Genomic DNA, 64209 nt, shown 5'->3' with positions numbered 1-64209 from the left:
TGTTGTGGATTGGCAAGGCATTCGTATTGGCCGGGCTTGACTTGCAATACTGTTATGATAAAAATATTTTTGTTTTTTGTTGAGTAATACAGATTAAGATTGTTTTTATTTATGGTACAACTAAAGCAATCGCGTTTTAGAAGGTTTTATATTTTAGTCTACATCTTCAAAAAACACGATTTTAGCCTGTCACCCTCATCTTTATTTTTTTGCTGTGAGTGTCCTCTGTTTTCTCGTTTAGCACCGCGTAGCTTTAACCGTCACTCAAGGTCCCTAAGTGCACTCCGTTTAAGTGCACTTAACTTGCCCGCTTGACAGGGGTATAATTTAGCGTAAAACACGTTAGCGTGGCGCAGCGTATTGTCCCAGTGGTTAGGCCGTGCGGAATTTTTGTCTGCGTCTCCGCCACGTTAGGTTAAACTAAAGTTAGGTTAGGTTAGGGTAAAAGACGTTACGGTGGCGCGGCGTCTTCTCAAAGCGGTTATGCCTTGAGGATTACTGTCGTCTCGTTTGGGCCACGCTTTCTTACATTAACGCTAGGCATGGTTAGCGTAAGAGGCGTTCGGGTAGCGCGACGTATTCTCATAGTAGGTGCAGGGGTGTCGAGCGTCACCGGAGGCCTTTGAGCCACTTGCGTTCAAGCGCGTTTGCTGTGGCGCTCCGACTTCTAGATTTTCAATATATGTCATCCGGCCTCGACTACGGTCCCTACTGCTCCCACGGAAACATGTGTGATGTTATTTCTAAGGTACATCGCTGTAAGGCGCGAGCAAGCTATGGTCCGGCACGACTGACTTAGAAAGAGCGCACAGCATTCCGCAATGCAGGCACGCCTAGAGAGACAAACGCACGCAACGCGCGCTAACAAACCTCCTTCGTGGTGGACTCAGTCATATACTCAAGCAGCGAAAGCCCCCAGATTTGCTCTCTCGCACCTACGCACAAACGGCATGCGACCTTTCAAATGAACGTATCGTCGATAAACGTATGTCGCTACCTTTTACGTTTTTTCAAGGACCTTAAAGCAACTATCATCCACGCTGGCCGTCAAACTACCGCCGTTTCAGTTGCCGAGGCAACCGGTCGCGTGTGTTGCTCTCGTTCGGCCGCGAGCCTGGCCACGGTGTACGAAAAATAAGTTAGGTGATGACACTACGGCCGGCGCAGCGTCCAGATTGTGTTCGCCACTTACGCTGTTTACATTTCCCAGCGACAGGTGGCGCTATTAGCCGAAGGCGCACTGATTCGCGCTTCGTAGATAATCGCTGCTGAGCCTTGCTCGTTTGTCGCTTTTTGTATCGGCGTATGAAGAAAACTATCTACATGAATGAATACGTCGCGCTTCTGCATTGATTATCTTCTGCATGATTATCTAAATGGATCTCTAGCTGATTTCTCACCGACGTCATTGTAATAGCTCCGATAGATGGCATACGTTGAAGTCTGTATGTTGATCGTATCTTATAATTGCTCCCTCCAATGTCTTAGCAAATTAAAGCACAGAAAAAGAAACTTCCTCAAAGCACCTTGACCCATTGGATCTCGAAGCTTACACATGCGCTTGGTTAAAAACTTCCCTAAACAATCGACCCCTACTCAATCTATCGCTTGGTGTTTAGGCGATGGCGGCTGTACTTTGCGACAGTGCGGCAAGCCGTGTACAGTGCAACTTCATGAAGTGCATGTCACACTGTTAAATCCAGCACAGCTCCTAAAGCAGTATATTTCGTGCACCTTTTGTCCATGAATGTGCATAATCTTTCTGCCCTACTCTGTCATTTCGAGAGTACTATAGGCGCTCTTATATTAAGAAAGAAAAACCTGCCTAACTATAAGTAAGCGTGATGGGCTGTACAGTGCTCTTGCCGCATAGAATGTTAAGAACGGCATGCTGAAACAAGGGTTTTACACATACTGTATTCTGCCAGACAGCTATACATACATGGCACAAACGGTTCGCAACATGTATCCACCAGAAATATAACAAAAATTAGTCTATTCTGCAAACTTGATAAGAAAATTTAGCATGAACAAAGTTTTGCTAGCTTCTTTTTTTTCTTGAGCTTGTTTCTTCATGTTCATGCTTACGGCCTTACAGTGCTGCCTTATTCTCATTCTTAAGAAATAGTGCAGAATGTGTGCAATGATCTCTTGTCTGTGCTCAACACATCGAAAAGTCAAGCTTTTTGTGTGAAGCACGTGTTTCACCTTTTCCTAGTTTACAGACCGACTGCCCGCATTTTTCTTGCAATGTAGTCCTCAGCTACGCTCAACAGCCCAACGAGCTTCAATATTTTTTTATTTTTATTTATTTCATACTGCAGACCTAAAACAGGTCCAAGCAGGGTGGTTAAACACAACAATATTACAATGCATTATTCAATCAAGTAAAGTGGTAAGACACAACAGTAATACAATGAGTCAATCAATTGAAACAGGCAACAACGAGTTATTCCAGTCTGTTATAGGGCGGGGAAAAAAAGAAAACTTGAATACATCTGTCCGTGCAAAATAAGGTGTTAGTGAATTCGGATGATGGTGTCGAGTAAGCCTAGACGTTGCACTGAACAGATACGATGCAGGATTAATTGATAAGTCTCCATTAATGAGCATGGTAAGAAATCGAATTCTTAAGTGTTGCCTTCGCTTCTCAAGGACTACGATGGCATTATCACGCATTATTATTGAGGGGGAATCATAGCGAGAGAATTTAGAATATATGAATCGTACGGCTTTTTTCTGAACCCTTTCGAGACATTTAATATTTTGTTTAGTAAACGGGTCCCAAACAACACATGCATATTCAAGTTTAGGTCTAATTAATGAATAATAAGCAGGCAGTTTTACGTTAGGTGGGGAATTTGTACGTTTATGTCGCAAAAAGTATAATTTACGCAAGGCTGAAGAACAGATATGATCATTGTGTAAATTCCATGATAAGTTGTTAGTAAATGTGACGCTCAAATACTTATATTTTGTTACTTCCTGCAAGGGCAACGAACCTAACGTGTAACTAAAGGTTAGTGAAGCTCTCTGACGAGTGAAGCGAAGAAAGACCGTCTTTTCAGCGTTAAGCCGCATTCCCCATGCTTTGCACCAATCACTAATGCCAGCTAGAGAAGCATTTACATCAGTTTGATCGTTGGTTGAAGTGATTTCCCTAAAAAGCACACAGTCGCCAGCAAACAACCTAATTTGCACGCTGGGATGGATTGAAGTAGTAATATCATTTATATAGAGTAAGAAGAGCAGTGGCCCTAGGACACTTCTTTGAGGAACTCTCGAGGTGACCGGAAGACAGCCAGACTGTTGCTTATTAATTTCCACGAACTGGCGGCGATTTGTTAGGTAGTTTGTTATCCATGCGATTAATATTTCAGGGAGCTCAAGATGTCTGTTTCATTATTAATTTGTCATGTGGAACTGTATCAAAGGCTTTGCTAAAATCAAGAAATACAGCGTCAATTTGACCACTTTTATCGAGGCATGAGGCGAGTGAATGGATTACGGTGACAAGCTAACTGTTCAATAGCCTTTTCTAAATCCGTGTTGAAAATTAGACAGTATTGAATGTTTATCTAGACATTCACTTTCTGATTGGCAACAATATGTTCAATTAGTTTGCAACATGAGGATGTCAATGATATTGGCCGGTAATTTTCTAACAATGAACAGTCGCCCTTCTTGAATATGGGTACAACTCTGGCTACCTTCCAGTCATCCGGTAATTTTCCAGCAAGCAATAAAGCATGAAATATAATAAGGAGGAACCTTGCAATAGTTTCAGCATAACGTTTCAAAAAAATGTTCGGAAGGTTGTCAGGACCGCAAGAAGATTTAGTTTTTAAGTTAACTTGTATCGAAACTAAACCAGTGTATGAAATAAAATTAGCTTCGGATGGGTCAAACGTTTCGTCTCTAGATGAACTAATGCCAGATTTAGAAAATACACTATGAAAATAATAATTGAAGTGAATCGCAATTTCCGTGTGATCAGTAATGATTGAACCATCGATGCAGATTTGTGCTACTGGCTTCTTTTTTTCCCTCAAGTAATTCCAGAACTTTTCGGGCTGTTCAACAATAAAGTTTGGTAGTACTATATTGAAATAGTGTTCCTTCGAGGTGCATACTGCGTGCGCAAGGTTTTGTTTCATTTCTTTAACTCGATCAGGTTGTAATCGTGTTTTCTTTAGCCTTTTTATCTTGCGGGTCATATGGACAATATCACGTGTCATCCACGGTGTTCATTTGCGGACTAGTTTGTATTTATCAGGCAAAAATTTATCAATACAGAACTTACACATGTTTTTAAAACGGTGCCAGACTGCTGTCACATCACTGTCGTTAAGACGGTGAGACAAGTTTCCATATGTTTTATTATGGCTGCATCATTTGCGCGTGAGTAGTCCTTGAAGGAACGCTTCACAGGTTTTTCAGATGGGGTGGAAGATACTATCGATATATCGATACTGACAAGTAGAGTATCAGATATACCTTCTACAACTGCAACGGTATATTTACTTAACATGGGGTGTATCAGTCCAGATCTGCTCTTTGTGTTAGTCAGGGATGCTTCAGCATTGCTGTTTGCCTAAATGGTAAAAGCACTTCGGCAACGATCGCAACTGGTGGCTTTCATCAACTTTAGGCTCAAGAATCCAACCGCGTAGCAGGGTATGCAGTGAACAAATTGTGCTATATAATTTACGTTTACTGTGATAACATCCCCACATTAACAGTTCTCAACAAGAATCAGTTTATCACGCATTTTTTTAGCTGATCAATCAAGCTCATGCGGATCCTGGAAAAGCGACACATGCTCCCTCCAAGTCCGACACCCCGACTTCCAATTTGGGACAAAATATTTTTGCTCACTTTGAAGAGCAGCCCGCCTCCGCGCAACTAACTTGCTCTCAGCGTCACATGCAGCGGCGCGGTATATGTTGAGTGACTCCCAGAGTACGAATCAGCCGAACAAATGCACTCACAGGACTCACAGGCGCAACACAACACTTTCTGAAAACACAGACAAGCCTTCAAGGCACGCACGAGAACACTTTTCAGTAAGTGTACATCAGCATGTATACGACGTGCATTCACAGCTGCTGCTCGGGAAGCGCGGGCCCAGGGCTCCTTCGACTCGCACACAAAAGGGGCTACTAACATGGATGAATGAATGGATGTTATAAGCGTCCCCTTTGGAAATGGGCGGTCGTTTGCGCCACCAAGCCTTTGCTATTATATTGCCTAATGTCCTACCCAGGTTGAAAATAAGGAAAATAAAAACCACGATGAATTTCTGCAAGCAACTTCTAGCCCCCTACTGTGAACTTTGCTTTTGTACGTTTCCGTTTTTTGTCGTTTTCCTACTTTTCTTCCACCAATGTTCCAATTGCCTCTTACTAGTCTCTATTGCGGACATGTTCACTTTTCCCCTGCTCTAGCTGAACCCAAGGGCATCAAGGAGGCCAATGGGGCCTAAATCGACCGCTGGACAGATGTCTTCATATTCTAAGAAAACATGGACAAGCTTTACCGCAGCAAGCGCATGCTTCTTCTTCCTTCTTATATCTCGCTTTATAGGTGCGTGTTCTAAGCCAACCCGATCTCGCTTCCAAAAGTAATCAGCTTCCCTTTGAGTTATCATAAATTGTTCCTTTCCTGATTTCGTTTATTCCTCTTAAGTAGTTATTTATCGCAGGTTTCCTTTCCATTTCCGCCAGCCATGAGATTATTTCGGCCTCTCTGACTTTCCGCTTGACGTTCTTTGTTGCAGCCTTGCTCATCATACATGCTATATACTTAATGGTAAGCTTCCTAGTTCTTTTCCTCCACTGTGATTCATTGTTATTCCTGAACAAATACCTGAACGCTCTCCGAGCCCATTTACTTTCTTCCATATTCCCGAGTCGTTTTTCATAATTAATTTTACTGTGAGCTTCCTTCACTTCAAAGCTTCCACAGCTCATATCACCCTGCACAACTTCATTTGCAGTCTTCCCGTCAGCGTCCAATGCGAGGCGACCCACTGACCTTTGGTTCAAATCGAGTTCTGTTTGGACCCCTGATTTAAAGGAGACAACCGCATTTACAAAAGTAAGTCCTGGAACCATTACACCTTTCCACATACCTCGAAGCAGCTCGTACCTATTGTATCCCCATTGCGCTCTGTGCTTCATTATGGCTGCATAGTACAGGTTCCCGTACAACAACGCCATCTCTATTCTTGCGGCGGAGCTTCTGCTAATTCAATGTCGTCTCCGAACACAATCTGACCGCACTCTCTCTCTACGGGGAGCAGCGAGTGTCAGCACTTAACATATTCTTACACCGTGCGCCTGGCACAAGTTGTGCTAAAGAGTACTAGAATGCGGGAGTGGGTCAGACGGAGGCCATGGCAAGCGGCGAGAGTTAAAGGGAAGCTGAAAGGTTTTCCAGAAAAAATGAGTGAACATATGTACGTAATGGTTTTCAACCCTCCGAATTCGAATATCGTATCGAAATTGAGCGAAAGAAAGCGCAAATATATTTTATTTCGATGGAAAGTGCAGCAGCGGACACGCCCAGCTCGCGCGTCTGGTTTCCGCCTGTGATTTGTCGGGCGCCTCGTGACGTCAACTCTAGTGACCCACCGCTGCCGCTACACATGAAGCGCGGTGCCAGGTAGTTTGGTGCTGTAATGGAAAATTAAGAGGTAATGGAAAATTTAGAGAGACTGCGTTTTTCTGAGGAGTTCGGCGTTACTCCATACATGTGCGAGCCGATTGCGAAGAGCCGGTCTCTCGAAGAAGCAAACGATGGTGGTGCGAGCAGTGCTTTCGACGCGAACGAAAGCGAAGTCTTGGGATCTCCTCGTGTTGGAAATGCTCTTTGGTGAGTATGTTTTTTGCAAAGCGATCCAGTGATCTCGCCGATCTTTCGCCGATCTAGTGAGCTCGTTTCCGGTCAAACAACTGTAGTGTTGTGTTCCTGCATGCCTCCTCGTGGAACGTAAGCGGGGATGCGATCGTCGGCATTTGTGCGCTGTCCAAAGCTGTCGGCAATCTACAAAGACGGTTTAAACGCTTGGAAAGCTTCCCGGTTTATGCAGTATATGTAGTGACTTTCCTCTGTGCGCCATCTGCACACTACTCGTAACCGAAGTCGAAAAGGCGAGCAGGAATGCAGGGTCGATCGAAGCAGATTACGATGGCACGCACGCAGAAACAAGCACGGTCAGGCACGGTCGCGCAGGCTGCGAAGGAACAAAACACTAGAATTGACGTCACAACACCGCGGTTTCCGATCTCCGCTCGCATCGTCAGCGTCAGCAGCAGCGCGCGGCATTCGACGGGGGGCGGAGCTACAGCGCAATTTTAACCGACGATTACGTCGCTCCTAATTGAAAAAAAATCCCAAATTTTATCTACATGGTGTATAAGGTTCCCGCACCCATATATGAGCGCCTTATTGAATTCGACAGACTCTTCAGCTTCCCTTTAAGCAAAAAACGTTGAAATTTGCGGCGCCGCTGCCATCGCCATTTCCACAAGTTCCGGGCAATCCATCGCCTCGGTGACCCGGCCGAACCGCGCACAGCGGCGCCCATAAAGTTTCCTACAATATATATATATATATATATATATATATATATATATATATATATATATAGAGAGAGAGAGAGAGAGAGAGAGAGAGAGTTTCCTATAAAAAAGAACTCGCCGCAGGTGGGGAACGATCCCAACTGGGCTGTGGAATCGTTCTCCACCTGCGCCTAGTTGTTTGTTCATCCATTTTCATTAAGATTACTTTATCGTTTCTTTATTTCATTCATTAGGGACGAGTAATTTCCCCTATGTTGTCCTTGGTGTCAGCGTTTCTTGGCTTCTTATGATATTTCTTATTCAAGCAAACATAAACAACGTCTTTTGGTTTATTCACCCAGGGGACCTGGAAAACCAACTGCGTCTCAGGCGTATGACGCATAAACATAGGAAACAAAGAGGGCTTCGCATTACAAAAACAAAGAAACCAAAGTTTCGTTTTAGAAGTATGCATGATTTAAAGCAGTGTCCATGAAACCCCTTTGTTAAATAAGTATGAAGGGACGATTTGCTGGAAGATGTGAAGCAGCTGTGAAGGAGTCAACATTATTTTGTTTCTAAACATAAATGATGGCTGGCTCATTCTTCAAGCAATCCGCAAATAACACGCATATTGTGTCCAGGCACAGGTTGCATATCGGGCACCCTTAAAATCACTGCGTTTACGGTTGAATAGTCGCTCACATGACACGTGATAGTGCCATATGTAAACGCGCCTTTTGTAATTTCAATGAACATGCATACTCGAGTCTCGGCAAGAACTGATAACTTTACGATATGTAGCTTTACTTATTGCAACGGGTACATATATTAGCTTCGCTGAAAATTTCCCGTGTAATCCTTATTATTTTGCTATTTACGCTGGTTCTGAAGTGGCAAGAATTTTTTTTTTCATTTATGATCAAAAAACGCCCATATAGAAAGGGTGGAATACGATCTCGCATATCCACTCTTTAGCTATCGTCGAGCAGAGTATCTCTAGGTTCGGCGAAATGGCCGGCCCTGGTGAATGAGTAGCTTTGTGGTTGCGCTGCTAAGCCCAAGGGCGTGGTACCAAATCCCAACCACCGCGGCCGCGTTCCATTTGAGGGAAATACAATACACTCGTGTACATGGCATTACATGCTAGTTAAAGAAAGCCTGACGGTCAAAATTAATCCGGTGTCCCCCAGTACGGCGTGCCACATATTCATATCGTGATTTTGGCATGCAAGACCCGACCTTTAATTATTTCAGCGAAATGGAAGTACTCCTAAATGTGTCCGCATTTACATTTAATAAAGGGTAAATATCTCGTAAATTCGCTCACTGCGACAGTAGAACTGCTTCTTTGGCTAAACAACGGTACATATTTTTTGCGTCAGGCTACGCACGGTAATGTTCAATGACGGGAGCTTGTTCTTTACGTTATTCTTCCTGTGCTGTACGCGTTGAGTAATAAGTGCACATAATATCCGCAAAGAATTCGGTTCACTAAAATATTAACTGCTTTGAGCGGGATGCTGCATTTTAAAGGATTTCTTCTGAACGCGGCAGTAGCAGCACCTTATGGTCGAACCGGTAGACGTGAACTCGGTTTCCCCTGGCGCTCAGGTGGAGGGCGAAACTCAGCAGCGGGCACTCGAAGAACACGTCACCGAGCAGTAGATGGGCCCAGGACAGGTTCATGCCGCGTTGCGCTGTCGACGTTCCAGACGCGTACTGCTCTACCAGCTTGCCGGACTCGTTCACGCCGTACGAGGTGAGGAGCTCTTGTACGGCGCCGCGCATGTAGGAGTCCGAGGCATCGCCATCGCGCTCCAGGATCTCGACAAGTGGCGAACCCTCGTTGTAGACTGTACCCAGTATGACCTGAAAGTTTGAACGACGCTAGTGTAATGACCCTGATTCATTGTAGGTGCAGGTAGACCCTGATAATTTGAGATGTATTTTTATTTAGCCTGAACTATTTTCCCATTGTTACCACGAATGACGATGCGAAAGACATTTGGGCCATCCAAATAACACTTGTGTAAAGAGTTGTGTGTTCGCTTAAGCGACGGAAGACAGTTGACATTCGAAGTGTTTTACTGCTAGGAGAAAAAAAAAGCACGTCGTATTCGTGACTGTCTACAACCAGCCGACGGCACATGTTCAATATTCTAGATTTCGTGCACGGTATTCTACATAGATACTGCTGTCTCTTTGTCGTTTCTCATTGTCACGTTTTCACAAAGCAGGTGTCAGTAAGGTGTTTTGGGCTCGGACTGTGCACGAGGAAATCAAGGAAAATACTACCGTAGCTGTGCTTAACTAATGTGCGGCACGCAGGAAAATTTACCTAACAAATAACCGGAACGCATGATGTGTTTACACTAGATAATTTTCTTGGAAATACGTGTGACACAAAGTGAAAATAAATAAATTGACAGATAGTCTTAGTGGTAGCAAACGTACTGCCTTCGCGTACTCTACGCGGTGCAGGGAGAATGGCAGTATGGCAGCGGCTAGCCCTCAACACAAACCAATACAGGATAGCTTTCAGTTGTGTAGCCTAACTCCAATGCTTTCTCCATCTGCCCGCATTTACCCGCGCTGTCTGCAAAGAAATTGTGCACCAGTTTGCAATATTCTGCGGATAAAGCACCTACATAATCTACATTGTGCATAATCAATAATGACCCCAATGTGCACGCTACGAGTAGCAGAAGTACGTTTGTAGGGAGGCGAGGCCCAGGGCATGCTTTCCATGTTCTGGCTGAATGTGCCATTGTAAGGCAAGATACATGAGTGTGATCACATCAGAGGGTCAAACATATCACATGGCTGCACATTTCAGTTCTGAAGCGGCAATTACTTAAGATCATTCGGGAAGGAAGAGCGATGTAGACGTGATTCCTGAGGAGGTATTCTTTTTAATTACACAGGCTCTGAAGGAAAGAAATAACACGACTGTTTTAGTACAATATCCGCCTGCAACTGAAAATATAACGCAGTATTGACAAAAATAGAAAACATACAAAAACCTAGGAATGACGTGATGACATCTGATGGCGCGTACTGGATAATTGTCGAGTACTCAGGTAATTTTCATTAGCAGAAACAGGGTATACTCTATTATAAAATTTTGAAAGGTTAATGTCAGCAATGTTAGCACTTTTGCTGAGCAACAACGACCCGAACAGAACAAGATATTTTGAAATTCGCGACTCCGCGCTGAGGCACCAGAGCTGGGATTTCTTCAGCCGATATGCAAAGCCTACAACTGGCCTTTCTCACACTTCTCGTTGGCCTAGCCAAGAAGACGCCGTGCATCGTGTGAAAACTTCGGGTCAAGATGCGGGATGGTGACATCATACTTGCAGCCCTCTATTGCACGCAGCCTCGAAACTTTCAAACTGTTTGTCTCAGCGTTAAATTCGCAACAAATAAAAACGTTTACCATGTTCCGAGAGATGAAGAATTCTCTCAAACTAAATTCGGTTAAACATCAAAGCAATAGGTTTATGAACAGAAGCTACAATGAAGGCATTCATTTCATTATATAGCGTTAATTGATTACGAGAAAGCGTTTGATCCACTCGAAACCTCAGCAGACATGCCGGCATTACGGAATCAGGGTGTGGACGAGCCGTACGTAAAAATACTGAAAGATATCTATAGCGGCTCCACAGCCACCGTAGTCCCCCATAAAGAAAGCAACAAAATATCAATAAAGAAAGGCGTCACGCAGGGAGATACAATCTCTCCAATGCTATTCACAGCCTGTATTCACTGACCTGGAGAGGCAAAGCAGAAGGGTGGGTCTAAAAATTAATCTGCAGAAAACTAAAGTAATGTTTAACAGTCTCGGAAGAGAACAGCAGTTTACGATAGGTAGCGAGGCACTGGAAGGGGTAAGGGAAAAAACCTACTTAGGGCAGGTAGTGACCGCGGATCCAGATCATGAGACTGAAATAATCAGAAGAATAAGAACGGGCTGGAGTGCGTTCGGCAGGCATTGTCAGATAATGAAGAGCAGGTTGCCATTATCACTCAAGAATAAAGTGTATAACAGCTGTGTCTTACCAGTACTCACCTAAGGGGCAGAAACCTGGAGGCTTACCGAAAGGGTTCTACTTAAATTGAGGACGACACAACGAGCTACAGAAAGAAGAATGGTGGGTGTAACGTTAACGGATAAGAAGAGAGCCGATTGTGTGAGGGAACAAACGCGAGTTAATGACATCTTATTTGAAATCAAGAAAAACAAATGGGCATGGGCAGGACATGTGATCAGGCGGGAAGATAACCGATGGTCATTAAGGGTTACTGACTGAATTCCAAGAGAAAGGAAGCGTAGCAGGGGGCGGCAGAAAGTTAGTTGGGCGGATGAGATTTAGAAGTTTGCAGGGACAACATGGCCACAATTAGCACATGGCCGTGTAGTTGGAGAAGTATGGGAGAGGCCTTTGCCCTGCAGTGGGCGTAGCGAGGCTAATGATGATGATGGAAATAAAGGACAATGTTGTATTTCTTTGTTTTAATTTTTATTTATTTTATTGTGCAGCAACTTTAACGCCAGTATGGCAGTGTTTCGGCATGGATTTCAAAGCTTGTTGTAAAATTTTGGCAGTTTCGTTGGAATACACGTTCTTGAATCTTTCTTGTTTCTGTCTTTGACTCTTCTAGAATACATTAAACTGGCGTATATTGATACAAAAATTAACTAGGCGTGAGCAGATTTCTCAAAAGGCGTCCTTGCCACCCATCTTTCGTCCTTACTTCTTTTTCGGTCGTGTTGCGCCTGCCTACCAAACTCTAAATGTCGTTTATTGCAAACATGGAACTTGGAGCGTGGTTTTCTTTTCGCGGTCTTATGCCGCGAAATTTACTAAAAATATAGTTTTGACAGAGCACTGTATAAGTCTAAACGAATTTACTGCTTCCGCTCGCTGTTCTTCTGCTGAAAAGTATTCATTACCACACCAATACATTTCCCACCTGATACGTGACACGTGCTTCCTTCACGGCGACATTCTACCCTTCTGTTTGCGTGTGTCCTCTGCCTACATCACTTTATGAGGAAGTGCCGTTGTTAGCCAGCATACGCAGTCGAGACGCCCACCTGCTTCTCGATGATGTTGAAGCGGCGCGCCATGTGCCACGGAGCCTGTGGCAGCAGTCGGGAGTCGTAGTTTGGCCCAAAGGGAAAGTGCCGTCCCGCTTCGAGCACCGTTTGCAGTGGCAGCTCGGTGAAGCAGCTCGAAGAGCTCTGGTTCTGGCCGCAGCCCACGGCCTCGGCGAAGGCGGCGGGGCTCGCGGAGTAAACCCTGTACGTTTAGAGGACTGTGACATGCGCAAAGTGCGGCACATTCTGAACGTCAGCGTGCTGGAGCTAAGTATCTATACGTATTAAGGCAAATCGGGCGCAGTGCGGAAAATGGGGCACAGAAAGACACGTACACGACGCCGACTTCCAAGAATGTCTCTCGGCGCTACAAACACCACGTGGAAAGAAACATAGTCATTACATTCAAGAGGGTGGAAATCTCACTTCAAAGGCTTCGTGTCAACGATTGTGTACTAAACTTTCAGGGGTATTTCATTTGCGTGATCTCAACTAGTGTCGAAGCAACAGGCGGATAACTAACATAGAAACTATCGCACTTCCTAATGATGCCTGCTTCAACAATTGTGCGAGCTTCGATTGCTTCATCTTGTTTCGGCGCGCGCCTCTATATATGCAGCGTTTGCTCTACCAATTAACATTGTTGGAAGTCTGCACCGTGAATGTCTTTTTTGATGCGAAAGCATCAGGTGATCCATTGAGCGAAAACTCCGGCGTCTGTAGCAGCAAAACGACAGCTCAATTCCCACTGGCTGCGATGCCACGTCACATGCCCGCCTCACGGAGCCGAGTGGGTGGGAGGGAACGCTTACTAAGGCGCTGGCGCGCCTCGTGTTGCATGAGGGGAGAGGGCATCACCACGACGCACGTCACCGTCACTTTCACTATCGCAAGCCTGTGTCGTCCGCACGTTCCTTGTCCGCCTCGGTAATCGCTATAATAACATTAATATATAAGGAAAAGAAGCAAATTGGAAAGAAGAACGTTCTGGGTAATGAGTTTTGGACCTACAACCCCAGGCTCAAAAGCCGAGTGTCTTACCTATTGGGCTGAACCAACGACTCCTAGAGAGCAGCACTGTGCATTCTGCTTTGCGACGTAGTGCAACTTGGACCAAAATTTCCATTTCCAAGCCCAGTGTGACTAAAGCGGCTACGTCTAAATCACAGCGGCTTACTTGCAAGAGTTCCCGTTAGATTCCATGGCAGTCGGGAAAGATAGCATGATGTCACAGACGCAAGTGCACCGGCCTTGTGATATATCTAGGAGGCGTTGGCCAAGCGTCTGAATGCGCTTGCTTGCCCGCGAGGAGTATATTACGTGAAGGACCTCTTACAAGCTTTCATTTAGACATTGATGCTTTCGCATTCACAACTCCTAAGTGGTTAGGTGTCCTCAAATTATTTTCCTGTCTCCATCATTCAATCAGGCATTCAATCTAATATGTTTAATTAGTAAATGAACTATTTCAATTTTTGACGCATATGATACCCGCCTGGCCACATAATGTACAGTGACGTGGTTCGAATAACTTTTGTGGGCATTTAAAAACAGTGCTCGAAGCAAAAAAAAATGCACTGTTTAATTTGATAGTCGAGAGCTCGTTCCGAGTAGCATCACTGGCTAAGCGTCTACGTCATGCTGCTGCTCAGCAAAAGCGGGCAGCATTCCATACATCATCATCCCACTGAGAGACTCGCATTGTGTTTGGTTGAGCGTTTGGAAGCGTAGGCCTACAGTAACGTTTTCATAACAGAATATTTAAACTCATATTGCTTTCAGACGCATACACAAGTCACTCAGTTGGCGTAGTCGTTCAACGAACAAATTGTCCTGGAGCTCAGAACGAGCTGGCGATACTCGTTATCCAGACGCTGCAGAAGTGCTTTCGATATAGAAGGACTGCAAATATAAACTAACTGTTATTTTGATAGTTTGCTGCCGGTGTGCTAAAGAAAGTTAAGTGATTGAAATAGGTGAATAGCCCCTTTCCTACGCAATATTTCATCAACCATGCGCGTGTTCGGAAGGATGAACCCTTTCCATCAATAAAGCAAGTAATTATTCAAAGAAATGACATGCTAATAATCACACACCGTGGACCATTGCGTTCGACATCACATACAGTAAAGCTCCACTGCTTAAATATATTTCTTTATTTATTTAGTACATTGAGGCCAAGTTCAGTTTGGCAAAAGGCCTCATCTTCGAAGCTAGCAAAACACGGCAACTGACGACATAGTAAACTAACCACCGAAGATAATAAACTTTATTAAAAAGAATAGTCCGGCAGTTTTTGTTGTGGTGGCCTCAGGTGGCGGCTCTGAGTACCACTGACAAAATATTTTTAATATTGGTTTCCAAAAGTCAGCTGTGTTGATTGGACCCGTGCTTCTTTGGTGATATATCTCAACTACTCCTGCGTGGAAACGACAGTAACCAGCGCGAGCACAGTAGAAAATCCTGCCTAATCCTGCGCTTTTCCCCTTGCCAGAACACTCAGTGCCGTGACACTAGAACCATCGCTACAAACACGCGTGCGAGCTCCCCGTGATGTTAGCGGGGGAAAGCAGCGCGTAGCATTTCTTTTGGGTTCCAAGTTAACATTGCTCGCTAGACACAGCAGCGGATAGACTTACTCAGACACAGTCTGACCCATGAGTCTCAGTATAAGTAAGTCCGGCTAACTGAAATTTTGGTGAGCATGAGCCTGAGCGAGGTTTGCTCAGTAGAACTTTGACGTCGCTCAGTCCGACTAAGCCCAGATGAATGGAATTTTTGCGCGTATGAGCTCGAGTGATCCCTATGCAAGCTATATTTTGTGAATGACACAGAGTGAGTTCCGTTTATTCTCATGACCTATGCAAGAAAGGACCGTGCCTTGAGCCCCATGAGGACCTGGCGTTGGTAATGGGTATTTTTCGGTTCGACATGCAATATACGTAAACCGAAAAAAGATCGTTTTATCCACACTTTAACTGTTGTCTAATAGCTTTGCCTAACACATCAGCATCAGCGGCAGTGGCACATTATGTGATGTCGAACGAAGCCAAGGCTGCATGAAGGGAAATAAAAACTAATAAATATAAAAGACGCACCCGTATCCTTTAACTTCGGCCCACTGTCCCCGATTCCCAGGTAAAACGTCGGCAACTGCCGGCTTCTGCATGCAGCATATTGGCGGTGACGTTCTAGAGGCTGTTCTCCATATCTCGGGAAAAAGGTTTGTCGAATGCTAGAAAATGCGCAAATTTCACGAAGTACGTACGGCTAAACCCGTTTGTAATGCCCCCCCACCCCTTTGTGTTTTTGCTGGGTACCGAAACACACGACTGCCACCTTTATTTTCGAACACGTGTGGAGTTCAAGTTCCGTATTTTCAAGTTCGCCAGATGAGTACCGCAGAGTTACTATACAGGCATCGCATGTGTGAAATGATAAATATATAACGCGACTGTTTGGCTACCTTGTTAATACCCTTAGGGTAAGTATTCCATAACGACTGTAAATGATTTTTCGCATGTCGTGGTGCGACCCAGCTTACCTGCGGAAGGGGGACTCGCTGAGCAGGAGCAGACGTTGCGTTCGCCAGCGCCACACCGGATTCGTGCTGACGAGGTGTGCGCCAATGGACCACGCGCCAGTGGCAGCACCCATGAACACCGTGTTGTTCCAGTCCCCGCCGAACAGCTCCACGTGCTCCTGCACCCACTTCATAACCATTTCCTGGTCGTGCAGTGCCAGGTTGCCCGGCATCTCGTGGCCGTCTGCAACCATCAATGCCACCAATTTCCAATTATTAAATTTCGTGATACGAATAGTGCTCGCATTTTTCTCGATACAACGCCAAAATTAACAATAGCCATGTGCTCGGGACACATGCCGAATAAAAAGCTGTCCTTCTCCCACAATGCAACTGTCTGATAAATTGATTACAGAATGACATAGATAGTGACAAAAAAATAACAGATCAAAAGCGGAGACCTTAAAAAGGCTAGCAGTCTGGTTAGCAACCATTCACTGAAGGAAATGAGAAAGGGTGGAAAAGATGTGGCGAAATAGAAGAGTAATCAAAACAGTCTGCCCGCACATACACAAAAAAGGCATGACAACAATGAATGTCTCTGATACACTCCGGATACCTAAAAAAGCAAAAAGAAAAAAAAATCGCGGACGTTTGCGGTACCCTCTAATGCGATATTTGAACGCAGCTCTATGGGTGTTTTCAATTCGGGATATATTTGCTGGCGCAGACAATCTGTCTCGTGCGGCACGCTTCAAACGGAGGGAAGTGTGGCGCGACTGTCACGCTAGCCTGGAGATCGCGACAGCAAGCGCGTGTGTGACGCGCGGCCGCGATTGCCAGCAGCCACCACGGACGTACCTCCTATTTGACGCGCACTAATCTGGCGCCATCTCGTAGCCATAGACGCCGCACTACGCTCGTCGTCTCACCCTTTCGCCCTACCCTCCTGCTCCACTTTCCGCCTCGTGGTTACGCTGCACCTTCCTCCTTCGTTTCCCTCCTCGCGTCTTTCATTCCCCTCTGCGGTCCACGTTCGCTCTTTCATCTTTCACTGTGCTCGATCGCTCGGTTCTGCCGATGTCGACGCCAGCCGCGGGAGTGTGCGCCTAAGAGCTGTGCTCTAAAACTTTGTTTGTCTCTTTGTTGCAAATAATTATTTTAATTCGCCTAAGGTACCCTGGCTCACGCAGGCTGGAACCAAGACTAAAGGAAGCCGGAAGCTCGTACTTGAAACATTAGCGGTCAGTTATAGAGCATCGGGATACCCTATAATTTGCCTACCGTGATTTATCCCCGCCACGGTAGATAGTTAAACTTCTACCGTCAGTTTCTCGGCAGTTTATTTTTTTCCATGTTACAACTAGTAAATATATGATTATAGTGATGCCCAAGCAGCTTTCACATAAACCGCTAAAACTTGACAGCCCCCTTATTCGAAGGCCATTTTCTTGAAAAAAAATTAAATTATGAAATTTTACGTGCCAGAACCACCTTTTTAATTACGAGGCACGCCGTATAGGGGGACTCCGGAAATTTCGACAAGCTGGGGTTCTTTAACGTGCACCTAAAGCTAAGTACACGGGTGCTATCGTATTTCGCCCCCATCGAAATGCGACCTCGTGCTCAGCAGTCCAACACCATAGCCACTGAGCAACCACGGCGGGTGCCACTTTGTCATTGCAGAAACTTTCTTTGGCGAGTACCACAGAAAAATCTCTCTGTCATGGGAAAAGTGTCATGCCTTGTATCTGCAAAAAAAAAAAAAAAATATGTAATCTCCGAAGATATTGTGTCGTTATATTTTGTAAATATAGATGATTTGTACCTTTATTAGTGATAAGCAACCAATTGAAACAAACAATTTATCACAGAGAATACCGATATCACCAGATTTATACATAGGAATAGGGATCATAGGGCTCCATGGAAAATTATTCGCGAAGCCTATAGTAGGGGGGGGGCGAACTAAAATTCGTTGGTGGGCCAAATTGAACTTTGTGGTTGGACCAACTTGAAATTTCGGTTTGGCCCATGAAATCTGGGGGTCGGCCAAAGAAAACTTCGAGGGCCTTGGGCGTGGGTCAACTTGAAATTTGGGAGCGAAGAAACTTGAAATTTAGGAGTGAGCCAAATTAAATTTTGGGGTGTGCACTCAAATTTCGGGGCGAGCCGAGTTCAAATCTGCAGTCCGCCAACCGAAATATGAGGTGAGGCGAAACTGAAATATGAGGGTGGGCCAACTAAACTTTGGGGGTTGGCCAACCTAAACTTAAGGGCGTGCCAACTTGAAATTTGGCTGGGGGCCAGCCTAAATTTAGGGGTGGGCGAACTGAAGCTGTATCATCACCCTATTTTTAGTTTACTGCAGGACGAAGGCATCTCCCTGCGATCTCGAATTACCGCTGTCCTGGCCTAACTGATTTTATCTAGCACGTGTAAATTTCCTAATTTTATCGCCCCACCTAGTATTCTTAACTCCTCGACTAGGATTCACTTATTTTGGGACTCGTTCTATAACCCTAATGGCCTACCGGTTATCTAACCTACACATTACATGGCCTTCCCAGCTCTATTTTTTTTCTCTTAATGTCAATTAGAATATTGGCTTTCCCCGTTTGCTCTATGATCCAGACCGCAATAATTCTGTCTCCTCCAGCGTAACGCTGACTGGTGGTCCTGGGAAGATATTCTGTAGTAGTTCACTCAGTGGGCTCTTCATTTTGGCCGGTGCTGATTGGCTGGGGCCATTCGTATCATCCTTTATCGTACAGCTGCATCCAATCAGCAGCGGCCGAAATGGACAGTCCACTAGGTAGACTATTACAGAATACTCCCGTGAACTCTTGTTCATTTGCCCGGCTGTTCATCATTATCTTTGTCTGCTGCATATTAATCTTCAACCCCACTCTAATCTCTATGTTAAGGTCCTCAATGATTCGCTATAACTCGTCCCCAGTGTTGCTGAAAAGAATAATGTCATCGACAAACCGAAGGTTGCTGAGATATTCGCCTTGTATCCTTACTCCTAAGCCTTCCCAGTTTAATAGCTTGAATACTGCGTCCAGGCAGGCAGTCGATAGCATTGCAGAGATTGTGTATCCCTGTCAGACCCCTTTATTTATAAGTATATACCTACCTTTCGTGTGTGGAATTAAGTTAGCTGTGGAATCTCTGTAGATATTTTACAAGATATTTACCTAAGTGGTCTGTACTCCTCGATTACGCAATGCCTCTATGACTGCTGGTATTTCTACTCAATAAAATGCCTTTCCGTAATACATAAAAGCCATATAGAAAGGCTGCTTGTACTCTGCAGATATCTCAATTACTGATTGATGACATAGAAGCAATCTATTGCAGAATATCCCTTTCTAAAGGCAGCCTGTTTCATTGGTTGACTGAAGTGCGCTGTTGCCCTTATTATATTGGAACTTATCTTGGTGAATATTTTATATAATACTGGAAGTAAGCGGATGGGCCTATGATTTTTCAATTGTTTAACATCTCCCTTTTTGAGGAATAGTATAATACCGGCATTAGTTCCAGCTCTCTGGAACCATTGAAGTCGATAGGTAGTTCGTATAAAGGGCTGCCAGTTTTTCAAGCGCTATGTCTCCTCCATCTTTGCTTAAATTGACTGTTCTTGCATTTTACCCTGCTGCTTTTCTCCGTTTCATGTCTTGCAAGGCCCTTGTAACTTCATCGATAGTGAGAGAAAGAACTTTTGTGAACTGTTCATTTTTGCTTTGAATGGAGATATCGTGGCTTTTCTTGGTACTCTACAGGTGAGTATAAAACTATTCCGCTGCTTTTACTATATTTTCGAAATTGCTAATGATATTACCCTGCTTATATTTCAATGCTTACATCTTGATTTCCCTAATGCCAAATTTCTATCTCACTGATTTCAGGCTGCGTCCACTTTTTACGGCTGCTTTAGTCTTTTTCACGTCATAATATTGAATATGTCCTATTTTCTGCATGTTGATCAGTTTTGAGAGTTCCGCGACTTCTATCTCATCTCTTGAGCTAGAAACGTTCATTCTTTGTCGTTTCTTTGTTAGATCCTTTGTTGCATGGGAAAGCTTACCTACTGGTTCTCTGGTCGCCTTACCCCACTTCAATTGCTGCTTCTGAAGCCAGCCTAGATAAAGTTTCATTCATTACCTCTATGTCATCTTGATCTCTGTTTTAAGCTGCATATCCTTTTTCAAGTGCCAGACTGAATCCGTCTCTTTTTTTTCCTTGCTGCGTCTAAGCTTGCCTATTTCTTCCTGACCAGTTTTACTCTTTTTCTCGTCGAAGTGACGTGCATCCCAGACCTCACTAACCTGTGATCACTGCACTTTCCCTTACCCAACACTTCTACATCCTGCACTATGTTGTTACTGGCAGAACGCACGAAATCTATCTAATTTCTTGTTTCACTATTAGGGCTTTTCCAGGTCCTATTTCTGTTTTCACGCTTCCTGAAGATTGTTGTCACGCTTCCTGAAGATTCATTGTTCGAAGCTCATTCCTTTCCGCGAATTCTAGCTGCGTCCCTCCCATAGCGTACGTAGAATCGACCCTGTAGTTGTCCATTGCTTGTTCACCAGCCTGTTTTTCTCCTACTTTTGCAATAAAGGGGCCCATTACTACAATATAGTGAGTTTGTACTTTTCTCATCGCTAATTCAACATCTTCATAAAACTGATATATTTCATCATCATATTGACTGGAGGCTGGAGCGTAGACTTGTACCACCATTCTTCTTTGCCTCTAAAGTTTTGTTACTACTGCTGCCCTCTCTTAATGCTGTAGAATTTGTCACTGTTGCCCTTCACGTTCTTAAAGATTAGGAATTCTACCCTGTAATTTTGGGAGTCATCTATAGCAGAGGACGTGAGCGTTAGTTAGTACTGTATAAGCCACACCAGTTCTTCTATCCTCAATAAGGCCAATGAGATCCCAAACAATGCCTAATAGTTCCTCAAAAAGTCCTGCTAAGCTAGCTTCACTCCAGAGAGTTTGCGTGTTAAACGTTTCCAGGGACCGTTTCCATTGGTGGTTTGTCCGGGTCGAGAGATTCTTCGCACCCTCTGCAGCGTTACAGGTCTGACCATCGCCTTGCTCAGGTGTCTGCAGCTGCTGCGAAGTGAGGGCCATTGGTTGATTGAATGAGTCATATGAGAGGGAGTGGCATAATACTGCGCCAGGCAGGCCAATTCCTGTTAAAGTGAGGGAATGTCTTAGGTTGGAAGCTTAGTGGCTCTTCCTAATTTGGTTCTATTTAGATTAGTATAGCCCCAGTGGCTCTGGGCATCTTTCGCTTGTGTGAGATTCCACACCAAGCATGGAGGAGGAGGTGAATTCAAGCTTACCACTCGGATTTAAAAAAAAAGAACTCTTTTCATAGGAGGATTCGAAGTTCCGGCTATGGAAACTGAGTAATCGACACAGCTCAGTCAGGTAATCCTTTAGGCGGCGAGGCCACCTTATGGCGGAAACGACGAGCCCGGAGGATCTTACATTGGGATGGGGCAGCTGAAATTTAGTGGTGGGCAGCCTGGAACTTTGGGGTACACTTACACATACTTCGACAACCAAAGTGTAGTTTCTGCATTCTTCTGTTTTTGCAAATCGATGTTATATTTAACATAGACTACCTTCAGAGACAAGCATGAAGCCGCTTGAGTCTTCTGTCGTATTATACATCCCTCAGAACACTTCTTCGTGCTTGTCTCACTGTCATTGCGGTGTGATGAATGATTCTTCAGATGTTGCAACGCACTGTTTGCGATCAGTGTTGAAACTCCACCTTGAAAAAATTCGTGACCACAATCTCAGCCAACGTCTTCCTCCGTGCGAGTCCATCGATTGGTGCGCATGCGTTCCTGTAGCATGGCGTCGGTAATTTTTTTTATTTATGTCAGGAAATGCCTACGATGTCCCACTTAACTGCGTTTCTTGTATTGTGGACACTTTCTGGCGATTATGCATGTAACCTGATACTTTTTTTATGGCTTATTCCTACTAACACTTTCCTTAAGTGCAGTTTTCGCTGTTTAACAGGAAACTTTACCTCAAAGTTCCTATTTTTCTTTTGAAACATGTGTGAAACGCAGAAATTCTGCAACTAGCTCGCAGCTGCACCAATTTGAGTAAGAACTTATTGCGAAAAGAGAAACGTGAGTTATATAGATTGCCTCAGGCGGGATCTCAATTTTGTGTCTCAATTTGTTTGGGGAAATTCCCAGAAATTGTTTAGTTCGAAAATACTGAAGCGGGAACTTACGAATCCCTAACTCTACACTAGAAATAGTTATCACAATTTTGCAAACTGCAGCGATGAGACATTCTGAAACGGGAAAGATAAGTGAGATTAAGTTAAGAGTTTGTGTAAATTTCTAACGCACGTTCCAAAATTTTGCAGAACTTCTATATGCGAACCGCGTGGTATATTTTTCAAGGCAAAGTATATTGTACACATTTTGCCCGCTTTAAGTTTCTCAACAGGTGCAGTGGGCCTAATTTTTATATTGCGGCATTGTAAAATTGTAATCTTTGTTCTTTAGTTACTTTAACTTACGTAATGTTCAGTAATCTTTTTAAAGAATCGATAGATAAAATAGAAAATGTACCTGCTGGTTTCGGTAGATCTTAACATTTATTGTTAAGTTGGGCAAACCACATCAATATCGGTGCACTGGATACGGAAGAAAGTTTCGCCGCTCGCATGTAGCTCAGGTATGAGGAAGCTTCAGGAGCTCCGAAGTATACTGCAATGTATTTTACCACTAAAAATCATCTTTAATTTCAAGGTGAGAGCTCTGTGCGTAGTGTTTGTGCACGTGTTCACGTGGTTCGAGTGTGAATTATTCCGTGCAGAGACAGCACACCTGTGATGCAAATGTTTGTCGATGTTTATTAGGGAGTTCTACTGTGCACGACTCGAAAGCTGTTCGCGCTAAGCTGACTGAACGATTGCCAGAACGTGACGTTTCGACTAATGCGTTAAGCCCGGTGCGTGACCAAGGTATACAGGTGTAGCTCTACTGGTGTAAGCGAAACTTAATGCGACTCTACTTGCGGCTCAGCAATGCTTCCCTCCTCGTGGTGTAAATGGCATGTTTAAAAGAAGTGGCCGTCTTTTCCTACTTCGCGGACTTTGCATGGTTTTATGGAAAGCGCTGTAGGACTGGCAACTCGTGACGGCAAAATGAAGACAAGTCCACTTGTCGAAACGTTGGCTCCTGCTTTCACCTTGTTCTAGTTTTGGTCATCGTCTTGAATGTCCATCTCCCGCCTTCCCCGTGTTTTCCCTTGAAATCGAGAAGAAAAGAGGTGAAGCAATAAAATGTGTGAAGGAGGAGTTACATGCGAACTCGATTTGATTCAGTGAGCGATAAGGTCCGGAGCAAGAGTCATCGACGTGGGCGCAGTATAACGAACCGCATGTCAAGTGCGTAATCGCGTGAAATGTTATTTCAGTACATTATCACTATAATGCAGTTATCGCTCAGCCGGCGTATGACTAGCCTGCAGTATCTGCATATTTTTAAGGTTGTCGCGAGTTATTTTCCTGTACATTCTTGTCTGATTCGATTGTACGCATGGGGTTTGCAATAAATCTCGCTATTATACGGAGATAGAGAGCAGGCTCACGGGGGTAGGTATTTCTCATCGCTGACTTTGACGATCAGGCATAATGGTTCATGGTTCCTGCCACAATCTTTTTCTGCTAGAAATAGTGGTCGGAACGAGAAGTCAAACAATGTGGTCCAGTTTAACTGCTTGGTTATTCTGACAGTGTTAAAGCGTTTCTCTTCTAGGGAAATCGACGGACTTTGCGCTGCGGCTGGCTGTGTTTCTCAAGCGGCTCCATGGTCACAGCAACTTCAAAAACTTAAGTGTACGCCTATCTGTCCTGTTCCTTGGAAGGTTGCGTGGCCCCTAGATGCTTTTGTAGTACTTTATTTCCTCACCTTTGTGGAAGAAACCAAGGACGCCTAGACGGAAGTTCGGAGCCACCACGACAAGGTTTTCGAATGCAGCGAGCAGGGAGCCGTCGAAGCGTTGGTTGCTGCCTGTCTGGAAGCCCTCGGCGTAGAGGAACACTAGGACAGGCTGTTTCTCGCAGCCACCGCCAGCCGTCGTCTCAGCACAAGGCGTCCACACGTTGAGGTGCAAGCACTCCTCGGCTCCGTCCCAGCCTTCGTTGCTGCCCGAGAACCAATCCTTTTGCGGACACGGCGGGCAATCGAGAGTAGCCTGCACCACGGATCGGTTTTCGGAGGCCATCACGGGAAGCCTGCGTTCGTTGAAGGCAGGTGACATTCAACTACTTTCAATTGTTCGTTTCTTGTCCGTTTCCGTACTTTCTTTGCTAACGATGCAACCCGCTTTCTCTCCGTGGCTCTAGAACCTTCATTTGGGTCCAGGGAAAAACACCTGGGTTTCCACAATGAATACGCAACCCACATCCCCTTCTGTACACACACGCACGCACATGCACACTGGCGCGCGAACGAAAACACACGCAACCATACACACTCTCGTATTGTCTTGCTTGGTGAGGATAAACTCGGCTGCCCGCAATCAACTGAACAGGATTGAAAACTGCTCAGGTTGCTATAGGTTTATTGCTAACAACGTAATTCGCCTTCATTTTCAGCGCGCTGTTAACATCAACGAAGAATCAATCAACATTTACGAAGAAGTGGACTTGGGTTTTGGTTGGATTCGCCCACAGTGTGAACAACTTTAAGTGCACGTTGTATAACAACTCGGGGGCAGGTACTTAAGATACGGTGCTATCCTCACGTATTTTAGTTAAAATCACATACATTAGCACCTTACTAGCGATGTGTTATAAAGGGGTCTCTGATCCATGAAAAAGGTGATCTTGGAGTCATGCAAGCACATGGACTACTTCGGTTTCCAGCCGTGATTATGAATCAGCGAGGAGGACGAGGACGAAATTATTGGGAATAATGCTCAAGTGCCATGACACTGCGCACAATTTAGAACTACAGCAGGACAACTTGACCAGTTGAGGAATCAATAACGTTTTTGTGTCAACAAGGGCGTTTGAGTTCAAGAAATGTTGTAGTGCGCGTCCTATTTATTACCCGGAAATTCCAACTATTTTAACGGCTTCGTGCTCATAACTTAGTAATACCAGAAACATAATAATACTTTGGCTGATGCCTGCCGATTCTGACCACCACTTTGGCATCAATACGATTTAGAATTAGCTAGGAGTTGCACTGATTGCCTGTAATGCTTATTGTGACACGATATGTATATCATTAGCTTTTAATGAACTGTACGTGGACAGGTTTCTTCAAATAATTCTGTATTCGTACACCTCTCTGGAAACCGCACATTCGCCGAGTCTACAGATAAACAGTTGTGTTTTGTGCACTTCCATTGCATATATGCGCAAAAAACCAAGAAAGTCTCACCACGAAACTTGAAAACATTTACAGCAAGGAACAATTCTTTAGGTTCGTTAGTCTACGGTGCACAATATTATAAGGGTACCTTCATTTTACCGACAAATAAGCTGTTCGATATTTTATTTCACCTAAGGAACCTTCCGCAAATACGAATGTCTAGAACAAGCCTACGCGAAAAACGGGACATAGAGGACGGTGCTTAGTCTCGTCCTTTCTTGTCCTCGTTCGTTACGCCTTTTCCCGCCACGAAACGAAAATCTTTCGCCGCTCACCTGAAGCGCAACTGATGCAGGGGTGGTTGCGCGTACGGGATGCCAAGAAAGGTGTAGACTCGATGGCTAGCGGCGTACGACCGGTACCCGCGCACCGAGCTTCCACTTTTGGTGCGAACTTCCACATGATCCGCCTACATTGTGAGCACGACGAAATGATAGGCTTGAGAACAAACATTAACTTTACCTGTGCTTTTTGGGTAAGAAGAAAGCAATGAGCGCCAGCGAACGGTGCCGCTCGTGTGGCACAGTTGAGCGTCACTTAGTAAGGACAAGAAACGAGGTGGCGGTTGTAGCAATTTATGTTCATAAAAGCCTGGAATTTGACGTTACAAAAAGTACACTGTCATACGCTCTAATTCTGAATCTCTTGTGGCAAGATCAACCAGCTTGTTATTAATTTCAGTATATAGACATCCTTCTGGCTTTTGCCTGAATCGCTGAATTTTGCTACCGAAGTTTAGAAAACAGTAAACAAGAAGGTGCTCCTGAAATCATAAAACTGGCAATTTAAACACATAAGTCGTCCACCGTTGACAAAAAGAAAATATGTTTTTTACACTGTGTTCTAATTTGGTTAAGAGCACAAAATTCACATGTCTGCCAGTGAGACAGAGCATTTTTGAACATTTCTTGAATTGTGTTTCACTCACTGCAAAAATGAGACGTGTGCTGGTGTTTTTGTGCCTGTAGTTGGTGAGCATTTGCCAGTTTTAGAATGGATCCTATCATACAGGAGTCAGTGGGAAACGTTTTGTTAAGGTATTACAGGAACATTACCACCGAGAAAATAACATATTTTTGAAAAATATTTGCGGACGGTGATTCCAGTCAAATTCTCGAAATCACTGACACTGTATACTGGCGCATGAAATATTTATAGGGAAACTTAAAGAGCTCTGTGACTCTGCTTTCCCGCCGATATTGCTGTGAATGGACAACAAAACGACAAATTCATCAATAGAAGGCGCGCTTTTGCAAAGAATGAAAAAGAGACATTAGGTATTTGCCCCATTCTTGAAAGCAAAGCGGGCGAAGCAGTTTTTTTTTTCAGTTTAAACAGGTCAGGAATAAGTTAGGATCTGATATAGAACCGGCGTTCCTAAACTACTACGAAAATAGGCTTGCAAGAATTATGGGTGATAAAAAAGCAGTTTAAAATAATCTGAACAATCTTTTAGCAAAACTGAGCATAGGAACAATGTGTGAACTTTTAATAGAGAACCAGTCTTGCTCAGGCGCATTGCTTGCTGATTTGTTCCCAAACAACCATTTTTTGAGATAAGCGGATTTGGAGATCTTCTCTAGTACCGATATTCGCTATATATCGTACTTCTTAAATCGCTTCGAAAGATCATCTGTATCAGAGTTAAATTTACTCTTAGCAAACATGCAGAATAGTTGTGCTCCTGGTGTTTAAGGTACAAAAGCAGAGCCAGTAAACGCAGTTTCACAGCCTATTAGCTCACCATTCTCACATATATGCAACTTGATTTTTACCACTAGAACCTTTCCCGCTAAGCTCAAGATAGCCACAGTGTCAGTGATATAAAAACGTGACGATCAAAATGACATGAATAACTATTGGCCAATTTCTGTGTTGACCCTATTATCGCAAATTAAGAGAATTGTGGTGGCTTAAAAGATTATATAAAGAAGCACCAATTCTTATTTCGAAAAAAACAATGCACAGAAAAGGCCTTAGTATCTATTGAACACAACCTAATTGGAAATTTCGAGCAGAAGCTTGACCCAGGTGTAATAGATCTAAATTTTATAAAGGCCTTGATTATATTAAGCACAAAATCTTCTTGGAAAAACTAAACGCGTACCGAATAAGGGGTGTGTCCTCAAATTTAGTGAGAAGTTATCTTACGAACTGAACCCGGTGTACTCGCATGCAGTATGTAATATGAGAAATGGGTAAGATCAAATACGGTGTCCCACAGGGGTCAAAATTGCCTTGCTTTGTTCTTTTCGTACATAAACGAAATCGTTAATATACCGTTAACACCATACATCATTATGTACGTATGCCGAAACCATGAAAGTCTTCTGAGTTAAATGGTTAGATATTCTTGAGAAGCAGGTGAATAAAATATATAGTCATTTGTAGGTATGACTAAATACAAATAAACTTAAGATAAACACTGAACAGAGGAAATAAATTGTTTTTGGACCAAGAAACAAATGTATAGTCCGCGAAATTGAAGTAAGATTGCAAGGGGTTTTGAATGAATGCCGTGTATGCCAGAAGTTTCTCGGCAATATTGTGCATGAAACGCTAAATTGGTCATGTATCGATTACTGCTTGTTAAGTTGAGGCACCACCACGGAAACAAATAAACGCATTAGTCATAGAGTGCTAAAGATAATTTTACGAATAAGCAAATCCATTCCACGTCGAACAGGAATATTCCGCCCCACTCTTTCACAATTGCGACAATGTAACAGTTGAAAGTATTTTCTTTGAAATGACAGCTACAATTCTTTACAGCCAAATGAGACCAATTGCGGATGCATTCCGTGAAGCTTATTTTTGGAAAAAGACATTCCTATAGCTTTAGACGAGCTATCTGTTACAGTAACAGAACCATGAAAACTTGCTTCAGGCACAAAATTGGCCAGATGGTTACTCAGCTACTGAATACGCATCATATTATTTGAAGCATGGTGCACAATTATCTAATCACGCATAACATGTGAATTTTGTCGATTTTATGTGATGTGCTCTCTTTCTAGAAGGGTGTTAGGTAGGCGCCATTCGCGACGGCATGCACAAGCGTTGCAATGGTATATTTATTCTCATAGTATGTTGTATTATCTATAATTCTTTTGAAAGGTTTATGGCCTTATTGCTGCGATCAAGGTACTGCAATTTTATTTATGCGAGCGATTTGCGAATAGCTCTGCAATTGTGTGCGCGTTTTAATTTTTATATAGGCCAAATTGTATGTGCTGCTTTTATTATCATATATTGAAAAAATGTAGTAACCCTTCGTGCTTAGCACTGCGTGGTTTGGTGAGTAGCGCGTGTTTCTGCACATCGGCAGGCGTTAAGTTGCCTTTTTGCCACCCCTTCCCATGCAACCTGCGTAAAAAGAATTTCTACATCTGAATTCTGCAATTGTTTGCAGTTGCAATGCATCGTTTTATCCATTTGCAGGTGGGTTCTATATGGCACTAAACCATAATATCACTGAGACGAATATTACCCTTAGATTCTGTTGCATGGCAAATGAGCATACTGCGAAATGGGACTGAAATAACGGGGTATGCGGCAGGTAACGGGTCTCAGTCAAGGAATGGCTCTCAGCGCGTGCAGCCAATTACGACCCAACCCGAAGTGCACCACTAAACTCAACCTATACCTATGTACAGGACCCATACCGGAACGCGACGAGATCCGAGTTTTGGGCCTTTGCATACAGAGGAACCGCAAGATTTATACCACTTTTCAAAAGTTCCGTAAGGTGGGGGACCAAGTTGGTCGTATGATCCGCCAGGTATCCAATAAAAAGGGGAACTTGCAATGCAAAGACGCTTTGTAGCTATCGAATGCCTTCGTAACCAGCTGAATACTCTACTCGGCACCCCACCTCCACCTACGCAAATGCGACGAAAATGCCCTTGAGGTGATTTTACGCAAAATCTATAAGAGAGCCCTCGATCTCCCCATTGCGACTTCCAACAAACGTCTCCTCGAACTGGGTGACTAATAGTTTTGGGGTACTACGCGAGGCTCATCTTAACAATCAATTCTTGCGATTGAGCAACACACCAGCGGGAAGCCGCTTCTTCTCCCGCTTGCGCATCTGATATATAACCCCCACGGAACCCAGAGTCTCCCTGCCAGGCGCTTGGCGTCTCACCTTACAGGTAAACCCTCTCTCTAATAACGTGACACGAGATACTCACGAGGGCCACCGCAAAACGCGCGCTACAACGATCACCAGAACATATGGAGATCCCCCAGTAGTATTCTATACGAACGCTGCCGGCCCTCACCACGGGGGTTGCCTTACGGCGGTAGTCGTCCATCAAAACACACCCGTTAAAGGCCTCACCTTCGAGTCCCTCAATATTACTCCCGCGGAGGAGGTGGCTATCGCGCTTGCTGCCGCAGATACAACGTCTCGAGTCATCATTATTGATTCGAGGGGCACTTGCCGATGTATAGAACAAGGCGAAATCCGATATTGTGCCTTCCAAATTCTTAAGAAAAGTGAGAACCAGGGATTCCAAACCCGGCGCTCCACCATTTGGGCCCCAGCTCATCAGAGAATACAGGGGAACGAAGTAGCCGACGCTACAGCCCACGCGCTTCATTTCCGGGCGTCGCCTCTATGACTCATCAAGGAGGTCCCTGAATTCAAACCGACAATCACCTTTAAAGAAATCGCACAGCTGTATCAGCTTAATCACGGGCGATACTTCCGCCCTTGCAAATGCCTCAAAAAGAAGGAAGAGCGCTGGCTTCTACCTCTCTACGCGAATACAGTGCTGTGCCCAGCGGCGCTGAAACACTTCAACCCGGCATTTTCGGGCGAGTGCCCGCACTGTGGGGAGGTGTTTGCAGACAGATACCACATGGTGTGAGCATGCCCCTTCAACCCTGCTTTCCCCCCTACCCCCCCCCCCTACCCGAGAGGACTGGGAGGCCGCCCTGCTCGGCTGCTCAACCCTCTAGGACCAACGTGCCCTGGCGGCCCGAGCCAAAGCCGCTGCAGAAGCCACAGGGGTCCCGGACTAGGGACCCCCCCCCCTAGACTTTGTAAGGGCTGGGCGCTTAGGGCCCAGCTCACACCTCTCCTGTGAATAGCCGAAATAAAGTTTATCACCCCCACCAGTATTAGCCTGTCCTTCTGTCTCTCTTTCTTTATAGATTTACGAACAGGCAACTGCTCTGTTTCCATTAGAAAACTGAACTACGATTTGTTCCTATAGTTCGAAAAAGAGGTTATGAGACTAGAGCATTTTGAAATGCAAGTTCAACTCATTTACGGCGACAGCCGCTGACTCTCGCAGCGCCAAACGCCATGAACTGAAGAAATTATTTACAATGAAACATTAAATTCTGTGATTTTACACGCCATAACTACGATCTGCTTTTGAGACAATGCGTGGTGAGCCACTCCGGATTGATTTTGACTACCTGGTTTTCTTTAGCGTGCAGTTATCGTGGCGGGTAATTGCACTGCGCGCAACTTTGTATTTGGCCACTAGAGAATTGCCTGCTGTGGCCTCCGACATACCAGGCTCAGATTTCTCTCACTTTGAAATATGACTGCACGACTTACCAAGCGCCAAGGCTGAGTGATATCGCCGCGGTAATTAAGCGAGCCACTCTTTGAAGTTCACATGGCCTGGGGACATAAGTGCGCTACCCAGTGGTAGTCTTCAGCAAGATTTTGTTTCTTTTCCCATATGGCGGATGTGCGGGTGAAGAGGTGGCCTTATGACGTAGCCAAAAGGGTGGACGATCGCACTTAAATAGTGATCGACATTCCGAAATTTCAATTGTTGCAAAAAAGCAGCGCCAAGGGAGACACAGAACCACAAATCCACTTTTTCTAGTAAACCAGCATCTCACAACCCACGTGAAAGCAATATGTTCTTTAATTGTTGTTCGATTGGTTCGACCAAAGATTTAGACAGCAGAGGCAACGGACTAGTATACATCAAGAGCTCATACACCACCACCGTATTCTCCTTCTGGGGGTTTTTCCGGCCAACTCATCACGCGTTCTTTCAACAATTAGGCAAAACTGATCGTCACCAGGTTAAAGACTTTCCATTAGTGTGTCTACAGGTTTGTTTACGTGAACTCAACGCCAATGGGTCGAGTGAGATGTCGTCTTGAGCCGTGACAACCCGGCCTCGTTTACCTGCATCATGACAAGCTAGTTTGGCAAGTCCACTCACCTGTTTAGGAGGTTTCAATAAACGCCTCGACGCTCACTAACCCCGATCCGCTAGCACTTACATAAGCTCCCAGACAAGTTTGGCAACCGACAAGCCCACATGACCCGATTTTATAAGATTCATCTCAACGTAGTCTACGTGGGACATCAATTCCCATCCGTCTGCTAACAGGTGCATGTCATGGTGTTATACTCGGTTCGTCCTTTTCATCCTAATAGCCGAAAACCGCGCAGTCTTGATTTGTGAGAACTCACCGTACTTTCAAAAAAGGTTGCCAACATGACAATTGATAGTGTTGTAACGGCCAAATGTTTTCTAAAGAATTATGTGGTGAAGAATACAGTAAATGTGTCAGAAGCAAGGAGAAGTCGTCACAGAAACCACTCATTCGCCCTCGAACTCGTTCGCTTGGGGTCCATTTATGCGAACTAAGATTATTTTTCACGTAGCACATCGCAAGAAATATCCAAGAAGCAGGATATATGAGTACGGAATATCCGCCCATGGAGCACTCGATATCATCGCTACACTATTTCCCCATTGTGCAAGCAACACGCATGCGCTGTCTTTATAGGCTTGCTAATGTGCATGGAGTGGCTAGTTATAGTGAGCAAATACGCACACATATGTAGAGGACACTTTAATTTATATTTATTTAAAGCAAATAAACACTTGGAGTTGTAGATCGAAGGTGTGATGTGACCTGCTCGTTTGTGGTTGCAATTAGCATTGTTAGCCTACTTGAGCCACTTTATGCCTATCTATCTATCTATCTATCTATCTATCTATCTATCTATCTATCTATCTATCTATCTATCTATCTATCTATCTATCTATCTATCTATCTATCTATCTATCTATCTATCTATTTATCTATCTATCTATCTATCTATCTATCTATCTATCTATCTATCTATCTATCTATCTGTATGTCTTTCTATCTATCTATCTATCCATCTATGTGCAGTAGTGAAAAAAATATATGATATTTTTCATTTGGATAATCTAAGCTAACGAGCCGAGAATATTGCTGCTGTGTTATGCCATGCCGCTAGCATAGGACAGTAGTCTCTTAACCAAAAGGTAATTCATCTCTGCGTGGTGCAGTCAAAAGGACAAAGTGCGTGAGTGATTGAGTGAGTGAGTGAGTGAGTAAGTGAATAAACTTTTATTGGGTCCAGCAGAACGCGATAAAACGCGCACCCGGCTAATTCCACGAGAGGACTGACAGATCTAGCCTGCCCACCCGATCGCGGGCGCGCTGGACGGCCAGGATTTGGTCCTAAAAACGGGACTTCACAGAAGCGCATCCCACTCTTCCTTGGCGAACTTCGGTACCAAGGACCCGCCCTCCCAGAGCATGTGAGACAAAGTAGCAGCCTCACCACAGGCCACGCAAGAACAAGTCGGGTAAATCTCAGTATATATACATTTAGGAGACGCCGGATTTGGGTACGAGTTGGTTTGCTAGTCTCTGAGCGCAGCCGCTTGCGGCCTGCTTAGTTGGAGTTAGGCGACAGGAAAACCCTTCTCCCTAAATAAATGAATTTAGTAATTTCATTGTGCGTGGTAGTAGCGTCTCTGTTTCTGGGGAGAGAGTCGCCCGATCGGAGGGCAGCGCGGTCGGTAAAATAACGCGCAGCCTCGTGGGCAGACTCGTTGAGGTTCAAAAGAACCCCTTCAACCGCCCCGACGTGGGCAGGGAACCAAAAGATGGAGTGTACGGAGCTGTCATCGTGTTTGGCGTATTTAAGAATTTGAACTACCTGCCTGGCTGCCCGGCTTTCTGGAATGCCCTGACTGCCGCTTTCGAATCGCTATACACCCTGTCTCCCCGACCGTCTTGCATGGCGAGTGCAATGGCCAATGCTCGGTCACCTCGGGTTCCATCGTCCGCACCGAAGCACAGATGATGACTTTGCGCAGTGTGTCCATGAGGGAAATCGGAAGAGGTTTGCCGTCTCGGTAAACGGCGTCCACGAAGCCTACTTTGATCTTGTCCTTGTATATTTGCTTCATTATATTCGACGTTCTTGCTTTGCGGCGACCTACGTTGTGAACTGCATGAACGTTGTGGGGGCAACGGTGCGACAACGATCTTCTACCCTGTTTCTCTGGGGACTCAGGTGTTGCCAGCCATGTTCTTCGTGGGGGCGAGTCCGATCTCCTCGACGATACGCCTGCTGGCCGGCGTGGTGGACAGCCGAGTCAGCTGGGTCTGTTCCTGTGTCTCGGCTATCTCCTATATGGTGTTGTGTATGCCGAGCCGGAGCAGGTCCTCGGTGCGCATCCTGACGGACAGCCCGAGGGCTCTCTTGAGGAATTTTCTAATGAGGGGATTGAGCTTGTCCCGCTCGGCTCTGAGCCAGTTGTGCATGGCTGTCATGCAGGTGAAGTGACACAGCCCAACGCGTTGATGAGCCGAAGCAGGTTGTCCTCCTTGAGGCGACGATGTCTGTTCGTCACCCTTAGCACGAGGCGAAAAGCGTAGTCAGTCTTCGCAATGACCTTGTGTAATGCAGTGCCTTTGCCGCCACCTGATTCTATGAACATACCCAGGACTCTGATGGTGTCGACACTGGGTATTTGGTCGGCGCTGCAAGTGAACAGGTGAATTTCACTTTCCGAGACCGGTTGCCAGCCCTTGGGTCTGCCCGCTCTTTCTTTTCTGTAAAGCAAAAGCTCGGATATCGTCGGGGAGCACCTGAGTCCGGTGGGTAGCAGATACTGCTCCGTGACGTCTACGGCCTCTTGCGTGGCGCTTTCCATTTACCCATCGCTACCGCAGGTGCACCATATCGTGATGTTGTCGGCGTAGATGGTGTGCTTGATACTTTCAACTTGGGCCAGCTTCCTGGAGAGGCCGACCAGGCAGATGTTGAAGAGAGCAGGCAAAATGACAGGGCCTTGTGGCGTGCCCCGTGGGCCCAGGAGTACCTCGTCGGAGACAAAGTCGCCGAACCACAGCTTCGTTTTCTTCTCCGTCAAGAATAAACGGACGTAGTTATACAGTCTGGGGCCCAGCTCGAGGTCCACGACGGAAGCCAGAATGTATTTGTGAAGAATATTGTCAAACGCCTTCTCGAGGTCGAGTCAGAGCAGGGCCCTGGTGTCCCTCGTACTGCCGTCGATGATTTGATCTTTGATCATTTTCATGGCATCTTGCGACGAGAGGCTGGCACGGAAGCCAATCATGTTGTGAGCATAGACGTTCTCTGCGAGATATCTGCTTAGTTTGGTGAGGACGAAGTGCCCCGCCTGTTTCCCGACGCAGGATGTGAGAGCGAAGACGATGTTGGCGGTCTCCCATTGCTCTGCGACGTTTCCGTTTGTCCACGTCTCGTTGATCTTGGTGACGTATTCGATCGAACGGTCGTCAAGGTTCCGCAGCATCTTATTGGTGATTCTGTCGGTACCTGGCGCATATTTGCCGCTGAGCGCAAAAAAAAAACGCTTGTCTGATTTCCCCCAAGGTGGAGTCTTCGTCGAACTCCGGACGGGCTCGGCCGAGGTAGTCAGGAAACCGGACTTCCCCGTCTCTGTGTTTTATGGGCAGGTAGTGCCCCATGAGCTTGGCAACCAGCTCGTCTCCGGGACAGGATCTGGTAGCTTCGTGCAGGGCTCTGGCGAGCGTGTGTATCTGACTGGATCTGTTGCTGCCCTTGTTGAGGTGAGGTTTGAGATGCCCCAGGACTTGCCGTTACGCATCTGCCTGTCGAATTATTCACAGACCTCGTCCCATTGCTGCTTGCCGAGGGTCCGACAGTGATCTTCGTTGGCCTTGGTGAGCTCGGAGATCGTTTTCCTCAATCTCCGGTTGAATCTTTGTGCCTTCCATCGGAGGAGCAGCGCCCGCTTGGCCTCGATCAGATAGGCTAGCTTGCTGTCCACCTTCTCCAACTCCATGTCGCTGACGATCTTATTAGTGTACGACTCGGAGTCACTCTTGATTCGCTCGCACCAGTCTTCCAGGTCTTTGGGGACGGGTGCGCTTTAATTGCCGCGGAGCTTGCGAAAAAGGTCCCACTCCGTGATGGTGAACTTTCTGGATTTACTTCGGGCGACGTCGAAGCGGGTCTCCAGCCCGTAATGGTTGCTACGAAAATCCATAGCGGTGTTACTCCACTGAGCTCTCTCGACGTTCTTCACGAACGCCAGATCGGGGTTGGTGTCCCTGTTCACCGAGTTGCCGACTCGGGTGGAGAACGCCTTGTCCGTGATGAGCGCGAGGTTCATTTCATTTACGCTCTGCCACAGACCCCGGCCCTTGCTCGTGTCGTACATGTACCCCCACACTTCGTACGGGGCGTTGAAGTTCCCGACCAGGTGCCGGCCACGAAGACGGAGTTCTTGAGTATTGCCTTGAACTGCTGTCATGAGTGCCTAGAATTTCTGTAGATGTTGAGTATAGACACGCTGTTTCACCGCTGGTTGCGTTGTCTCGTGTTGAGAAGAACCTCCACCATGACGTATTCGACCTTGCAACTCGCCAGCTTCAGGTCGGGAGACAAGTGCATAAGCCTCCTATCAACTAACGTGCATACTTCCCGACATCCGGGCTGCACTGAGACGGTCCGATAACCAGGGAGGGATGAGATGAGAGGGTTTCCTGCAATGCTATTACCTGTGGTTTGTTAGCCAGCGATCTAAAATATTGCTGCAACGGAGCTCTCTTATTGGGGTATACCCTGTAGTTAAACTGCCAAATTCTGAACTCCTCTTTAGAATTAGACATGAATAGGCAATTTTTCTGTGGTACCCGCTGTAAGCACAGGTGCACGTAAAAAGGGCCCCTGCTCTGACGCGCCGATGTGCTTTTAGCGCTGATTGAAGTCTCCGATGCGCTCTTAGCGCTGATTGTAGTCCCCGATGCGTTCGGAAGAACGACCTGCATCGGAGTTGCGGACGTAGTACTTGGCATCACCAGACGCTCGAGGGCGTCCCAGCGATCGGCCAGCGCGCCTAGGCCTCTCTCCGGGTCCCCTAGGGCGACCTGCAACTGTGCTAAGCCTTGCTGTAACTGCTGCTAGTGACCGTGGCCAACATGCCCTTGATATCATTAGTTTGCGAACGTGACTTTTCCTCACTGGACAAGGCCTTACGCTTGAAGGCACTGGCCGAGTCGCTGGCCGGCACTGGTGCTTCGGTGGTCGTCGGCACCAATGCTTCGGCCGACGCACTCTGACTGATTACCAATTTCAGAATCTCTGTCATTTAGCTAGCCATTTTTCTGACCATTTAAGTCCGCGTTTTCCTTCTGAAGGCGCGCTACGCCGGCGTCCCTAGCTTGCTCTGGAAGCGGGCCGGGTGGGCCCGGTAGGGTCTCGCTTCGCGGCTGCCAGCTACCACATCGGCCCAGGATAGGGTAGACTTTCTCTGATGGCCGGCGCTGGAACCTGACCGGGCCCTGGAGACAGAGCAGCTCCTGGAGCGGCTTCTGGGTCTGCCCCTGGACCTGGAACGGCGTCTGGAAGGTGGAGAGGGGCTCCTGCATCTGGAGCTCCCACGAGCCCCGTAGCTACCGGCGACGACTGGGCGCTGTCGCTCGCCCATGGCGAAGGCCGGAGACTTGCTTCTATTGGCTGGGAATCGCTCCCCGCGCCTGCGTCTGACGAGGTACGGCAGGTACGCGGTACCTCTGCTGCCAATCTTTGGCAGCGGTGAAGTGTCGGTCACCGCACAATATGCATTTGGGGTCGCGCTTGTGTTGTTTGTCCGGGTTGGCGACGCCGCATCCCCTGCACTTGGCTTCGTCTGGAGAGGGACAGACGTCTGTTAGATGCCTGAGGCAGCCACAGGCGTAGCACACCTCCACTTGTTTCTTATATGAGGTACACTTGACGAGCATATCGCCGTACGACACGTAGTTTGGCATCTTGTAGCTTTCGAAGACCACAGCCACGGTGCCGATGCTCTTGATTTGTTTGGCCCCCAAGGCCAACTGGTTCCTCGAGATGACAATCTTCCGGTCGAGATCCTCCGTGCCGTCACCCGGTGCGATGCCGCGGATGACGCCTTTGCACGTGGAGTGGGGCGCCACTTCGTAAGCGTTCACCTTGTGCTGCTGACCGCCAACGGCGATGCACTCGACCCTGACGTAGCGGGTAACGTTATCTCTGCTGGGAGTAATAACAATCATGATATTTTGTTGGAAATTTTGGCACATCATGTCAGAGTCCGGCTACGCCGGCTCGAAACCTACCACGTTCAATATGGCCTCAGCCACAACTATCGGGCCTACCTTGCTGATCTTCAGACCTCCCCTCGGCCTGACTATGATCTTCACGTATTCTTTGGGCAGCAGTCTCGTCCTTCCACGTCGAATAATCTTTGCTTTACCGCTGCTGTGGTCTCGACGACCATTGGCGGTCCCGCTGTCATTTGGCTTAGCGCCGGCGGGAATGACACACTAACCCGACAGGCGCCGATTTGGCTCCGGAGTGCTTGGCAGCAAGTGTTTGCCATCCGAGATCCTTGGAAAACTCCTCGGGAATCAGAAATTCCCCCTCCACTTCACATTCCATCACTGCGGACATAGGATAGAAAAGCGGGTGCCGAGGCAGCACCTCGCCGTGCTCATTCAAACGCGACCAGGGTTAGCTTCGCAGTGGCGTGGACCGGACAAAAGAGGCCGATAAAATCGCAATAAGGCCACTCACCTTCAAGAGCCGGGTATCTACGAGATCGCCACTTCTTAACGAATCCATTGGCACTGAAATCATCAAACTGGGCCGAACTTAAATTTTCAGAAACGGGAGCCGTTTTCGCTTCTTACACGCACGTTAGGACAAAGATGGGTATTCCCTTTAATCACAGTTCCACAAAGCTCCACTTATTACTTTTCTCATTTCTTGGCACTCATTGCTGCCCCTTTTTGAGCTTTGTGTGTGACCTCTAATGCTGTGGGCTTACTTACGTATCTAGTTGCTGAGATTGTGGAGTGAGTAATTGTAGTCAGACCAATATGCCATGCAGACAAACAAGATACGACACACCAATAATATGATGTCGCTGTGACCTTGTGCCATTACCTCCTTATTATGGGCGCGGTTTTTAATAATGAACACTCTAAAGAAGGTAGGCTGGCTATGTGCATGGCATTTATTTGAGATTGGTTAAAAGCGTCGGGGTGGATGTTTATTAGACAGTGCACACTGCTTGTTATGATAGACTAGACGAATGTTTGATAGCAACGGCTCCTTCAGACAACGCGAATACATAAATTATAAAACGACATCTTTAAAAGATGCGTTGAAGTAACAAATGTATCAAAGCTCAAGACTGGTTTCGTGGACATAAAAAAAACTAGAAAGGTTCTCATATAATATAAATCAATCTTATTTCATGATGCAACTATCCCATGATCATTTCACACTTACAATTTAATCTTCTGAAAAGTGCTTACATGCTCACATGAGCTGACAACTTTACTTTCTATGAACACAGGAGAGCCATAGAGCGTACCTGCAGCCACATAAGTAAGCCGACTACAGCAGCTCCAGCAAAGAACAGAGCAGTGGTGATGACTACGCTGTAACTCAGTGGTGCTGGCACAATGCGCCAGGACCTGAAAAAGGTGAAATGCGGAAGCAGCAATAAACTTCTTACGGCAGAAAACAAGCACTTCATTGAACGATCCAGTGGATGCCCCTGAAGTGCGAAAATTTTATTGTTACTTAGAAAGCACTACATCAGGAGAAAAGAAAGATTTGTAAAGAAAGAAACTGAGACATAAAGCATGAGGAATACGCATAAAGTGCAGAAACGTATACGCATGAGAAACAGTCGCTTTTTGATGAGTATACCAGTGCAATTCATACATACACGAGTGCATACAGCTTTTCATTAGAGTAGACGTGAGGACGAAGCAACTATAGTTCTGCAAGTAAATTATTTCAAGTGAGATCCCAGATCAAAGTCGTTATTCATGCTTCTTTTTCTTCCTTCGCGTAGATACTGGTGACGTGTATCAAGGTTCTCTTTACTTGCTTTATTGCCCCTGTCCGTGCATATTGCACTATAGTAATCAGTCTGGATGGCCTTAAGTCACAAATCTGTTCAACTTCCTAACCCTTTTAAGGGGCCCTGCAACAGTTTTAACGATGTCGGGAACTGCGTTCGACATTAAAGTACATTATTTTATGAATATTGTGCAGAAAAAATGATTTCAATGCATTCAGCATAAGCGGCATTATCGGCAAACCAAAAATCGCGCTTCATTCCCTTCGTGTTACTCCCTCTCCGTTTGCAACGGCTTGCAACGTGGCTGCTACGCCAAAGCAGGGTGGCCTGCACAATGTTCCTCCCTGTGAACGTAAACTATGGCCAGCAATGTAAATTTGATTTTGAATATTCGAGTAAAGGTACTACTACTGGTTTCCGCACTTCCGACAGCCCAAACTCGGTGGTTGTTCCTCAATTCAGTAGGTTTTGTTACTGTAAAGTTTATATGCTGCGAGGAACGGTGGTGTTAAGCCTCCTCCAAACAGTTGAAAAAGAACTGTGTGTAGGGTTTTCCCCACAGCCAACGCTTAATGCACCGCGCTAGTGGCCAGTCGGGCTCGGTAGCGTTGTTAATGCATTGTCGTACCCCGCTTTGCGTTGGCGAGTCTGGCGCTTCACGGCTGATTTCAACACACAGGCGGAACCGCGCAAGCAGCGTGGACGTGCGAAACTTACCTTACCTGTGCGTCGTGCTGTAATCCGTGCAGCGAAATTTATTGCGGTAGCAATCACACAGACATTCCCGGCAAATTTTCATCGTCGTCGTCGCCGTTCCGCTCCACGAACATCTATGTATATGTATGCTGTACCTTGGCACATTCCGCATATGAATGCCATACTATTCAACCCTCAGGTCGCGCCAAGCGGGTAAATAAAAGTCATATATGTTACATTAACTATTACAATAATAGTCTCAGATTACTAAATATCAAAAGTTCAAAACAATATCAGTGCTGTAACCTTAAACAAACGTAGTTTCACTTCCGCGGCTCATTAGGGGAAGCGTAGCGGTGCTAGTCCGATCTAGATAAAGGCCCTACACAGCGTGTTAAAGAGTTTAAGGTTGCAAGAAATTTTTGCGCACCTGTGCATGTTGCGTGTGCGTTAGTCGGGAGAGCGAATAAATTGTAGACCACACGAAGAGTTCACGCACAACGCTAAACCTTTCCTATTGCAGACGCTGCTTAGCCCTTCGGGCGAAACTGCCATTTTTTTATTGCCGCCGCCCCGTTTGCAGTCACAAATTGCAAAGCGTCGTTAGAGTTTTGATTCAATACAAGCACAGTGCTTATGCAGCGCGTTTCACACGACTTCTACACCTGCGAGCACGGGAACCGACACGTTCGCGCTGCACGTCTAGCTTCGTTCAAGTAAGCCTATGTGCGCAGAAATCCTGTACGCAATGACAAAGACGCACTAGAACACGCAGATGCCTACTGCGGTAACTGTCACCGAACTTCATCGACGCCACAATGTTTATGCTGTGGTGTATTGTGCGATTTTACTACAACTACGCCGCTAAGCTTTGCGCAATATATATATATATATATATATATATATATAAATATATATATATATATATATATATATATATATATACGATCTGTCACTGCGTCCAAGTTGTCTACATTAACAAATGAGTTTTGTGCTTCCGGTATTTCATGTCGAATTGATCGAGTTGTTGTAACGCAGCGGTAGTTCGTATTTTTTATTGTGTAAAGTACTGTGAATATTGTTACCACTGAAGAAACTTCTGAGGCCGTTCGTGGAGTTACTACGGATCTTGGCGTTTTCACACATCGAGCCAGTTATCGTATGAGAGCGCACTTGCGCCGTAATGCGCAGATTAGAAGGCGTGGGTTTCGTGGAGCACCAGGAAAGCATAACTAATCTATGCAGCGACATTATAGCTTCCATGCTGCTTGAAAGTGGGTAACATTTATTACGAGTTTTCCCAGAAGCATTGCGTAGCGTCTGGTATTGTTTATTTGCCATGCCTGGGAAGTGCTTCTAGACTCTCTTAGACGACTTGTTGTTTCAGTGCGCCTAACTAGAGCCATGCGCAACTCTTTTGCACATAATTTGATACTGTGGATTGCGGTTAACCGCAATCCGTTGAAGCCCAGACTTTCGCATGTAGATTACTCTTTCTAGCCGTGTACCCACCAAACATGCCTATATTCCTTTAACTTTACGTTCTTCGCAGTGGTCTTCATTTATCAATAGTGGCTATTTACCACAGTGCGCTACAGGTTGAAGTGGAAGCTTTGATTTCTCACAGCAATTCTTAAGTTGAAACATGCGGCGAATGCTTCTACAACATAGGCAGCAGTAAGACTCGACCGCTCACAATTTCAGTTTCCCAGTCATCGCCCTTTCGTTTACAAATTTACCAATAGTAAAAATCCGAGTAATCTCTATAACAACATTACAACAATGTTGCCAGAACATGTATTCGTACTCAGAACGCGTAGTGAATCATGGAAGGCATTGCAAGCTTTGGAAAACTGCTGAGGCACATCTATGTAATTAATTATATCCTACGTATCTGATAGAGCAGTCGCTACTGTAGGACGTTGCCCCATACTTTAAGAAAAACGCTTCGACGTGAAAAAAATATAATGGAACTGCCATGATGTAGTGGTTTGAGTATCTGAATTGTCAGCTTAAGGACGTGAGTTCGAATCGTACTATGGTCCTCGTTTTCTTTTTCAGCTCAATAATTCTTTATCAGTATTTAAATGCCTAATTTCGGTAATTCCGACTTGGAGAAGTTTCGAAAAGAATGACGGTTGCTCCCTTGAAGAGCATCGAAAAGAGCAACTGTTAGGCTTTGAAGGAGTGACCACATGGGGAGTAACAGTTCATCTCCTCGCAGTTACCTGCCCCACCCCTCCCAAAACACGAATGGTTGTGGCAGGCCAGTTACTCCCCAAAAGGAGTAATCGCGATACCCCCTTTCTTCCCTTTCTTTTTAGAATGTATAAGCCAATTTGTGGCTTTCGCGACTCCATAAATAGAACGTGTGTATACCTATTCCTATAAATACAGTTTACTGTTGTTATTGTTTCTTATGACTCTTCCCCGACATTTACTGCTTAATTAGGCACTTGCTTGCGGCTGTACAAAGTATTGTCCGCTGCATGTTTGCTTTCTAATGGACATGATTTTAGAGTAAGTTCTGTGGGATGTTTTGCCAAACAGATTTGAAAATAACGACGGGGAAAATAGACTGCAACACATGAAATAAAATGACTTCCGTGGAAACTGTACAGGCCTCTGTCCTGGTAAAAGGTAGCGCTTTGCTCTTACTACACGTCAGTGCAAAGAATAAATGCAATTTATAAGCAGTAGTAGCCTTACCTCTCCGAAGTCGACGTTATCTCTTTCGTCGCTGCTAGTGGTGGCCCATCAGTGTCTTCAGTTTTCGCTGAAGGCAGTAACCCTGCATTAGAACAAACAGCTATCAACCTTGTAGCTGCTCGAGTAAAAAGAAACCATAGTTCAAGTAAAGTGCTTTAAATAGACGATCGCCAGAGCAAATATTAGCATAACTGATCTATCATCTATTCACGATAATATATTATCAGAATTGTATCATCAACGCTGCTTTGATCACAATACTGAGGGCGAAGTTTCAATCGGATCTATGTAGGATCACCACCATCTGATGAGTTTAGCATTGATGGAAAAAGGCGCTAAAATTCAGGCGCCAAGATAGCTGTATCGGCTTTCATAAATGTATGAAGCTGCGCCCTTCTATCGAATTCAGGTAGCATGTGCGCACCTGCTTCTTTGATGCACGTAGACGAAGGGCTTGGCAACGAATCATTCAAAGAGGTAAGTGCTTTTTTACTGCCAGCATTCACAGTTCGATGGTCAAGAAACACTGTGACATACCGTGGTTGTTGCCTTACAGGTGCCGTTCTCCATCTTGAACACCGTTAATAAAAAAAGTCTGGGGTGTAAGGTCCCAAAACGACATTGCGATTATGAGCCACGCTGTAGTGTGGGAGTCCAGATTAATTTCGATTTCCTGGGTGTCCTTTACAACGCACTCAAGGCACGGTACACAATCGTTACTGTATTGAGCCCCTATCAAAACATGAGGCATTGAAACGATTCAGTGTCTGCACTCAGTGCACACTGATTGCCAGATTAGAGACCTTGTTGCTCTGAAAGAGGATGGTTAGAGAATTCCTTCACGGAAGTGCAGGATTGCGTATAGTTACGCATAGTTACGTATAGCATGCTACTGATACGTTACGGCAATGGATAGCAACAAAATTAATTCACGTAGAAAGCATTGGCACTCAGCGCGTCATTGTTATTTAGATTGCAAGTTGAAGTGTCGCTTCAATGTGATAAGGCAGCGCTAAGCCTAAATTTCTTTGGGCTTGACATCGCTAAATGAAATTGTCAAGAATAGGTCACTGACGGATCCATGTAGTATCACTGAGCGGTAATAATCAACCTAAATGTATGCGTATTCAAGCATTACCGAAGGACGCTCAGGACAAGAAATGAAAGCCTAAATGTCATATTTGTGCACGTCTTCCTTTTTTTTGTAGAAATATTGTAGGCAGCATCCACGTACACCTTTCTTACTAAAGTCGCATTGGTAATAGCTCTGCCTTTAAGCACAAACAACCAGAAATGCTGCTGTGCTTTTCTGAAGCTGACAAATAAGACCAAAAAAAAAGCACTACCCCGGAAACGTGGCTATGCTTTTGCTGATTTCAGTGATTAATAGCGTTCAAAATCAACTACACTATCTCGAACAATAAAAACAGCGCTAAATAACAGGACGAGCAGAGGGACACAGACAACAACACTGTGTTATCGTCTGTGTCCCTCTGCTGGTCCTATTGTTTAGCGCTGTTTTTATTGTTCATAATCATGAACCAACGAGCCCAAATGTGTACTCTTCAACAGTATCTCGTCTTCAACAAATTTGCACCGCTTACCGGTACCAAGAGAAGGCTTCGGAGTGTTCGCAGACGCTGCATCCACGTTTCCTTGAAGAGTAAGGGAAAATCAATGGTAATTACGAGTTCTTTCACAGGTAGAACTTGATGCGTTCTTTACGAAAGAACTACATAACCGATTTCAAATAAGGCCTACTAGTATTCGCCAGTGCCGCGGTAGTAAACGAAATTATGCCACACGAAAACCAGCTATAGATACTAAAAGAACAACTCCTCTATAGTGCCTGTACCACTTTACGTACCATATTACCGGTTCTGCATGTTGTGCGTGGTAACACGCCCATGCTCGACCCCTCCCTTCGGGTTGCGACACCTATGCCTTCTTTTTTTCTATCTAAAGCAAAGCTACAACTGAAGTTGAGAATTGTTCAGGAGAATAGGCGCATGATTAAAGAAGGAAATATCAGCTCAATTGTATAACTCGTACTTCCGCTAGTCTCCTTATGCATTTACGGGCTGTTCGAAATTCGCTCTTCACGTTGGTGATGGCTCGCGTTAGCTACTATGTGTTCCTCTCGTTCCATTCAGATAGAAGTCATGGGAAATCTGGCCATGACCAATGGAAATTTTTGCAGCGATATTTGTACACGCACACTGTTCTCAAATCAGTCTGCTAGAAGCCTGCTTCACCATTGAAATGCTTTTTTAAGAACAAATCTCGTTTTAAACAGGTGTTCCAATGCGCGCAAGAAGATTATTGTATTTTTCGCTATTCCATGTTGTAAATGTATTGTATGATTTGCTATACAAAATATGAAAACCAGGTCGGGCAATGACTAACTGAGATACTACTCTCCGGTTTAAGGTACACTTAGGCATGTACTTGGACGTGGTTACCAAGAAACTATACGAACTGTACTTTGCTACACTAAAAGTATCAGTTTAAGGAGCGCAAAATGCGCTTGATTGTTAGAGCTAGCAAGTGTCGGGTGCTTTTTCTCAGACAGGAACACAGCAGGAGCATTGTCTCCGTATCACTACACGTCGTGTCATTATAGGAAACAATTATCATAGCATGTGTTTTCCACCAATGAATGCGTCTAAGTATTATAGGCAGCTTACATAGGGTATCGCAAACAAAACGGAATTTTTTTTACTGCCACAGCACTATCACGGTGGAGCAAATGAGAATTTGTAGGATAGTTGCAATTGCGATCCCTAATTATCAATTTAGAGAAGTAAGTGTTTCCCAACAAAAACTTTCAGGGGCTTGCAGCAATGGGAAGATTGTGCTCAACTAGTACTTAAAGCATTACCACCTGATCAGAACTCTGTATCTTGCCCTAGTTACGAGAAGTACGGACTAAAAATATGCCGTACAATGCAGTAGCGTGCCTTTTAAACTTTTCTGCAGTGCATTTTTCCGCAGCACATGCACGTTTTAGGTGGGAGAGCTCTGGGTTTCGCTGAAAATCTTAAGCCCCTATTTTACGAATACATTGTCAAGCATGTAGTGAAACTAAAATGTACCTTAATAAAATATTGTTCGCAGTTACCGTCCTGGCGATTGACGGAATTTTTTTTTGTGTGTGCGCCACTGATACAAAACTTGGCCAGCCTAAAATATTATACATTATTGCCCTAAAGCTGTCATTAACATATTGCGGTTCTTAGGAGACGTGTACATGCAATACCAAGGCTCCAAGCAATTCCGTAATCAAGCAAAGTCCTATTACTTGAAGAGCACGGTTTCGTTATTTCAGGCTGGAGCGTGTTCGAATAGCAAGTAATGCGATAATTGAGTAATTCATCAGGCGGGGGCTTACCTTGGATAAACGGCGGCATTGGTTTAGGCTGTGTAGCTTCTACGGCAGGTGGCAGCCACTCGACCAACTCTGTCGTTGCAACCGGCTGTTCTTGCGTTTGCGGCTGTTGCAGCTTTGGCTTCTCCTTTGATGGCTCTTTTTCTCGATCCTTGAGCGGTTCCTTTTCCTGTTCGGCTTGTTGGCGCGTCGTAACGTGGTGCTCAGATCTTGGTTGCGCAGGAGACAGCGGGCTCACGATGGTTCTCGCCCCACTAGTTGCCGTAGCCCAGTCTGCATGCTTATCAATTATGTCGATATCGCTCCGATTGTCGCTGTGATGTTGAGTGGGCGTTTCCGGTAGTGATGCGGCAGACAGCAATGACGTTGCTGTGGCTTTGGGCGTTGGAGCCAAGGAAGGCGTCAGCATGAGCGAAAGTGCCTCCTCCCTTGTAAATGACGGGCGGTCATGAAACCAAGAACCGACATCATTAAGTAAAATAGTAGTACCCAATATGGCTTCTCCATTGCGCATTTGAGCATAACTGTTTTGGACGTTCGGGGGAATCATTTAGCCGTGCATTAAGCTACAGAACTATAGTATTCTGGTGCGCTTGTTCACAAGTAAAACTGATAAGTATAGGCTAACGTTGCAGAAGTTGTGAAATTCATACATCTTCGGTAGCGCATCTAAGGATAGTGTTTCTGTGCCTTGGCTGTGAAATGCACTGTCCGCCCTCAAAACATTTGCTCCATTTGAAGCTCAACTTGTCACCAAAGAACAAACAACCCCTATGTTGAAAGCGCGCCTTTACTTGATTTAACGCGGCGTGCCCCCAAATATCAGGCTGCCAACGACATGCACGAATCTGCATGAGATAGAGTCCTTCCCAAGAAAGTGACAATATGTGAGCTTTCAACAAAGCAGCAACGCGCCTGCAAGGAGGACGCGACATACAGAAAGGAAAATTAGCCGAGATAACAAACTCGAACACACGCGCGACTCCACAACATTGGCGTGGTTTAGGAAAATTATTAGAGCGCAATTAATTAACGCACCATTTCTGTGATGTTGCATGGCAGCTTCATTCGTCGCCTGCGCTTCCCTTTTATGGCGGTACCTTTACTCTGTGCCGCCTGTTAACGAATTTACGTATTACACTGCCTGTCAAAGTATTCTTTAATATCTTCTAGCACATCGGCTCCGCCCGTTCGACGCTCTCTAAAATGCACTGCTACATTTCAATTTCCTAATAATTACTAGTTTCAGTGCTCCCTGTGCGATTCTTGGCGTAGGCTAGTGCCAGTAGCATTCAGTGAGCTTGCAGATTTGTTTGGAAGGCCAATGATAAGCAGCTGGTCATTTTCGTAGAAGGGCGTGCCAAGTTCGCTATAAGGTGTGCAAAGTCATCAATGAAAATTTTTCGATATTGGTATTCATATTTCGATATGACCATATGAATGCTCTCTTGCAAGACTTATGGAAATTCATTCCTTCATATATCTTTAAAGGCGCTATTCGTACACTACTGACAATGGATCGCACCAAAGCAAGAAAGTTAGGCTAACTACCGTGAATATCAAGAGCACAAATATACCGTATTCGCTATGCTAATTTACACAGGCTTATTGGAAAACGATATACAGCTGCTCATCGGCTGTATAACTTGAATACGCTAAGGCTATTTCTAATAGATATTCGAGAGTTATGTTAGCAAACTAACAAATTTTCGTTATTCAGTTTTGCAATTAATAACATTAGAGGACAGTTCCTAAATGCGGACTTCAACCTCAGTGCTAGAAAAGTGATAGCCATTCAGCGGGAATCCGGTGCTGAGGACCTGCTTCGAGACATACATATTCAAAATCCGTGGCAAAACTACACTGATTGGCTGTATTGAACATAATTAACTGTAGTGATCGGCTGGGCCGTTATTGAGTGGTTGGTATTGAAAACTGAACTCTGATCAGCCATGACAGAAATGGCGTTATGCTGCCGAGGAGGTGGCTACGGTTGCGAATCCCAATTGCAGCAGCTGCATGGCGATGGGCGAGGCGATTTCAAACTGGCTCGCCTACTAATGCCTAGGTGGACGTTCAAGAATCTCCTACACACTAAATTAAACTGAAGCCCGCCACTACTGCGCCATCGCAGCGAGCGGTTTGCGTTTGGTCGCTCAATCCTACATTTTTTTTATTCATGGCGGAATTTAGGACGTTACATTCAGTAAGACAGAAAACACGAAGACATACCCGTTCATGCATTAGCGTGGGCTCTCATGTAGAGGAGTGGCACTCAAATATTTGCAAATGTTAATTACCTTGCTAATCGTGGCTCGAGGGCTTTGCGATAGCTTGCCGACAACTTGATAAAATAAAGTAATTTGAAAACCTTCCCGATTTACGCAAGCAGTGCCACTAGAAGCAGCATTCTACAAAAGGATTCAAATATCTGATCCCACAAGATAAAAAAAAGAAAAAAAAAGCTTATGTGCGGGGAGAGAGATTGTCTACGCCAAATCAAACGCGCACGACTTTCAATGTTTTCTTGGCCATAGGCTTAGAATTCTGAACATTGGGAGTCCACAAAAATCAGTAATTTCTGCGCGTACTTATGATCTACTCGTGCGTGTGTCTTTTCGCGAATTGGAAATTGTTACATGTATGAATTGCAAGAGTGCGTTTTCATTTTTATTGAAATGGCGCTCATATAAAATAACATAGTTTCCCTACAGTACATAAAGAAAACATATTTTCACATAAACTCTAGCCAGAAACATAGATATAAAGCTTTACATGGCAAAGCATGCTCGCTTTCAAGGCAGCTAATTGCGTCGAAATTCGCCTTTGTATTCTTCAAGTAATCTGAAGTTCGTTCTAGTGCGTTGATTCGGAGGTCTCTTTTGTTTATGCATCGTGTCGCTGAGTTTTGAGTCGTTGAGTTGCATCGTTGAGAGCAAAAACACTGTTTTTGGTCTCTATGTGGCATTTCGGAGGTCGAGCTAGAAGAATTTCACAAGGCAACGTGCCATAGTGAAACAGGAAATATGGACGATAAATCTTTTGTTGTTGCTGTTGCTGTTGTCTTCAGGCAAGACACAATATGAATGACAGTGGGGCTACGTCACTAGCGAGTAACGTGGACAGATACATTTATGCTTTGTGGGCTCTCTTTCTCCAACTGTCAATGTTGCTTTCGAAGGCGCTTGCTAGTGCACTTTCTCACAGGCACTGCCCCTGCAGAGGTCACTGTTAACTTATTCCACATTCTTTTAGTGTCACAAGCGGAAATTTCGTTCAAGTTCCCACAGACACCTAAAGTGGTCGAATTAGCTCCGAATATGGACCTTCCCTAGTTGCGTGGTTAAGTAAATCATCGAAGAAGTTGCCGGTCCGACTGGCAGCACACGTTGCATATATAAACTCAAGAGCATAAGGCTATGGACACGTAATTATAATTTGTGCGAGAATCGAGGCAAAACATCTGCAAATGCAGTGAGCGTCATTACGATGCCTCGCTTCAGTCAGGAATAATCAGGCGAACTCACTCGTGGTCATTCATGGGCGTCATAATGCCCCGCTTCTGGTCCTTGTGCTCCTTAGTGGAGCCCGATCGATGACCTTTGCGCTTCTTGTGCTTGCGTAACTTAGGGCCGTCAGTGGTACTTGTCACAACGTCCTCTGGGCTGGCTACTTGAGGGGTTGCAGTGCCCGGAACAGTAGACGCCATTACTTCTCCTTCCTCTTCTTCCCGCTATTAACAGCAGCTGCCTACGGGCGATGAATAGAAGATAAAGACTACGATAGAATTAAGGTTTTGTAAATGTATATATAGGAGGACACTTGCTAAAACTACTCCTCTGCTTCAGAAATGTGTGGTGCTATTCAAACCGCCAAAAATTAGTGTACATTGGGCAAGCTAAAGTGAATATACAAATTATGACAAAGATTCAAAATCGATCGCAACATCTTAGCAGAGCTAATTTAATGAAGCGAAAAGCGTTTGAACGATTCGTTGAGCGGCCGCTTTATTATACTTCATTTTTTTCTTTACTTCTAACAATTGCAGTCAGGCTGCGGATAGGTGTTGAATTAATGAAAGCAATCTATCTCGGAAATGAGTTTGGAAATATGTTCAGCGCGGTTGTAGGACTCTTTATTTCGGTTCCAAATCGCCTTGTATTATACTTTTGTGTGTCCATTTGTTGGTTCACGTGCCTAATGTCGGGAGTTCTTAGCAGCGCTCTCCGCTAGACAGGAGGGCATCATGCCACCACTTCGGTGGGTCATTGCCAGTGCAAAGTGTTTTCGGGGCAGAAGCAGTGTTAGTAAGCAAAAACATATTTCCTTCTCTTTAACCGCTCCACCTAATTTCCTTGGGTGTGCACGGTGTCCTACTACAATGCCTCATTCGCCAGTCCGCCTTCATTTTTTCCGTGATTTCACAGACGAATACCCCCACCCGTACATCCGTCTTGTGGGGGCACATCCCCTCATAATTTGGCGCCCCACTTCGTCTGCAACTGCCGCTTTTTAAGGCAAAAGCTTAAAGTAGGTCATACTCCAGATGGCCTTGAAAAAAAGGGTCATCCGGCCGAATGGTACAGAAAGTCATCATCAGCAACGGCTCCAACCCCCTATGAAAGCAAAAAATTGCAATGGCTCATTCCTCTTGTAATAGAGAGGTTACAAGCACTCATAATAGTGAAGCGCACAGTCCATACATTCATTCGAATAGCGCATACAACGCACAGAAACGCGTCGTCTAGTCGAGGGGCACAAGCAAAACCACGGGACCTTCCCAATGACTCATAGCGCCGTAAGCAATGACTAATATCCCCGTAAGGCTAAGGCTGCAAGTGCTCAGCAAAGTGAAGCGAACATTGCATACATTCATTGAAATCTTCCCTATCCCTAGTGTCTGCTTGACTGCATTTAGGTAGCCTAAAAGCTGTCAACAAGAAACTAGGAATAGGCAAGAATCAGATGTATGCATTAAGAGACAAAGACGGCAGTATCATTATTAATATGGATGAGATAGTTCAAGTGGCGGAGGAGTTCTATAGAGATTTATACAGTATGAGTGGCACCCACAACCATAATGGAAGAGACAATAGTCTAGAGGAACTTGAAATCCCGCAAGTAACGCCGGAAGAAGTAAAGAAAGCCTTGGGAGCTATGCAAAGGGGGAAGGCAGCTGGGGAGGATCAGGTAACAGCAGATTTGTTGAAGTATGGTGGGCAGATTGTTCTAGAAAAACTGGCTACCCTGTATACGCAATGCCTCATGACTTCCAGCGTGCCGAAATCTTGGAAGAACGCTAACATAATCCTAATCCATAAGAAAGGGGACGCCAAAGACTTGAAAAATAATAGACCGATCGGCTTGCTGTCCATTACCTGCAAAGTATTTACTAAGGAAACCGCAGATAAAATCAGGAACACCTTAGACTTCTGTCAACCAAAGGAGCAGGCAGGATTCCGTAAAGGCTACTCAACAATAGACGATATTCACACTATCGATTAGGTCATAGAGAAATGTGCGGAATATAACCAACCCTTATATATAGATTTCATTGATTACAATAAAGCGTTTGATTCAGTCAAAACATCAGGAGTCATGGAGGCATTACGGAATCAGGGTGTAGACGAGCCGTATGTAAAAATACTGAAAGGTATCTATAGTGGCTCCACAGCCACCGTAGTCCTCCATAAAGAAAGCAACAAAATCCCAATAACGAAAGGCGTCAGCCAGGGAGATACGATCTCTCCAATGCTATTCACAGCATGTTTACACGAGGTATTCAGAGACCCGGATTGAGAAGAATTGGGGGTAAGAGTTAATTGAGAATACCTAAGTAACTTGCGATTCGCTGATGATATTGCCTTACTTAGTAACTCAGGGGACCAATTGCAATGCAGCTCACTGACCTGGAGAGGCAAAGCAGAAATGTAGGTCTAAAAATTAGTCTGCTGAAAACTAAAGTAATGTTTAACTGTCTCGGAAGAGAACAGCTGTTTAGGATAGGTAGCGAGGCACTGGAAGTGGTAAGGGAATATATCTACTGAGGGCAGGTCGTGACGGCGGATGCGGATCATGAAACTGAAACAATTAGGATAATTAGAATGGGCTGGGGTGCGTTTGGCAGGCATTCTGAGATCATGAACAGCAGGTGCCCATTGTCCCTAAAGAGAAAAGTGTATAACACCTGTGTCTTACCAGTACTCACGTACGGGGCAGAAACCTGGAGGCTTACGAAAAGGGTTCTACTTACGAAAAGGGAAAACGGACCAATCGCAGACACCGGCCCCACCTTCTTGATTCGGTTATCTATTTTGACTGCGCTGGCTCGGCCCAGTCGAACCCCTCTCCACTTGGGTGTGCTCCTCGCTTCCTGTCAGCAAATTGGATAAGAAAGACCGCTTGATGTAGACAATGTTATTAGCTTTGACAGCAAACCAATGTAACCTCCTGTAAACGAGGAGACGTTTCATTGGGCTGTTCAGACAACCCTGCGAGTGACCGCCCGATGCTTGCGTGGGAAGTTACGCAAACTTGACGTCAGAATATTGGAATAAGAACATATTGGAATAGTTTTATGTTATTGGGCCCAAAGTGTCAAAGGAAAAAAATATACTACTAAAAATTACTGTGCCAACGAAAATTCTTATGGAAACAGCAAACAGCTCTAAAAAAGCCGACGGCCACAGGGCTATATTTACTGTTAGTGCGAAATGACGTCGCAAATTAAAGTTGGAGGGCGAGTAGTGATATATTTATTACTGTTGACCAGAACTGCGTCGTGGCCCGTAATATCCACCAAGGCTATTGGACAAACATCAATTCACAAATGTCCGCGATATGCATTAAAGTGCAACGTCCGTAATATGGTGTGGGTTTGGCCCGCTTTCGTCTTCAGCGTGGTTGCGAACCATAGTGAAAGGCAGAGGCGTAACGCGCTTTGCGAAACAAAACATTCGGAGTAACCCCTTGTTCGACGGTTGGACATGAGTCAAGGGCCCACTCTATGAGCTACCTTCAAGTAGGCACCACCATGCAAAGGGGGAGCTCACATGAAACGTCTTCAAGCGGATAGGCTTTTAATTATCATAAGAACATTTTCATTGAAAGGTCCTTCTCTGCCTTGAGGTGATAGCTGACTAACAAGCATTTAAATTTTCATTATTCTTAAGGCCTCCTGGTAATATAAGTTTGCAGACTTTTAGTGCGTCCAAAATGAAATAGTTCATGCTAATAAATTATTGCTTTAAATTGGTAAACGCACACGCAAGAACATCAGTCCTAGTCCATTTCCTGAAATTCACTCAATGAAAATGTAGCATGTCTACACTGTCACCTTGTAGTGGTGTAAAGAGGACGGCAGTTACATAAGTGGGAGTAAGTAACCTAACTCATTATAAGCTGAGCTTGCACTGGAAAAATTAATTTATGGGATTTTACTTGCCAAAACCACTTTATGATCATGAGGCACGCCGTAGCGGAGGACCACCTGGGGTTCTTTAACGTGCACCTAAATCTAAGCACAGGGGTTGTGCATTTCACCTCCATCGAAATGTGGCCGCCGTGGCCGGGATTCGATCCTGCGACCTCGTGCTCAGCAGCCCAACAGGATAGCCACTGAGCAACCACGACAGGTTCGCGCTGGAGCAAAAAAAAAAAAAAAAAAGACTCAGAGCACAACGATGGCTGCGCGCAAAGTAGTGCTTCCTTTAAATTGAGATACAAATCAAGGCATCGGCTGATTAGATTGTAATGCTTGTACATCGTCACGCAATCTCGAGCGCTCAGATATAATCGAGAATGTGCGCCAGTATTCGCTTCACGCGCGCAACCTGATTAGATAACTCTTTATTGTTATTTAATCCATGAGAACATTCTGGATATTAGAAATACATGCAGATGTGTCTGGAGATAACCCGTAACTAACTTGGGAACAGTGGTTAGATGCTAAAGAAAGCTCACGAAAAAGAAATAATGTGCAGTTGCTTTAAATGTTAGCTGGAACACACTGCTCGTTGCTGAAAAGGGCGCCCATGACTGCCCAGCGGTGCCGACATACCAAAAATTCAAGAGCTAAGCACAGCCCGATTAGCTGTATTTATTAAGCCAGCACTTCATGTGTCACTGCAGCCCTGTAGTCCAAGGGGCCAGTACCACCGCGGGCATTGTGTGGGAGCGCATATTTTACGTGGCTGCACGTAAGTCAGCATTAATTGTCACAAAATCACTGAATTTTTTTTCCGGAGTTAACATTAGGAAGCCAAAACATATGCGGCAAAGCCCTTATCCCAATACTTTAGTAGTTCTTGTTCTCACATACATGTCCGCACTGCTCCATATGTTACAAAGTATTGATAATATATGCAATAGTTTCTCCCAGGCAGCGCTTTTTATTCTTAATGACGCCACGAAACCAAGCCTGATGCCAGCAACTCTCGGAAATCTAACCGTGAGCGTGCACAACCTTGTGTGATGCAACACCTTGTGGGATGTACTGTAGCGCTGAAGTGCTTCTTGTATGATGTAGGATAATCCAATGTAAAGGCAGGAGTGCATGGTTGGGCAAATGCATTTAAGTTCAAGAGCTTGAATTGTGCCATGAAAACCTGTCCAAGCTTTCACACTTGCTTTATAAGAAGCCCACTAGGTGCACCATCCATATGCCAGCTACTTTTAACTGCGCCAAATAAATAAAACTATTAGATCAATATAAATATTAGTGAAATCACTTTATGATTCGATTGTTCAGATTGGTAAACTCTAAATACAGAGTAAGCTGAGCAATAATGTGCGTGATTAACGGAGCTACCTTACTCAACTTTTCAATAATTGATCTTAGGTGGCTAATGCAAATTAGTAGCTTGGGGCACGTCCTCGAGATTATCCAGCCGAGCGATGAAATTTGAATAACCATGGTTCTGTAAGTGCTGTTCAAACAAACATTTTCAATTAAATGCTCTATGAAAGCGTAACTGACGCAGAAAAAGGATATCTGCAAGGTCCACCTGACCGAACTTAGCCTTTTGTGATATTGCCGTCAACAGTATGGCTCCGAGAGCATGTTTCTGGCGACCAGTTCGGTTTCGATTTCTATGCAGGTTGTTTTTTCGAAGGGAAGCAGTTTGAAGTTCTAATATCATTATAGCAGTGAAAGTGTACCGCCGAAAGCTCGCTTGGTCGCAGAAGCTATAAACGGCGCAAAGATGGTGCAGATTTAGCACGTCGCTGACATCAAGAAAATGCGCTGCCGCCGAGGCAAGGAAGACAACGAAGAAGAACATCTAGGCGCCATTATGCACCTAATTTTACCACCCGATTCATGGTCAACTCCCCACTATGGGTATGGGCCAGAACCGCTCAGGACAACAACAACAACAACAGATGCTCACGTAGCCGCGCCGATGGTGACGGTGCCACCGTGACGAAATCTGGGGCGACGATATTGATGGCTCAGACGCTTTTCTTCTTTTTTCTCCCGTAGATTTCGCATTTAGAGAGGCATAACGCTATAAATACGGTGTCATTCGTGTTCGTCTCATAGATCCAAATACGACTGAAATATAAGTTTTACAGTTTATACAGTATAAAACTGTATATCTCATTCGACCCTGAGAGTGGTGTAAGCAAGGAAATGCGCGCTCGCTCCCTCACACACACGCACACAGATGTGTATATATATATATATATATATATATATATATGACACATGTTTGCCCACGCAAGCACCAAAAAAACGCGTATGCTCGCACACACATAAACGCTCTCGTGCGCATGCAGATTTATATAGGGAGATAAATGCAAACAGCCTTAATGACACTCACTCTGCAATTACCGTTCAAATTCAGCTATAATAAATAGGTTGACGGATTAAATTTCGCGCTTCCTCAAGTCATTGTGCTCTCTGCCGAGAGGGTGCAAGACCATTTGCTCCTGTCGTGTGACATAACCACCCATCCCTGACCAAACTTTGCCCGTGATTCTCCTTTAACGCACAATCAATGTTCCGACTTAGTGCGATAGATGTATATGTTGTTAGAAGGAACATAGTGCATTTCAAACTTGTTGATACCCGGCCGACATAATGAAATAAATTTTCTAAACTATTGCCCATTCAATTACGCATGTATAGTGACGTGAGGTTCCACAGAATGGTAAAGGTACAATATCCAGAATTCCTCAGTATGTCCAGGCTACAAGGAAGGATAGCTATTTTTTTAACGTAACACAGACATGGGCATGCTCGTTGTGTTGTCCAAGGAAAACAAATTTGATTACAGAAGTGGTGGCTTCACAAATGAGCAACACATTGTTACTTTTTAGAGAAGAAAAATAAAAATATTCTTATGGGTATGCTGGGAGTAATGATAAACTGCATCTGCAATATATATGCAAGCCGAGTCAACGTGGTGAACAGCAACAATATGCAGCAGCCAGCGTCTCGCCCTCTTCTTCCTTTCTCTTCTTTTATCTTTCCGTAAGAGGACCCCCGGGTGCTGAAGCGCCGTCTCGGCGCATGTTAGGCGAAGATCTGCGAACGCAATATGCCTTCAGCCGCGAAACGTGCACGATGTCAACAGGCGTCTGACTTGATGATGCATCAAACTGCAACGTAACTGACGTCGTTAACTTGACGTAGGACTTCATAAGGCGCTGTATAGCGCGAGAGAAGCTTCTGGGAGAGGCCGACCCGACCGCATTGTCAGAAAAGGAACACCCAAGCACCTGGGGCGAACTTAACATCGCGATGGCACTGACCGTAACGCTGTTTTTGCATATGCTGCGAGGCTAATAAACGAGATCGGGCGAGTTGACCCGTCATGTGAGCGCGATCGATGACTTCACGAGTGTACTCATTTGCAACACGTGGCACAGAAGGTAGCATGGTGTAAAACGGCAATGTGGGATCATCATCATCATCATCATCATCATCATCATCATCATCAGCCTGGTTACGCCCACTGCAGGGCAAAGGCCTCTCCCATACTTCTCCGGCTACCCCGGTCATGTACTAATTGCGGCCATGTTGTCCCCTGCAAAGTTCCTAATCTGATGCGCCCACCTAACTTTCTGCCGCCCCCTGCTACGCTTCTCTTCCCTTGCAATCCAGTCTGCAACCCTTAATCACCATCGGTTATCTTCCCTGTTCATTACATGTCCTGCCCATGCCTTCATTTCCTTTCTTGATTTCAACTAAGATGCCATTAATTCGCGTTTATTCCCTCACCCAGTCTGGTCTTTTCTTATCCCTTAACGTTACACCCATCATTCTTCTTTGCATAGCTCGTTGCGTCGTCCTCAATTTATGTAGAACCCTTTTCGTAAGCCTCCATGTTTCTGCCCCGTACGTGGGTACTGGAAAGACACAGCTGTTATACACTTTTCCCTTGAGGGATAATGGTAACCTGCTGTTTATGATCGGAGAATGTCTGCCAAACACGCCCCTGCCCATTCTTATTCTTCTGATTATTTCAGTCTCGTGATCAGGATCCGCGGTCACTACCTGTCCTAAGTAGATGTATTCCCTTACTACTTCCAGTGCCTCGCTGCCTATCGTAAACGGCTTTTCTCTTCCGAGAATGGTAAACATTACTTTAGTTTTCTGCAGATTAATTTTTAGACCCAGCATTCTGCTTTGCCTCTCCAGGTCACTGAGTATGCATTGCAATTGGTCCCCTGAGTTTCTAAACAAGGCAATATCATCACCGAATGGCAAGTTACTAAGGTATTCTCCATTAACTCTTATCCCTAATTCTTCCGAATCCACGTCCCTGAATACCTCTTGTAAACACGCTGTGAATATCATTCGAGAGATCTTATCTCTCTGCCTGACGCCTTTCTTTATTCAGATTTTGTTGCTTTCTTTATGAAGGACTATGGGGGTCACGACCTGTGTGGTCACCTACATGCAAAAGATAGAACGGTGAATATCCTGCGGTGTCATGTTGTGACGAGTTATACGCGAATGTCACGTAGGCCAGGGTGGCATCCCGGTCGAGGTGATCGTTGAAGACGTTGAGTGTTCGGTTCAGACGTTCCGTAAGATCATTCGTTTGTTGGTGGTAGGCGGTGGACAACTTGTGCCCAGTGGCACAAGAGCGGAGGAGGTCGTCAACAACTGGTGACAAGAACGAGCGGCCGTGGTCTGTAACTCACTTCCGAGGTGCACCGTGGTAGAGAAATACGTCGTGCAGAAGAAAATCGGCGACGTCACTTGCGCAACTAGTCGGTAACGCTTTTGTTATTGCGTAGTGCGTCCAGTAATCAGTAGCGACGGTGATACACTCATTCCTTCTATTTGTCATAAGAAAACTGCCACGCAGGTCAAGGCTTACGCGTAACAAAGGCTCAGAGGGAACTTCAATTGCATGGAGTCGTCCAACAGGAGGCAGGGGTGGTTTCTTCCGCCGCTGACACAATTCGCAAGTTGCGACACGACGACGCACAGAGCATTAGAGACCCGGCAAGAAAAACCGGCGTCGTACGCTGTCGTGCGCATGCCAAACTGCAATGTCTCCCGCCGTCGGTGCATCGTGAAGCTATTCGACAACGACGGATCGCAGAGGACGAGGAAGGACAAGGAGCAACTCAGGACAGTCATGGTTGATATTGCGATGGTAGAGGAGGCCGTCCTACAGCACGAATATACGGCACGTGCCGTCGGTGCGGCCAGATTGCACTCCGGCGATGATGGGCTGTAAGGATTCTTCGCATAACTGTTCAGCGCGCGTGTCGGTCATGGCAGTAAAAGCCATCACGGCGATCACCAGATCATGAGCAAAAGGATCAGAGGGATCCACGCGGTGACGAGAGAGGCAGTCAGCGTATTTGGGCAGACGTCCAGACTTGTAGTTGACAATAAATTAAGATTGCTGGATACGCAAAGCCCAACCACCAAGCCGTCCTGGCGGGTCCCGGAGGGAAGACAACCAACAGAGGACGTGTTGGTCTGTCACGACTGAAAACATGCGGCCGTACAGATATGGCCGGAACTTGGCGACAGCCCAAACTAAAACCAAACACTCCCGCTCGGTGATGGAGTAATTTCTCTCGAGAGGTGACAGCAGGCGGCTGCCGTAAGCTATGACGCACTCGGCACCATTCTGCTGTTGGGCGAGAACAGCGCCGATGCCGTGGCAGCTTCCGTCACTGTAGACTTCGGTCGGTGCAGATGGATCACATTGAGTAAGTATGGGAGGGATGGTCAGAAACTCGATGAGAGCGATGAACGCGTCAGCTGGCTCCGGGCCCCATGAGAATGTCATGTTCTTCCTAGCACCACGAGGACAGGAAGAGCCATATTGGCCAAAGTTGGAATAAATCCGGACAGAGGCCCCACTCAAAAGGTGGAAGTAGATAGCGAAGTGAGCAAAAAATCTTATTATCTCCCCTCCCCCCTGCCAGAAAACACATGCATCAGGAACATAGCAAAGACAGGAGGCAAAAAAGAGCCGAAGCATTAAAAATTTGATTCGGTAATATTTCGGAACATGAGGTGGCCTATGTAGACGCGGCGGGAGGTAGCAGCAGTTTTACGGTGGCAACGGCCGTCAGCGGCCAGAGTATTCCCGTGACCGCTGTCACTCTGCGCCGGCGCAACATAGAAGTTTCCGAGGAAATTGCCACCGCATTAGCTTGCGCTGGAACGGACGCGAAATTTGTGATCAGTGACAGCAAAACTGCCATACAAAACTTTAGCAAGGGAAGGATCCCGCCTTTAGCGGCCAGAATCCTAGGCCATACAAAGTTAGATATAAAAATTCAAATAATTTGGACTCCGGCGCACGAAACCGTCCCCGGCAACGAGGCGGCCTACGAGCTGGCTCGAGATCTCTACCGCCGAGCCGCTACGGGGCCCCTCGATGACCGAGAGAGCGGAGAGCGCATGCTAAAATATGGGGAGATCACGCAGCATTATAGATTGGCTCGTAGACTGGTATCTCCGCCAGACCCAAAATTAAACAACAGACAAGCAGTCGCGTGGAGACGACTACAAAAATATACGTATCCTCACCCGGTTATGGCGAACCACATGTTCCCCGAGGCCAGGAGCGATAGATGTAATCTTTGTTGGACGAGAGGGACCCTTGACGACATAATATGAGAATGTCCGTGCTCTGCTGAGAAAACGCACAAAATAGGTAGTAGAGACACCTGGGAGACCCTGTTGCGCAGCTCGGACTCTGAGCTCCAGCTCCGGCTCGTGCAACTGGCTGAAGAGGCTGCTGGGCCCCAAGACCTCCGAGCCTGCATCTGAGGCGGCGACACTCGCCCCTTGACCTGCGTGTTGGAGGGTGGGTAGATCACCTTATCCGTTGGACAATACAGTTTATTCTATCTCCTAGCGCATCTCAGAAGCAGAGCGTGGCTCAGGGAAGCTGCGAACGGCACGAATTTTTTCCGGATCTCGTTGAACACCTGATGTGTCAACGAAGTATCGAAACATGGTAACCTGACGCCGCCCGAATTGACATTTAGTGGAGTTCTGTTGGAGGCCGGCTTTTCGGAAGACCGCAAGAATTGCAGCGAGGCGGGTAACGTGGCTGCTGAACGTGGTGGAAAAAAGCAATAACATCGTCAAGGTAACAAAGACAGGTGGTCCATTTGTAACCTCGCAGAAGAGAGTCTATCATACGTTTAAATAACGCAGGAGCAGTGCATAGGCCAAAAGGCATGACTTTAAAATTATATATATCATCTGGTGCGATGAAGGCCGTCTGCTCGCGGTCCACTTCATCAACTGAAATCTCCCAGTTGCCGGATCGAAGATCAATGTACGAGGAGTATTTAGCTCCGTAGAAGCAGTCCAAGGCGTCATCGATGCGTGGTAGTAGGTAGACGTTTTCTCCCGTGATCTTGTTTAAATGACGATAATCGGCGCAAAAGGCCAGGTACCATTTTTTTTTCACAAGTATGACAGGCAAAGCCCAAGGCTGGCTGATGGTTCGACGACCCTTTTGCAGACCATTTTGTCCAGTCTGGTTGGATGCACGATGGGGACGCCGACGAATACGATTAGTGACTCCAGTGTGTATACGGTGCTGAACAACGGATGTTTGGCCTAAAGGCCTCTCGCCGAAATCAAAGATGTCACTGTACGATTCGAGCAGGAGACGTATGTCCGTGGCCTGTGCAGAGGTGAGGTCAGGTGCAATCATTTTCGCGAAGTCATCCCATAAGAAAACCGAGCTGTGAGCTGCGATTGGTGCTAAGAAACCATTTTCGGCATACAGACTATCAATGTCCAATTCAGAAGTACTAGAAACGTTGGCCAAGAACATGCTGGGCGGAAGGACTTCAAGGCACAAGCTGAAATTCAGAAGCTGAAGATGGCGTCATTAGTAAGCGTGAGCAGCGTATGCGGAAGAGCAACGTTCCGGTTCAAAAGCACGTCGACGATGGGGCGAAGCACATATTCAGCGTCAGGAACCTGTGGCTGTGAGGCCAAAGCGACGTAAGTGACTGCCTTGGGTGACAGACGCACATCTTGAAGCGAGCACAAGTGCGTTGGGTCGGTGCTCAGTGCATCGGTGAATTCAGGCAGTTCCAACTGAAGAACGCTGGTTGCGCAGTCGATGAGAGTAGTATGATTGGATGAAAAGTGCAATTCAAGGGTAACACCGACAGGGCAGTTGTCGATCACAGCAAAGAGAACAGATGTAGGGCCGCTGGCTATACTTAACCGCGCTGTACACATTCCAAGAACAACCCGCACGCTGCCGTTGGCCACACGAAGCACTTGTGCAGCTGTTGGGGTGAGGACCTTCTTTAAACGTCTACGTAGGCTAGCACTTATCACAGATACGTGGGCTCCAGTGTCGACGAGTGCTTGGACACGTACGCCAGCTATTTTAACATCAATGACACTTCTCTTTGTGGCCACAGATAGAGGATTTGCTGCATTAGTAGGCAATGCAGCAACACCTCCGAGGACTGCATTTCTTAGTTGTCCGAAAGGGCGCGGCCGAAAGCCACAGGGGACGAAAGGCGACGTGGCTGCGGAGAACGGGAGGATTGGCGACGTGTTTGTGGTGAACTAGACTGGTGTGCGTGCGGCGATGGTGAGCGAATGTACCACGTGTTGCTAGCAGAGTTGTCGGCGCTGGTAGGCCCAGTGGTGGGCGAAACATTGCAGGTATTTCCACGAAAACGGCTCAGGTTGGTCGGCCTGCGAGGTGTTGCGGGCCACGAGTTGCTACAATATCGGGTGACATAACCAGTGCGGCGACAGGTGAAACATACCGGCCGGTCATCTGCAGTTCTCCACTCAGTAGGGTTGCGATAACGCGGGGAGAAGGGTCGCAGTGGAGCGAAAATGGTAAAACTGTGTTCTTTGGCGCCGGCGTTGGCGGCAGGGAAGACAGAAGATAGACCAATGTTTTCAATTTCCTGGCGAACGATGGCTTGAATGGGGGGAACTGAAAAAAAGGGTAGCATCTGGGCTACGGGAACAGAAAGCTACGGGCACCATGCCGTCCAGTTCACGACGAACGATTCGCACCACGTCCTCTGATGGCGACGCATGCTGCTGTGCGGGCTGATCTTCACACGTGGACGTTGCGACAATACTGGGAAGTCTGGCGAATGGTAGCAAGACGGGTCGGCTTTTGGCCTGCTCGAACTGTCGACACTCTTTGATGATAGCATCAACCGCAGAGCAGCTTTTGCACATAAGCGGATTAAAGGCGTCGTCAGCAATTCCCTTGAGCACGTGCCCCACCTTCTCAGCTTTTGTCCTGTCGTAATCGGCTTTACGACAAAGCCCCACTACGTCTTGGATGTACAAGACATAGGACTCCGTGGGGGATTGGGCACGGAAGGCCTTTTCCTGCCTTGCGGCAATTTAACGGACGGCTGCTTTTCGAAACAAGTCTGTTGTCTTTCCTTTGCATTGGTCTCAGCTTATTGGTTCCTCTTCGTGGTTTTCGTACCACACTTTTGCCGTGCCTCTTAGTTCGAAATGATTATCTAGCATGAACCTAGGGTCCCATATGCTGATTCTACTCACGCTTTCGTACATAGCCACCCACTCTTCAACGTCGGCGCCATCGAGCCCGCGGGAAGTTCCGGCATCCTTCGGTTGCACTACCACAACGGAAGGGGTCAGCGACGTAGCCAGCGACGGTAACCTTGGAGGCGGCAACGATGTTGATCCCGCGTGCTCAGTGTCGTTCATAGTGAGCACGGTGGTGCGACGTCCACTGCACAGGTCTGTTTCCAGCCGCGGTAGCCAGTACCTGTTCCCAATATGTTACGTGGATGTTGGGAGTAGAGATGGTGTGTATGAGTAAATGTGGTTAAGATGGCTGACCACCAACAACACGAAGCCGCCAGTGTCTCACGATCTTCTTCCTTTTTCTTCTGTTATCCTTCTGTAAAAATATTGTAACGTAGATTGAAGACGGAGTCTTGCAAAATAGACGCTTCTCTTTATTGGCGGGCCAGAAGAAGAGCGTGCAGCTTACGCTCTTCATCGTATTTCATAGCGCTGACCTTTGCGCGCGCCGTCCCGCAGTGCGGGAACCCCACATCATTGTGTCAAAATCTTTAACCGCTGTGCGAACAAAATTCTAGCTATCCACAGCATGATCACTGCATTTCTCTTGTTTGTATTTC

The 64209-nt window shown here is 45.7% G+C and overlaps 1 protein-coding gene across 1 annotated transcript; it reads right to left on the bottom strand.

Annotated features, from left to right (window-relative positions):
• Positions 1-9095: 9095 nt before the first annotated feature.
• On the bottom strand, positions 9096-35747 carry LOC142574779 (acetylcholinesterase-like). The gene is made up of 7 exons (XM_075683793.1): positions 35594-35747; positions 33720-33901; positions 25917-26050; positions 24169-24494; positions 16220-16442; positions 12673-12877; positions 9096-9437 (listed from the first exon to the last, which is right to left on the bottom strand). The coding sequence occupies exons 1-7, from the start codon at positions 35745-35747 to the stop codon at positions 9096-9098; spliced, it is 1566 nt and encodes a 521-aa protein (XP_075539908.1).
• Positions 35748-64209: the final 28462 nt, after the last annotated feature.

This window comes from Dermacentor variabilis, chromosome 3 (genome assembly GCF_050947875.1).
Source record: "Dermacentor variabilis isolate Ectoservices chromosome 3, ASM5094787v1, whole genome shotgun sequence".
Classification (NCBI taxonomy): domain Eukaryota; kingdom Metazoa; phylum Arthropoda; class Arachnida; order Ixodida; family Ixodidae; genus Dermacentor; species Dermacentor variabilis.
This window is presented reverse-complemented; position numbering and strand designations above follow the sequence as displayed.

Coding starts and splice junctions, on each gene's coding strand:
- LOC142574779 (XM_075683793.1), bottom strand. CDS start 35,747: ATGGAGTTGGAGAAGGTGGACAGCAAGCTAGCCTATCTGATCGAGGCC. Junction 12,878..16,219: donor AGCGAGTCCCCCTTCCGCAG/GTAAGCTGGGTC, acceptor CTAAACGTACAG/GGTTTACTCCGCGAGCCCCG. Junction 9,438..12,672: donor TCAACATCATCGAGAAGCAG/GTGGGCGTCTCG, acceptor TCAAACTTTCAG/GTCATACTGGGTACAGTCTA.